This window comes from Triticum aestivum, chromosome 5B, assembly GCF_018294505.1.
Source record: "Triticum aestivum cultivar Chinese Spring chromosome 5B, IWGSC CS RefSeq v2.1, whole genome shotgun sequence".
In the NCBI taxonomy this organism is placed as follows: domain Eukaryota; kingdom Viridiplantae; phylum Streptophyta; class Magnoliopsida; order Poales; family Poaceae; genus Triticum; species Triticum aestivum.
This window is the reverse complement of record NC_057807.1, coordinates 419,874,459-419,946,547: the sequence shown is the minus strand read 5'-3', so window position 1 is coordinate 419,946,547 and position 72,089 is coordinate 419,874,459.

Below are 72,089 nucleotides of genomic sequence, written 5' to 3'. Positions count from 1 at the left end.
AAATTTATGCTGACTATTGCACACCTGATGAAGCAAAATATGGCAAGGAAAACAAAAATCAGCGCAAGGTGCGCATTCAGAAGATTGAACGGAGATGGGCAAGGGAATGGAGGGAATACAGATATGTGACTCCAAAGTACATGAAGAAATTCGCCCTCAATCCTCCGTGCCCAAGAGCTCCATTGGCACCTGGCCAAGTAGCTGATCCCACAAGCATCAAACGTGATGAGGACTTTCCTGAAGAATGGGCTAAGCGCCAAGCCAAATTGGCAAGACAAGCCAAGGAGGCAGTGAAGAAATTCAATGAGGATTCTGCCACTGCTACTGCTACCGAGGCCTCGGTCCAACTGAGGAAATCTATGCCAAAGAAGCCCGCTCGTAAGCCAAGTGCTTCACCATCAGCGCCCTCACGGCCAAGTTCCTCAGCCGCGCCCTCACGGCAAATTCCTCACACTGCTCCTGCTCCACCCAAGTCCTCAGCAGTTCCGACAAAGTCCTCAGCTCCTGTGCATTTGACTACATGTCAAAGGACTGCTGGTTTCTCGATTGCCTCTGGTGTCTCAGCAAGTTCCTCAGCTGCACCAATTTCATCATCTGGCCCGACTCTGCTGAAGACCAAAGCAACAGCTGGACGAGGTCCTCGGCTAAGTCCAAAGAAGAAACAGGTCGCATTCCATGTGCCATCTGATGATGAAGCTTCTGATGATGAACTCGCAGAAATCATCAGAGACAGTCAGGTGAAGGCCGCTAGAGCCAAAGGCACATCTGTGCCACTGCTGTTGGATCCGAGGAAAATCCTTGATTATATTGATCTCTGGCACAAGGACCCAAACACCCCCCTGCCTGATCTTCATCTGACCACTGGTCAAAATCACATGTTGACCCATTTCATCACTGAAGAGAAATGGAAGTTTGAAAAGGCAAGAGAGATCAAGAAAGCTCAATATAGAAAGGAGAAGTTCCTGAAGAAAAACATTGTCAAAATGATACCTGAAGAACTTCTCAAGGTCCAGACTGAAATTCAAGACCTCAGCAAAAACTTCGATGCTTATTATGCTGATTGGCAAGGGGCCAAAGTCAGATTCGTCAACCTGACGAAGAAATTCACAAATGTTGCAGCCTCAACGCAACATGAAATTCCTCAGGCTGAAGCCTCAGCTCAGCCGACTGAAGAACATGCCAGCACCGCTGATGAAGTTCAGGCTGCTGATGAAAATGCTAGTTCCAGGGCTGATGATCCCATTCCAGCTGCTGAGGAAATTGCCAGGGCATCCACTAGTGGTGCGCCTGAAGAAACTGAAGAAGTCAGGGCAACTGCATCAGTTGCGCCTGAAGAAAATCAACCAGATTCCTCATCTCCTCCTGCGCCAACACCAACTCCAATTCTTCCATGTGCATTTGATGTGAAGAAAACCAAGGCTGCAGAGCGAGCTGTAGTGAAGAAAAGGAAGGCATCAGCTGTGTCAAATTCTTCGGCTACGAAGAAAATGAAGCCAATGACCAGCTCACTCGAAAATCCAATTGATGCCGTTCCGATTTCCTCCATGCCATCAAAGGACCTTGTTCCTTTTGGAGAAGACTATGATATCCCCATTGGATCTGATGAAGAACATCATTCTGCTGCTTCGTCAGAGCAGATTGATGAAGAAATTGAAGTGGACGCAATCCCTTCAACGCCAGTCATTTCCTCACCTATGCCTCAGTTCACAGCTGAAGAGGCTGGTGTTGAGGAAATTGAAGATGAAGATGTGGATATTGGGTGCACCACACTTGTGATGAATGATGACTTTTGGGAAAGTCAGCATCCCAATACTCCTCTCTTCACCCCGCTCCAACAGATTCCTCAGTCCCCTGCACCAACAGTTCAAATGGGCTCTGAAGAAACTCATCCCACTCTCTCAGTGCATGAAGAAATCCCAGCCACTAGTGCTGATGAACCTGCTGCTGCTGATCCTCAGACTGCTCCTATTGAGGAACAAGAAATTCCTCAGCCTGAAGAACCTGAGCTTGCGATTCCTGAGGTGGTGATGCAACTCACTGACATCCCTCTGCCAAAGCAAAAGAATCCATTCTCATGCAAACAAAAGTTCAAGGCTGAAGATTTCTTTGCCGAGCATGTATTCTTCACTGATTACAATCCATATGATTCTGCTCGCATAAGGAAGAGGCGTTTCTGGACTGCCAGCCAAGCCAATTTCTATTCCTCAGTACTCTTCAACAAAGACAAAGTCTTCGATCATGCACATATTCCTCATGTGGACATGGAGTCTCTGCCCGGCTTTGAGCCAGTCCTCAGTGTTCTTCATGACGCAGGACTTCTAAATTTCTGCATTGATATCTGTGACTGGAATGAAGAACTCATTCTTCAATTTTATGCAACCCTGCACATCACAGGAAATGCTGAAGACGTGAACACATGGGTATTAGACTGGATGTCTGAAAATACTCACTACAAGGCACCAGCAACTAAATTGCTTCGTGCTCTACCACTCAGTCCTCCAGTTGATGATGCTCGTTGTATCTACAATGAACCAGAACTTTCAAATCACTATATGCAAGTGCTGATGAAGCCTTTGAAGCCAAGGCAGGTCCCAAGAACCAAATTCCTCGTCAAGGAATTATTGTATGTGCCTTGGACTGTCTATCAAATTATGATGAAGACAATGAGTCCTATCAAAGGCCACGACTCAAATGATGAAGAAGTCGTTGGCATCATGAAGAATATGCTTTTCAACATCATTCATGGCGTTCCCATAAACTTCCATGATTTCTTCATGAGGACTCTGGCCAATATTGCTATGTCACCATTCGAGCTGAAGCCCTATGCTCCTTGGATTATGAGATTCATCAGGGCAAGATCTTCACTTAATTACAAAGCTGACATGTAACGCCCCGAGACCGACGCTCCAGAAGACTTCCAGCTACTCCGAGTTTCGTCGTGTGATTTGTTTTATTTGTTGCATTCATCCTTGCATCATGTGCATTGCATCATGTCATCATGACATCATATCATTAATTTTTAAAACCTCAACTAAATAAATTGTATGGATTTTTCGATCCATTTAAATCGAGGGACTCACATGGTGACTTCTCTTTATAACATATCCTCCAATATTAGGGAGCTATATTAAATATTCCACTATTTTGGAATCACCAAAACACACTTACAAAATAATTTCGTTCCTTTTCTGCTTCAAGTTTGGTCTCCAACCTTGCCAATATTTATTTCATCATTTTCCGGAGCTCCACCAAAAATCCGAACATTTTTGGACCTTCCCAAACCTCACTTCCTATTCAAATCATTTGAATTTAAATCAAATGAGTTTGAATTTAATCTTTCAATCATGGCCTTTCTATTTTTCTTGGATCAGACTCATTTTTGCGAGTCAGGGAAAATTATCCCCTTGCGCATTTTCTTTCCCTAACCCTCCTTTTCTTTTCCTCTCTCTTTTTGCTTTTCTGTTAAAGAAAATATAAGAGGGAGAAGAGAGTCCAGCCCAGCCTGGGCCTCCCAGCCTCCCGCGCCGGCCCAAGGCCAAAGCCCAGCCGACCTAACCCTAGCCCGAACCCCCCTGCCCGATCCCCTCAGCCATCGCTCCCTCGTTTCCCTCACAGCGCCGCAACCCCTCCTATCGATCCCATCTCCCTCCTCTGCGCTCGCATCTCTCGCCCTCGATCCCCATCTCCCCCCTCGATCCCCCTCTCTCTCTCGTGCCCGATCCCATCGCCTCTCCACTGCCTGCATCGCCATGGCCGCCGGCCTTCGCCCCTGCCGGCCCCGTCGCCTCTGTGCGCGAGCGCCGAGCGCCCACCTCCTCCCTCGCGCGGCTCCTTCCCTGCCTCCTCCGCAAGCCACTCATCGTCGTCGCCCTCATCTTCCACCATCGTTGCCCCTGCAGCCTCCCCTCCTCCACGTCGTCGCCTCCCCATGGCGCCGCGACCGACCTCCCGCGTCCGCCATCGGCTCCTCTGCTTCGCCCGTCCCTCGCTCCGCTTCCATCGCCGGCGACCACGACCAGCCACCTCCCTCCTTGGAGCTCCCATGGCCGCCACACCCTGTTCCACCTCGCCTCCACCTGGATCCGCTCCACCTCTCCCACGCGTCTCCTCCATCAGCAGCCGGCAACGTCCGAGGGAAGCCGAGCACCTCCATCCTCATGGTGCTGCGACCCCATCTCCTGCGCGAGATCCGCATCGCCGCAATTCTGCTCCATGCGCCCATCTCTGTTGCATCGCCGTGGCCCTGTTCGCGTGAAGCCCCGGCCTCCTGTACCCGTGCTGCACTTTGATGCCCGCTATCATCATGCACCTTCACTTGCTGTTGCTGTTGGCGTCAAGACCATGGGTGCCAAGTTCGTCTTCCGCCATCTCTGGGATTCGCCAAGTACCATGACGCCCCCCCCCCCCCGAAGTGTTCGGGTTCGACAAGTCCGATGTCGTGCTTGTACAACTACGCTGCCAAGTACCTCTACCGGTGACTCGAACAACTACCGCAAACGTGTACAACTACCGTCGCCAAGACCGTCAAGTTCGACTACCACCGACGTGTACAACTTCAGTTGCGAGAACGTCTACTTCTACTACGACACGAGTACAACTACTTCCACTACGAGATGTACCTCTACCGTCGCCGTGAACAACTACTTCCCTCGACGACTCGAACCGCTCCGAAAACGCACGCTTCGAAGGTATAACCCCGAGATGACCGATCGTGACCGAATGCATGTGTTGAATGAGATGCATCGTTTGCTCCGTGATCGAATCGTCCTTGCGATGCCCCTCTTTTGCCATGCCACCGTCCCGTGGGAACCCGGTAGTCGGGATCACCCCACCATCTTGCATGACTCGCTCACTTCCTTTTGCACCGGTATCTCTGTAAGCTACCGGAACTGATATGTTGCCGTGGCATCATTTTCCGTTTCATCGCCGTGGCACCCTTTTTGTTCCGCCATGGTGACCAAATGCTTCATAACATGCTCTTGTCAAGTTTTAATAAAATTGCATAAACTTGTATATGTCATCCGCATCATGATAACAACATTTAAAATGTTTAAACTTGTTGTTGCATTAAATTGCTAAATGCATATGGGGAATTACCAGATTTGTTGTTTTTATATCCGGCCCCATTTAAATTGTTTAGATGGTATAGTTTATATTATGTTTCACCCCTTGCCATGTTTAACCAAACTTAATATTGTTGTGTTCCGTAACGAGAGAGAACTAAATAATTGATGTGGTGTTTTGTCAATATGCAACTCGTTGCATATTGAGCTCCACTTAACTTGTAGTATTGTTTGTTGCACTTTGCCATGCCATGCCTCATTAAACTGGACATGCATTATACTTGTTTGCGCATCATGCCATGTTTATGTGATGTTTGTTTACTATGTTGTTTGTTTCTTTCCGGGTTGCTTCTCTCGTTAGCTTCGGTTTCGTTCCGGAGTTGTGAGGATTCGTTCGTCTACGACCGATTGTCTTCTTCTTGGACTCGTTCTTCTTCCTTGCGGGATCTCAGGCAAGATGATCATACCCTCGAAATCACTACTATCTTTGCTATGCTAGTTTGCTCGCTCTTTTGCTTGCCTATGCTGCGATACCTACCACTTGCTTGTCATGCCTCCCATATTGTTGAACCAAGCCTCTAACCCACCATGTCCTAGCAAACCGTTGATTGGCTATGTTACCGCTTTGCTCAGCCCCTCTTATAGCGTTGTTAGTTGCAGGTGAAGATTGAAGTTTGTTCCTTGTTGGAACATGGAGATGTTGTTCCTTGTTGGAACATGTTTACTTGTTGGGATATCACAATATATCTTACTTAATTAATGCATCTATATACTTGGTAAAGGGTGGAAGGCTCGGCCTTATGCCTGGTGTTATGTTCCCGGATTTTGCGTCCCTTACGCGGTTGGGTTATTATGGGAACCCCTTGACAGTTCGTCTTAAGTAAAGCTCTTCCAGCAATGCCCAACATTGGTTTTACCATTTGCCACCTAGCCTTTTCTTTCCCTTGGGTTCTGCAGACTCAAGGGTCATCATTATTTTACCCCCCCCCCCCGGGCCAGTGCTCCTCTGAGTGTTGGTCCGAACTAGAGCCCTGTGCAGCGCCCCCTCGGGGAAACTCGAGGTTTGGTTTTAGTTGTACGGATTGCTCATCTGAGTGTGCCCTGAGAAAGAGATATGTGCAGCTCCTATCGGGATTTGTCGGCACATTCGGGCGGTGTTGCTGGTTTAGTTTTACCCTGTCGAAATGTTTTGTTGTACCGGGATACCGAGTCTGATCGGAACGTCTTGGGTGGAGGTCTATTCCTTCGTTGACCGTGAGAGCTTGTCATGGGCTAAGTTGGGACACCCCTGCAGGGTATTATCTTTCGAAAGTCGTGCCCGCGGTTATGTGGCAGATGGGAATTTGTTAACGTCCGGTTGTAGAAAACCCGAAGTTGACCTTAATTAAAATACATCAACCGCGTGTGTAACCGTGATGGTCTCTTCTCGGCGGAGTCCGGGAAGTGAACACGGTGTTGGAGTTATGCTTGACATAGGTTGCTATAGGATCACTTCTTGATCATACTTGTATCGACCGTGCTTTGCCCTCTCTTCTCGCTCTCTTTTGCGATTGTAGCCACCATATATGCTAGTCGCTTGCTGCAGCTCCACCTCATTACTCCATCCTTCCTATAAGCTTAAATAGTCTTGATCTCGCGGGTGCGAGATTGCTGAGTCCCCGTGGCTCACAGATACTTCCAAAACCAGTTTGCAGGTGCCTATGTTACCGAGCAGGTGACGCAACCAAGCTCAAGGAGGAGCTCGATGAAGATCTTGTCCTTTGTGTTGTTTCCGTTCTAGTTGATCAGTAGTGGAGCCCAGTTGGGGTCGATCGGGGACCTTTGTCGCATTTGGGGTTCTTCTTTTATTTTGGTTCCGTAGTCGGACCTTGATTGTATCTGGTTGATGTAATGCTCTATTCATGTAATTGTGTGAAGTGGCGATTGTAAGCCAGCTATGTATCTCTTTCCCTTATGTATTACATGGTTTGTGTGAAGATTACCTCACTTGCGACATTGCTTTCAATGCGGTTATGCATCTAAGTCGTGCTTCGACACGTGGGAGATATAGCCGCATCGAGGGCATTACAAGTTGGTATCAGAGCCTTCCCCGACCTTAGGAGCCCCACTGCTTGATCGTTTTTAGCGGCCGAGTTGTGTCTAGAAAAATGTGTTGAGTCATTTAGGAATTATATATCGAAGAGTTAGGAATTCTTTTTACTCCCCAGTCTCTTCATCGCTCTGGTAAGGCATCCTGACGTAGAGTTTTGACTCTTCTCTTCTCAAATTTCACTAAATTTTTTTTAGGATCACGCGGGTATCTTGGAATCGTTCCGATGGTTTTATGATGAGAACATTGTCTTGGTGCCTCCTGTCAGGGGTTTAGTGGAAGTGTCCCGGGGAGTTGAGCTCTGAGGTGTTGTCGTCATAATTTTATCGTTGCAGTTCTGGAATACCTGAGTTTAGTACGCCGACATCGAAAATCTCTTTTATGCAGTTGTTGGTGAGATAACCCCGATAACCCAGTACTGAGGTGAGTACGGGAGTATCGCCATGACTTGTATAATGGATGCTTTTCGAAGGTTGAGGTAGACGATTTCCGAAGGTTTCTTGGTTATGTGTTGAAGGATGGATACAGCTGGATGTAGGATTTGTTAGTTTTGGGTGAGATATTATGCTTCCCCTGTATCCCCAACACCTGATTGCATAACCGGAAAATTTCGGGAGTTTCATAGGTGGGAATTCAAGTAGCTCTTAGGATATCTTTCCGACGGATGTATGATATGAAATTGGGGTTCGACGTCTAGTGGTCCGCCTATTCACGGTCGATTTTACAGTGGTCTCGTTGTGTCTTAAAGAGTCCTTGGCTATGCCGACTCGGGGACGCTTCGTATGTCCTGTGCACTGCCTTGTACATGATGGTGCTGTACGATCGAGCCCGTGTAGGCCCCACCACGAAAACTTCGGACGAAATCTCTATCATATGTTTGTTCTGGCTTATTTTGCAAGCCAATCCTTTGTTTTGTTTTGAGTTGTGGTATTCGAGTTGCTTCGAAGTCAAATGTTGATTCCATACCTTTTCCAAATGGTGTTCTCATATTCCTATGTGAATACTAATCCTTCTTGATCATCGAGTTTGTCATGTCAATCCTTTTCAACCGGCGTGTTTCTCTTCAAGTGGATCCGATCACTTCAACATCAGCAAGACCAATTATCATTTCTTCTCAACGGTGTTTGTTTCATCCGTCTCCAAGTTGCCTTTGTTTTTTCCCGCCCACCCACCCTTTTTCCTCAAGGACTAAGATTTCTTTACCAAGTATCCTTTTATTTTTGTGAAGTTTCTCCATTCTTTTCCGTCAATGTTCTTATCCAGTGATTCTCATGAAGATTCTAATGGAGCTTCAAGTTCGTCATTCCTCGTTCTTTTCTTCTCCGGTGGATTTAATTCAAGATTTGGTATTAAGCATACTCCTTTTCTTTTTTTTCCAATGCTTTTCTTATGCCGGTGCACCTCTTAATCATCCATCTCTCGCTATTAAATTGTTCCGGAGTGCTCAAGATATCTCGAAGATTCGTGTTTCCACTCTGCATTCGTTCAAGCTCTTTCGAGATTGGTATCTCATTCAAGTCATTTAATTCAACCGGTGCAACATCTCTTTTAAATCTTTTCAACGGCGTTCTTTTGAGTGGGCCTAACCCACAGGTCTTTTCCCAGGATCTTACCCGACTCTTCTATTTTCCCAGAGCTATCCTAAATTCTTCTCCAAGTTTGACGTAAGAATGAGTTATCATCAGTCAAATGCTTTTCTCCAAGATCTTTCAAATTCTTTTCATAGTTGGCTCAACCTCTTCGCTTTTGATTCTTCCGGTGTGCCTCAATAATTCTTGGTGGTGTTTCTCGTTGTCATTCTCATCATTTGAAGACCGAAGAAGAGTTTCTCTTTAATCTTGCTCTATTCTCTTCAAGATTCATGGTGCTAGCTTGTTGCCATCCTCTCATAATTGTTTTCGATTGTGAGAATCTTTTTCACCCATCAGGAGATATTCAAGAGTCTTCTCGGTTTGTCATCCGGAGTCCATCAATTCAGGTTTATTCATTCTCAGCCGTCAGTTATCATTCTCCTATCTTGCCGGTGCATCTATCGAATATCCTCTAATCAGTTCTTGATCTCTTTGTTCTCATGTATCTAGTTTGTCTCAAGCACCTTCGTTCATTTGCTAATTCTTACCGGTGATGCACCCCTACTTCGATCATTTTCAATTCTTACGGTGGTTCTTTCAAGATCCTCTTCCTTGTTCATCATATCAATTCATTTGTTGTTCCAATCCTACCGGTGGTTCGTTGAAGACCTTCTCAAGTTGTGATATATCTCTTTTAATCCTTTCTACGAGAATAAGTAGTATGCCAAATCCGTTGATTGTCATCAATTTAATTGGTGAAGGATAAGCATAACATAATTCTTATTCTTGTTCACCCAAGTGATTAATTCTTTATTCCGGAGGCCCTTAAAATTCTCGGTTTCATTTGTTTCATCTTCTCTTTTTCCCGGAGTTCCAAGCTCTAATTATCACGGAGATCCATCTGAATCATTGCAAGGATTCACCTTGTGTTTTCAATTTCTCTTTCTTTTCATTCCTTTTGTTTACCGGAGTTCTTCATGGAGGTTCTACATGATGGTTCATCAAGGATTTAATTCCCTTCTCAAAGTTTTCATCGAGATTCTTTCCTAAGGAGCTCAAGCTTTCTTCATATGGTAATCCGGAGTGCAATTCTTTCTACCATATTTCGGAGGTGGTATTATGTCATTCTTGATAATTTGAGTTCATGTTCCATGATTCACATGTTGTTAAGAATGAGATATTTTAAATCCATCAATCTCTTCTTTGGAGTTATCTTGAGTTATATTTCACCTAAAGCCTTCCCTAAGGATTGTTGCCATTTATGGTGCTTGTAAATGATCCAAGTACTTCATTTATCCTCCCGGTGAAATAAGTTTCTCGTCTCCTCGTTCATATCAATCCAATTCTTCTTCCCGTGAGTGGCAGGTTGTCATCTCATAATTTGAGATGTATTTCATAAGACCATATCAAGATTATTCTTTTCGTTGTTGGTTTTCAACAACTCCATTCTAGCATTTGTTGTATCCGTGTTCTCTCAAGATCTTGTTTCCCTTCGTTCAGGAGTCATTGTGATGTTGCTCTTTTCAACCCATCATCTCGTTTGTCATAGATCATGTTCTTTTCGTGCTTATCCATTTAACCAGAGTGTCGTGTCCTCTGCTCAAGTTCTTTTCATCTTATCTAGTCTTGTATCACTTTTCAACCGGAGTGCTGTTCGAATTTGGTCTTCCTTGATCCCCTTCTTTAACCGGCGTGTTTTCAATATATATCTTCCCTTCAACCTCAAGGTTTTTCGCAAATGTTCTTTGTCCCTATTTGCTAACGGAGTGTTTTCGACTTTGTTCTCCTTCGTTCTATTCTTTTCTCGAATTAGTTCAACCTCGCAAGGTTCTTTGGTTTCACTCGTTTGTCAAAGGAGCAACTTAGTTTTACCTCTCCTCTCTTCTCTTCCGTTGTTTCCCTTCGGTGTCATTCTAGATCTCGGGACGAGATCCTCTTGTAGTGGTGGAGTGTTGTAACGCCCCGAGACCGACGCTCCAGAAGACTTCCAGCTACTCCGAGTTTCGTCGTGTGATTTGTTTTATTTGTTGCATTCAACCTTGCATCATGTGCATTGCATCATGTCATCATGCCATCATATCATTAATTTTTAAAACCTCAACTAAATAAATTGTATGGATTTTTCGATCCATTTAAATCGAGGGACTCACATGGTGACTTCTCTTTATAACATATCCTCCAATATTAGGGAGCTATATTAAATATTCCACTATTTTGGAATCACCAAAACACACTTACAAAATAATTTCGTTCCTTTTCTGCTTCAAGTTTGGTCTCCAACCTTGCCAATATTTATTTCATCATTTTCTGGAGCTCCACCAAAAATCCAAACATTTTTGGACCTTCCCAAACCTCACTTCCTATTCAAATCATTTGAATTTAAATCAAATGAGTTTGAATTTAATCTTTCAATCATGGCCTTTCTATTTTTCTTGGATCAGACTCATTTTTGCGAGTCAGGGAAAATTATCCCCTTGCGCATTTTCTTTCCCTAACCCTCCTTTTCTTTTCCTCTCTCTTTTTGCTTTTCTGTTAAAGAAAATATAAGAGGGAGAAGAGAGTCCAGCCCAGCCTGGGCCTCCCAGCCTCCCACGCCGGCCCAAGGCCAAAGCCCAGCCGACCTAACCCTAGCCCGAACCCCCCTGCCCGATCCCCTCAGCCATTGCTCCCTTGTTTCCCTCACAGCGCCGCAACCCCTCCTATCGATCCCATCTCCCTCCTCTGCGCTCGCATCTCTCGCCCTCGATCCCCATCTCCCCCCTCGATCCCCCTCTCTCTCTCGTGCCCGATCCCATCGCCTCTCCACTGCCTGCATCGCCATGGCCGCCGGCCTTCGCCCCTGCCGGCCCCGTCGCCTCTGTGCGCGAGCGCCGAGCGCCCACCTCCTCCCTCGCGCGGCTCCTTCCCTGCCTCCTCCGCAAGCCACTCATCGTCGTCGCCCTCATCTTCCACCATCGTTGCCCCTGCAGCCTCCCCTCCTCCACGTCGTCGCCTCCCCATGGCGCCGCGACCGACCTCCCGCGTCCGCCATCGGCTCCTCTGCTTCGCCCGTCCCTCGCTCCGCTTCCATCGCCGGCGACCACGACCAGCCACCTCCCTCCTTGGAGCTCCCATGGCCGCCACACCCTGTTCCACCTCGCCTCCACCTGGATCCGCTCCACCTCTCCCACGCGTCTCCTCCATCAGCAGCCGGCAACGTCCGAGGGAAGCCGAGCACCTCCATCCCCTTGGTGCTGCGACCCCATCTCCTGCGCGAGATCCGCATCGCCGCAATTCTGCTCCATGCGCCCATCTCTGTTGCATCGCCGTGGCCCTGTTCGCGTGAAGCCCCGGCCTCCTGTACCCGTGCTGCACTTTGATGCCCGCTATCATCATGCACCTTCACTTGCTGTTGCTGTTGGCGTCAAGACCGTGGGTGCCAAGTTCGTCTTCCGCCATCTCTGGGATTCGCCAAGTACCATGACGCCCCCCCCCGAAGTGTTCGGGTTCGACAAGTCCGATGTCGTGCTTGTACAACTACGCTGCCAAGTACCTCTACCGGTGACTCGAACAACTACCGCAAACGTGTACAACTACCGTCGCCAAGACCGTCAAGTTCGACTACCACCGACGTGTACAACTTCAGTTGCGAGAACGTCTACTTCTACTACGACACGAGTACAACTACTTCCACTACGAGATGTACCTCTACCGTCGCCGTGAACAACTACTTCCCTCGACGACTCGAACCGCTCCGAAAACGCACGCTTCGAAGGTATAACCCCGAGATGACCGATCGTGACCGAATGCATGTGTTGAATGAGATGCATCGTTTGCTCCGTGATCGAATCGTCCTTGCGATGCCCCTCTTTTGCCGTGCCACCGTCCCGTGGGAACCCGGTAGTCGGGATCACCCCACCATCTTGCATGACTCGCTTACTTCCTTTTGCACCGGTATCTCTGTAAGCTACCGGAACTGATATGTTGCCGTGGCATCATTTTCCGTTTCATCGCCGTGGCACCCTTTTTGTTCTGCCATGGTGACCAAATGCTTCATAACATGCTCTTGTCAAGTTTTAATAAAATTGCATAAACTTGTATATGTCATCCGCATCATGATAACAACATTTAAAATGTTTAAACTTGTTGTTGCATTAAATTGCTAAATGCATATGGGGATTTACCAGATTTGTTGTTTTTATATCCGGCCCCATTTAAATTGTTTAGATGGTATAGTTTATATTATGTTTCACCCCTTGCCATGTTTAACCAAACTTAATATTGTTGTGTTCCGTAACGAGAGAGAACTAAATAATTGATGTGGTGTTTTGTCAATATGCAACTCGTTGCATATTGAGCTCCACTTAACTTGTAGTATTGTTTGTTGCACTTTGCCATGCCATGCCTCATTAAACCGGACATGCATTATACTTGTTTGCGCATCATGCCATGTTTATGTGATGTTTGTTTACTATGTTGTTTGTTTCTTTCCGGGTTGCTTCTCTCGTTAGCTTCGGTTTCGTTCCGGAGTTGTGAGGATTCGTTCGTCTACGACCGATTGTCTTCTTCTTGGACTCGTTCTTCTTCCTTGTGGGATCTCAGGCAAGATGATCATACCCTCGAAATCACTACTATCTTTGCTATGCTAGTTTGCTCGCTCTTTTGCTTGCCTATGCTGCGATACCTACCACTTGCTTGTCATGCCTCCCATATTGTTGAACCAAGCCTCTAACCCACCATGTCCTAGCAAACCGTTGATTGGCTATGTTACCGCTTTGCTCAGCCCCTCTTATAGCGTTGTTAGTTGCAGGTGAAGATTGAAGTTTGTTCCTTGTTGGAACATGGAGATGTTGTTCCTTGTTGGAACATGTTTACTTGTTGGGATATCACAATATATCTTACTTAATTAATGCATCTATATACTTGGTAAAGGGTGGAAGGCTCGGCCTTATGCCTGGTGTTTTGTTCCACTCTTGCCGCCCTAGTTTCCGTCATATCGGTGTTATGTTCCCGGATTTTGCGTCCCTTACGCGGTTGGGCTATTATGGGAACCCCTTGACAGTTCGTCTTAAGTAAAGCTCTTCCAGCAATGCCCAACATTGGTTTTACCATTTGCCACCTAGCCTTTTCTTTCCCTTGGGTTCTGCAGACTCAAGGGTCATCATTATTTTACCCCCCCCCCGGGCCAGTGCTCCTCTGAGTGTTGGTCCGAACTAGAGCTCTGTGCAGCGCCCCCTCGGGGAAACTCAAGGTTTGGTTTTAGTTGTACGGATTGCTCATCTGAGTGTGCCCTGAGAAAGAGATATGTGCAGCTCCTATCGGGATTTGTCGGCACATTCGGGCGGTGTTGCTGGTTTAGTTTTACCCTGTCGAAATGTCTTGTTGTACCGGGATACCGAGTCTGATCGGCACGTCTCGGGTGGAGGTCTATTCCTTCGTTGACCGTGAGAGCTTGTCATGGGCTAAGTTGGGACACCCCTGCAGGGTATTATCTTTCGAAAGCCGTGCCCGCGGTTATGTGGCAGATGGGAATTTGTTAACGTCCGGTTGTAGAAAACCCGAAGTTGACCTTAATTAAAATACATCAACCACGTGTGTAACCGTGATGGTCTCTTCTCGGCGGAGTCCGGGAAGTGAACACGGTGTTGGAGTTATGCTTGACGTAGGTTGCTATAGGATCACTTCTTGATCATACTTGTATCGACCGTGCTTTGCCCTCTCTTCTCGCTCTCTTTTGCGATTGTAGCCACCATATATGCTAGTCGCTTGCTGCAGCTCCACCTCATTACTCCATCCTTCCTATAAGCTTAAATAGTCTTGATCTCGCGGGTGCGAGATTGCTGAGTCCCCGTGGCTCACAGATACTTCCAAAACCAGTTTGCAGGTGCCTATGTTACCGAGCAGGTGACGCAACCAAGCTCAAGGAGGAGCTCGATGAAGATCTTGTCCTTTGTGTTGTTTCCGTTCTAGTTGATCAGTAGTGGAGCCCAGTTGGGGTCGATCGGGGACCTTTGTCGCATTTGGGGTTCTTCTTTTATTTTGGTTCCGTAGTCGGACCTTGATTGTATCTGGTTGATGTAATGCTCTATTCATGTAATTGTGTGAAGTGGCGATTGTAAGCCAGCTATGTATCTCTTTCCCTTATGTATTACATGGGTTGTGTGAAGATTACCTCACTTGCGACATTGCTTTCAATGCGGTTATGCCTCTAAGTCGTGCTTCGACACGTGGGAGATATAGCCGCATCGAGGGCGTTACATGACACTCTGAACCATGGTAGCTACTTGCCTCCCATTGAAGTCCTCAAACGGACCGTTTCATCAGCTGATGACAAAGGCAAGGCCGCTGCTGTGATCGATGAAGGCATTCGTCCTTTGGATGGTCAATTTCACAAAGCTGCATCTTACTCTACCAACGACGATTCTGCCACACATGACTCTGCCGCAAATACCTCAGCCAAGCAAAATCCTCAAGCCACAGCACCCAGGGTGATGACTGACCGTGAGTTACTCCTCGGTCTTCATCAGAAGGTTGATCGCAATCATAAATGGGTCAAGCATCAGTTTGGTTCAATTCTTCACAACATGACCTCAACACACAATGCAGTGAAGAAGAACCACTACTACCTCCATGAAACCTTCAACCGCACCTGGGCTGTTCTCTCTCATGTCTACAGCGCTGCTGATCTGAAGACTATGGGTCTCAAGGAAGAATTTGACTGGTCTGCACCTCCACCGAAGAAATTCAAGAAGGTCAAAGTTCCTTCCTTGGTGGTCAGCTCTTATTCTTCATCGCGTGACACTGATGAGTATGAAGATTTGGACGACACTGCGGCAGGCCCTGCTCCAACAAACAACCCCGACAATGCTGGAGCTCCTCCATCGACTTGAAATTCTTCAGGGGCGTTAGTCCTCAGTTTCAATCCTTTTGGTCATTTGATGACAAAGGGGGAGAAATCTGAGTTAGTCTTCAAGCGGGTCTATATTTAAGGGCATTTTTTTGTTAAGTTACAACTCTCGTTCTTCTGAAACTTTTATTTGGATCGAGTTGTAATCTTAAACCCGATGGTGCTCTGATACTTTTGTTGCATTATGCTCTGCATGCTTATTTCCTCGTTAATGACATTGCATGCATGCTGAACCTCATCAGGCACCATATTTCATCATGCATTTCAAGTTCTTCATATTATATATCAAATGCATGTATGAATTACAAGATATAGGGGGAGATCTCCATGATTCAACTCTTCAAATGTGCATTGCCTCAAAAGCAAATTCCTCACTATGCACATCTTCAGGGGGAGTTCTACTATATCTTGTAATCAAATTCCTCAATATCAATGTATACACTTCATATATTTATCCCCGTTGAAAACTTAACCTATGTTGTCATCAATCACCAAAAAGGGGGAGATTGTAAGTGCATCTAGTGCCCCTTAGTGATTTTGGTGTATTGAAGACTTATAGGTTAAGGGACTAATGCGTTTGTGAGTGTACACAGGTCTATAAGTCTATGAGGAGTTTGATATTTACAGAGAAAGTCGACCCCTAAAAATGAAGTTCTTCAACTGAAGACTTTGATATTCTGAAGACTTTCTGAAGACTTTGGAAGTGAAGAAATTGGTGTGACCTTGAAGACTTGGTATTCATTTCTGGAACATGAAGCGTGAAGACTTTTGTTTTCGTAGTTTCATTTTCTCTTTCTTGAGTCATAGGAAACACCGTACTGTTAAAGGGGGTCGAGGAAATACTAAGGAAAAATTTCCATGTGATGCTCAACTCAAAATCCTACACCTACCAATCCCTTCGAGTGAAGCCTTTGGAAATCTCATACAGTTCAGTCACTTTCTTCGGTAACAGAGACGAAGTTCTTCTGGTCACTGATGAATTTGTTCTGACTGAGGAGTTAGGAATTCGCCAGTGCGAATTACCTACACAGTGAGGAACATGATAGCCCTGAGGAATTTAAGAGTCAAATTTCCGACCGTTGCTGTGCTGCGCGCCAGCTGTCCCAAAATATCTTATCCACCTAACGGTCATATCATTGAAGGGCATTTATGTCTTATAATGTCGGGCTGCTCCCTAGGCTATAAATAGCCGCCCCCTACAACCACTAGCTGGTTGGCTGCTTCGAGAGAACTTGACACTTGTCATTTGAGAGCAACCCATCCTCCGAGGACTTTGAGCGAAAATCATCAAGTGAGGAAAATCCCAAACCCAAACACCTGCAAACCCCAAAGTGATTGAGCATCACTGAAGAAATTGATCCTGCGTGGATCCGACGCTTGTTACCTTTGAAGACTGTGCTTCTTCTAGACGGTTAGGCGTCAAGGTCTAGAGCATCCAAGAGGAATTGTGGATCGCCGAGTGACCAAGTCTGTGAAGGTTTGGAAGTCGCCTGAAGACTTACCACGAGTGATTGGACGAGGTCTGCGTGACCTTAGTTCAAGGAGAATACGGTGAGGACTGGGTGTCCTAAGCTGCATGCTCAGCGACTGGGTGTCCGGGACTGCGTGTCCTCGAGTTTAAATACTCAGCCGCTCCAACCAGACGTACAACTAAGACAGCAGTTGAACTGGTCTACCAAATCATTGTCTTCACCAACCTAACTGGTTCTATTTCCTCAACCCTTTCATTTCCTCATTACTGTGTTGAGTGTTTGTTCATATCTGTGTTTGAAGACTTTGACTGAAGACTTTCTCAATTTCCTCAGTTCAATTTCTTCAGTATGTTTGTCTTCATCTTGTGTTATCCTGTGATTACGCTTTTTGTACTCTGTGCTAGTCTTCATTTCATCATGATGACTATGCGTGCACTCTGTTATGCTTACTTCTGAGTACTTATTCCGCTGCTAATAGTTCTTCGCTAAGGAATTTCCTCACCGGCATATTCCTCAGTGAAGAATTCATAAAAATCGCCTATTCACCCCCCCCTCTAGTCGACATAACGCACTTTCAAAAACGGCCCTTCATTAATGCGGAGGAATCCTAGAGATTCCGGTGAGTCTTCGAGTGGTTGAACAATCTCTCGCTTTATCATGATGGTCAGTTTTCGGCATTCTCTACTGAGGCGCTCATCCGGAATAACCAGGGCACAATCGTAGTAGTTCTCCTTTGCCCTGCCTTAGCCGATAATAACGGAACGTAAGGCGGCAAACCCAGGAGCCGGGCAAACCCAAGACATGATTCAGAGCTGATGCATATAAGTCCAAACTCATGACGCCGAACACTCCCGAAGGTGTTCGGACTTTATAACAGAAGATGGGCTCAAGAATGCCCATTCAATATGAACCCGGTGTTTCCAGGTATGTGCGATAATCTGTAGTGGCGAAATGCCTATAACGACAGTATCCTCTATGGGTATAGAACCCATGGGATGGTTTAAACAACAAGAGGCAATAGAAAAGGTTTACACAGGGGCTTAATCTAAAAAGAAACCTATTGAACGGGGCCCTGCTGCACGTCTGCGTCTTTGTCTCTGTTGTGTCGTATCCTAGAAGGGTATCGCACGAACGTTGTCTGTGGAAAAAAGGAAAACTCGTAGGAGAATACAACGTAAGTATGCGATAGATAGTAAAAGTGTAAGATGATGGCCTGCCAGTAAGGTTGAGCCAAGTTTTAGGGCTACCTGAAATATTTATAGCCCCTGGTTTCCTCTATGGGATTACATATACAGTGTCCGGTTGAATTTTATCTGGGCTACCGGACTCGTCTAACCGTGTATGTGGTCTTAATGACCAGTCATGTTTTATGGTATTAGAGGCCGCTTATAGTCCGGCCGCCAGGGCCGTCGCATGCTCCTTTGCACGTGAAGAGCGCTCTATGATTCCGCTAACGGTGATGACGCCACGTGGACCGGGCATCTTGAGTTTAAGGTAGCCATAATGCGGTAATGCATTGGAGCGGGCGAAGGCCGGTCTTCCGAGCAGTGCATGATAGCCGCTTTGGAAGGGTGCAATGATGAAGAGTAGTTCTTCACTTCTGGAGTTGCCTGGGGGGGGCAAATGTTACCCTCAGTACGACGGAGCCCCTGCCATAGGCTTCAATGCATGGTATCACCCCTTCAAAGGTGGTGTGCTTTGGTTAATTCTGGATAGGTTTATCCCCATCCTGCAGATAGTGTCCTCGTATATTAAATTGAGACTACTTCGCCGTCCATGAGGACACGGGTGAGATGGTATTCGTCGATTATTGGGTCAAGCACCAAGGCCTGTGATCCTTCGTGCCAAATACTAGTTCGGTCGTCCATGTGATAAAAAGTGATCGGACGAGACATCCAGTAGTCATATGTGGGTACGATAGGTTCTACGTCGTGCACGTCTTCGAGCGCACGTTCTTGCCTTCTCATGAATGTGTGAGTCGCGTGGATCATGTTTACTATTTTAACCTCTGGCGGGAATTTTTTGTCCCCCAGTGTTCGGCTGGCGAGGTTCATCCTCGTCTTCACTTGGTGTTTCCCTCCCTTTGTGTTCGGCATTTAGTTTGCCGGCCTGCTTCAAGACCCAGCACTCTCTATGGGTGTGGTTCGCAGGTTTTTCCGGGGTGCCATGAATTTGGCATAGTCTGTCCAGGACTCTGTTTAGACCGGACGGTCCCTCTTTACTGCCTTTAAATGGCTTCTTTTGCTGAGAGCCCCTGAATCCGACATTGACCGTTGTGTTATCCTGGCTCCCTTCCTTGCTTTGGCATTTGTGTTTATTACGCCGAGGCTTCCCGTTGCCGTCCCTTATTTCGGACGTGCTAGGGTCGCTGGTGCCTTTATGGGCTAGCCAGCTATCTTCGCTCGTGCAAAAGCAGGTCATAAGGCTTGTTAAGGCTGCCATTGTCCTTGGCTTTTCTTGGCTGAGGTGTTTGGCGAGCCATTCGTCGCGGATGCTGTGTTTGAATGCCGCTAAGGCTTCGGCGCCTGGACAGTCGACAATTTGATTCTTCTTAGTGAGGAATCTGTTCCAAAGCTTGCGGGCGGACTCTCCAGGCTGTTGGATTATGTGACTTAGATCGTCTGCATCCGGAGGCCAGACATAAGTCCCTAGAAAATTGGCCCTGAAAGCGTCTTCTAGTTCCGCCCAACTCCCAATTGAGTTTTCGGGGAGGCTTTTCAACCAGTGTCGAGCTGGTCCCTTCAGCTTGAGTGGAAGGTATTTGATGGCGTGGAGATCACCCCCACGAGCCATGTGAATATGCAGGATAAAATCCTCGATCCAGACCCCTGGGTCTGTCGTTCCGTCATATGCCTCTATGTTCACAGGTTTGAAACCTTGTGGGAATTCATGGTCCAGTACTTCTTCAGTGAAGCACAGGGGGTGCGTAGCCCCTCTGTATCTGGGCGTGCCGTGGCATGTAGTCGGCTGTTGTTGTGTCCGGAGTTTATTCCGAACTGGTATTTGGCTTGTATTAGCGTTTGGGTGACCATAGTCCCTCGCCGGGGTGTGTCCTTTAGATCCGTACATGGACCTGGGTGCACCGGCCTTCTTATCTAGCTTCTCACGTAGATCGTGCGTGGTGTCAGTGGCCGCTCTGCTGTGGTTGTGACGTGGTACGTCTGGTCTCCTGGTTATATCATTCTTTGGTGGAGCGGCCTCATCATCGAATTCTGGCAGTAGCTTGCGCTTTGGATAGCTTTTGGTATGGCGATCATCGCCATATCTTTCTTCAGTGTCTAGTACTTTATTCCATCTGCGACTGAGCTTTTCTTGTGCAGCCTTAAGCCGTTGTTTCTGCTTTTTAGGTTTCTTGTTGTGGCCAAAATCTTTCGGTGGAGGTTATCTCGTTCCACTCGTTCGTCCAGGATGAATGCACCATCGTCCGGACTGTGTTCCTGTTCTGGGGCGGTTTCATGAGCTCGTCCCTCCGGATCATTGTGATCGGATATTTGCTCCGAACTTGGTTTGGCGTGACCTGGCTCGTCCTACTCCATTGCGGGGTCCGTGTGATCATTACTGCCTTCTGGTATGTTAGCCCTTCTTGCGCTCTTATCGCAGTTTTCACTATTGTTGGACTTTGAGCGGCGTCTACGCCGCCGTTTTGGCTTTTGTTTGGGTGTTTTATCGACCGGATTATCGCTGTCGTCCTTCTTGGGTGTATCCACCATGCATATATCGTGTGACAAGGTAGTAATCCCGTGCCCCAGAGATTCTGGAGCTTCTCCTACATCGTCATCCATATCGTCGATGTCTTCGGAGTCAAAGTCAAGAACATCGGTTAAATCATCGATCGTGGCAATCAAGTGGGTGGTGGGTGGGCAGCGAACTCCTTCATCGCCTGCTTCCCACTCAAGCCGGACATAGTTCGGCCCGAAGTCTCCTGACAGAGAGAGAGACTTTAATGAGTTCAGCATATCGCCAAAGGGCAGGTGTTGAAAGATGTCCGGAGCGATAAACTCCATTTTCCGGAGCCCAACCTGGCTTGGCTGGCTCGAGGGTCCGCGGACCGGAACCAGCAACCGGATACGAGTCCGGGGGTCCGAGGTTACGGGTCTCCACAGAGGTGAGACCTGTGTTTGGCTCCAACGCTGATGAGTACGCGGCCTGCAGGGCGGGGTCTAACCCTCCGTCCTTGGGCAACGCAACCTGTTCCGGATTTAAATCCGGGGCTATTGCAGGGATGACGTTCTGAGTATTGTCCAACAGCAGGTGTAGGCCGTGCCCGTCGTGACTGTCTGGCGCTCCCGGCACAGGGCCGAATCCGTCGAAGATCAAGTCTCCGCGAATATCCGTCGTGCAGTTCAAGTTTTCAAACCTAATCTGGTGGCCAGGGGCGTAGCTGTCGATCTGCTCCAGATGGCCAAGCGAATTGGCCCGCAGTGCAAAGTTGCCGAACCCAAAAAACTGTTCGGGGAGAAAAGTCTCATCCTGGACCATGTTGTTGACGATTGAAGACGCCATCAAGCCTTGAAGCGACGGCACAGAGGAACTCTCAATGAAAGCACCAATGTCGGTGTCAAAACCGGCGGATCTCGGGTAGGGGGTCTCGATCTGTGTGTCTTAGGCTGACGGTAACAGGAAGCAAGGGACACAATGTTTACCCAGGTTTGGGCCCTCTCGATGGAGGTAAAACCCTACTTCCTGCTTGATTAATATTAAAGATATGAGTAGTGCAAGAGTAGATCTACCACGAGATCGTAGAGGCTAAACCCTAAGAGCTAGCCTATGATGGTATGATTGTAATTGTGATCGGCCTTCTAAGGACCATCCTCTCCGGTTTATATAGACACCGGAGAGGGCTAGGGTTTACATGGAGTCGGTTACAAGGAAGGAAATATAATATCCGGATCGCCAAGCTTGTCTTCCACGCAAAGGAGAGTCCCATCCGGACACGGGCCGAAGTCATTAGTCTTGTATCTTCACGTTTTGATAGTCCGGATGATGTATATAGTCTGGCTGTCCAGATACCCCCTAATCCAGGACTCCCTCACCATCATGGAAGCATTTAACCAACTGGATGCAATGGAACATGCATAGCAAGGGTACTCGGGACAGACGGCAGTCATGCACCGAAGACCATCACCAACATCAACATGTACTACTAGCAAGCATAAACATATGAAAGGAAATACTAGCAGGTAGAACATGATAACAGAGTACAAGACAACATAGCACAAAAGTGAATATGCAAATCTAAACATCACCGAAACAACGATAACCATCTTTTCGACAAGCAAACATTTAATAAAGATTCAAGTTGAAAACCATGGCTACTGCATGACTATCATGCAAGTGGGTATTGTGGCTTTCCTTGGGTGGAAGAAATCACCGGGAGAAAGTGCAAGAAGCTCGCAGAAAGCATCGCCGGAAATCGTTCTCTCTCGGAGGGGGCTGATTAAGGGCAAGGGCATAATGGTCATTTTCACAATGTCAAAACATGGTGAAAGTGAAACCAACAGAACGGGCTCGACGAAACAAAGAAGTGGGCTTTGGATTCACCTGATTTGGAGTTATGGTTAAAAAGTTGTGAGGTGTTTTCTACCAGGGACCTATCTGTAATAAAATATTTTCAAACAGGGGCCTGGACAGAAAACTAAAAGCGTATTTTGGAAACTACGTTTCCACTTGCCACGTGGGCTGAGGCGTCTGGGACACTGGCGCATGGGGCCCAGGGGCAGGGGGGAGGGGCCAGGCTCGGTCGTCTTCTTCCTCCCGCTCGCCTGTTCTCCCGTGAAACAGAGCAGAGGCAGGGGAGGGAACGACCAAGGGGCCGGCCGGCTCTGGCGATCCGCAGCCCGGATGAGGGCACCGGCAGGACCGTGGGGCCGCACCGCACCCGCTCGAGGAGAGAAGAGGTGCGGGGGAGGCTGGGAACGGCGACGGGAGGCGGAGGCAGGAGGTGACAGAGGTGGCGGGGCGATGGTGGTCCGGCCGGCTCCGGCCACCATTGGCCGAGGTGAGACCACCAGCAGTTGCGCGGCGGCAAGACGCATCCATCCAGAGGCAAAGGGGGCACCGGGGAGGCGTGGAACGGAGGGTATGGGTGGCACCATGGGGAGGCAGAGGCGGTACAGTGGAGGAGGTACCCGGCGAAGCAGAGTGCTCCGGCGAGGGCTGATGGGGTGGGGTGACTCGGAGGAGTGTAGGGGACCTCGTGGACAACTTGGGAGGAGGAGAGGAGGCTCGAGCTCGCCGGAACCAAGGAGGAACCACGGCGGCCGAAGCAAACTCCGGCGAAAAGAGGAGAGGGCTCCGGGGTCGAGAGAGGAGTGGGAGGTGCTTGGGAGCTGCGGGAGAGGTCGGGCACGCCTTATATAGACCCGGGGAAGGCTCTGGATCCTCATATGCAAGCTTGAGCAGTGCACTAATGGTGGACAGAGGCTGGACATGACACAGGCATGACTCTAGCGGGGCATTAAAGGCGAATGACGATGAGGCAGAGGCACAGGGCAACATAGAGGCTCACGGGGAAGCTCATGGACAAGGTTTGAGGTCGAGACGAGGAGGGAGCCGACGAGAATAGGGGCGAGAAGAAGCCAGAGCATGCGATTTGCTTGACATCAGCATGATCACCACCGGCACTGGAACAAATGTCTGGTTTTGGCGTGGACGACCATTTCTAGTGGAATGACCCTAGTGACCTTAGTATAAATGAGGAAACAAATCGTTGCAGGGGCAAAGAAGAGTTTTGCACTTAGCTCCAAAGTAAACCAGTAGCCAAGTGTTTGTGCTGTGCAATGGGGACACCAGCTAGGTAACTCAGTAAATAATTTGTCTGGGAGGTTTAGGGTAAGAAGGACTTTCATCCTGGTAACTTTGAGAAGATTTGGATAAAGATTTAATGTAGTTGCTTAACAACCACATAATCTGGTTAGAAATGAAGATCATTATGATGCTCTCACATAGAGTGTCAACTTGGGCTAAGATTTTGCAAAGCTTGATTATTTGGACATATGATGATGCTGTAAAAAGCTCATGCCAAAATGGCACTTGCTTCACAAACATCATTTCTGTCCAAAAACTTGGAATAATTTTGGTGATCAAATGGCTTATTGAAATGATTCCAAATTGGGTGGAGAGATGTTTTATGGGTAGAAGAATGATATGGTAATTTATCAGGATTTTTGAAGCAATATAAAATACACTTGCTTCACAACCTGAAAATATTGTCACAATTAAAGATTTGCTCCTGTGCTCACATAGATGATTGGATGGGGCTGAAAATGGGTGGATGGGGTTAATATGAGCACATTAAGGAGTGTGCCAAAGTTCAACTCATTTTGATACTCCTAGCTAGTACTTCCTTCACAAAGCCTTCTGTCTGAGAGAAACTTTGAAAATTCCCTGAGGAAGATTGGCTAGGCAAATAAAGTTGAACTTGTGCATGAGGCAATTATTTGGACATATAAGCATGCCCAAAAAGGTTGGGAGCCACTAGGAAAAATATAAATGACACTTCCTTCACAAAGTGCCATTCATGGCAAAATAGAAAAAGGAATATTGGGGAATTATTTTTGAACTAGACAAGGAAATGTTTGGGCATATTTGAGCTATATATGACCCAAAGGAATTATGAGAATTAATTGGGGATTTTTGGATGGACAGAAATATAGGTTGCTTCACAACCTAGAGCAGATAGGGTCATTCCTTTAATAGGAAAAGGAATTTTCCCTAGAGAAGAAATTTAGGGTTTGGTCAAGGAGTGAAGAGACATGATCTTGGCAAGGTTTTGAGAATGATGAGCCATTTGGGAGGGGAAATGAGGATGATTTCCCAGGTGGCAAGGCCACATAACCACTCCAAAAAGAAAAACAGAGCAAAAACCAAATCAATCAAAAGAAAAAGAAAAGGGCCAAAATCTAGGTTGTTACAACTCTTACCCCCTTAAAGAAATCTCGTCCTCGAGATTCGATTGCTCAGGGAACAAGTATGACTTGAGGACACCGTTTCCAACTCGGGTATCCCTTTTTCCTTTATTTATTGTTCCCCCAAGAATTTCAGATGATCAACTTACCTTGCTCTGGGGTGGCTTGCTTCACCTTTCCCCAAATTCTAACGGGATTTTGCTCATATGCCACTTCCTTTTGCTGTTGTGAATTTTCTCATATCTGCGGTGATATCCAATGGATCTGAGTATAAATCTTTCCTTTGGTCATGAAAACCTTTTTACTTCTGTCATGGGGTTGCTTCAAATAAATGCATGTCTTCTGGGTTCCATAATGCTGAGAACTATCATGGCCATCTTCTGACGGGATCTAAATGGTCATAGGTGGCACTGATTTATCTTGATTTATTTCTTTGACTCGAGCATGAGATATGTACCAATGATTTGATTGCCTTCTGTCGTGAGCAATATAATGGTGTATGGACTATGGAGTTATAGGTGTGTCATACCTCAATTATTTACATCTTGAAACTGGCCCGACAGGGGCTGATGAACAATTGCTTTTCCTGACGGACTGACCGTGTACTTGATTTCACCGGTGAGTATACCGGGTCTGAGCTGATTGCTCGGCTTTTGATTTTTCTCATGTGGTCGATATACCCATCTGTGGTAATAGACTGTGGTTTGCTTTAACACTGCTGTTGAGGTCAGACTGCTAAGCTTGCAAAGAACTCTTGGATCTGACAGAACAGACTTGGATATTCCACACTAACCATATCAAATGGGTCAGCGGGATATGAAAATCCTTATTACTTCTTCGAGTCCGGTGTCGGTGGATGAGAAATTCTTTTAGGGGAAAAATAATTTAACACTGGGGCCCAAAAAGAAAGAAGCAAAAGAAAACTCAATTAAACAAAAGCACACAACAACAATCAATTCACACACAAACAATGTCACATATTACTGCTAGTCACACAATATGCATGCCTACTTAAGCACACAAATCTCGCGGGATCTCCGGTTCTACGATCTAGCATGTTGTGATGATGTGCATGAGGACGAATAAATGTGTGGAAAAATTGGTGTAAACAGTGCAACACCAAGTGCTAGCTTAGACAGATAGCAACCTGGACTAGCTCGGAGGCGAGGACACATTCGGTAATCATGTAGTGGGATACGAAGGTCGCAACCACATTATTATCAAGCGGACAGAAAAAGAACCGTACTCGTCCAAGAAATAAGATAGCGGGGAAAAACTGAGGCTGCTGACATTGCCCTTTCTTGATAACTAAGATCATTAAGGGTTGCCAACATGACAAAATAAAAGAATAGTCTGGGATAGAAGCATGTCCATCACCGAAATGATAGGTGGGGCTTAAAGAAAGACATCGGCGCGATACCTGAGCACCATTTTTGCAAACAGTGTCGGGATCACTTGGCATCACTCTGCTGGGATAGAAATGACACCAAACACCAAAAGAAAAAGGAACTACAGAAATGCAATGGTTGAGCTGTAGTGGATCCGAACTGATGCCAGCTACACCCACCAGATAAACCGTTAGTAACAAATAATAATTCTATATGCATGCTATGCAACAAACAAATGCAACAACCAAATGCAATCATCAAGCTACACTCTATACTACCGGTTTCTTCCGCTCGCGCTGACTAGGGCGTCCTACAGCCAGACCTGCTCTGATACCAAGCTTGTGGCACCCCGGCTCAGAGAAACCGGAACGCCCCGTATTCCAGCCTAGAGATCGAGGAGAAGTCTTCTGGAATACGGCACTGCTTAGCATAGAACAAATCAGCTCTTATTACAAAGGATAAATACAACGTTCTGATGTTACAAATGTCCACATCAGCATGGCGACACTATGCATGCGATACTACACTTGCTCTATGCTAGCAGCGGAACAACTCGAAGCAGCGGAAATCTTCTAGCAGCGGAACAACAACGAAGGTGGTGAGCTCCACTTCGCAGGGACTCTGACTGGAACGCTTATCCTAGCTTGCACGAACAGAAACCACGACAAGCAAGCAATCAAATGCGGCATGACCTGCAAACTGGCATGACACGCTATATCAGTACATTTAATGTACTTGCAAGCTCACAATAACTAGAAGCATTCAAGACAGACAATAGCATGGCAATTACAGGTTAAACAGGAATTATCATGAGATCATCAGAATAACATGGCATGACCAACATAAACATGATACAGCTAGAACAATATGAGCATGACATGACGATACTAGCATGCAACATGATGACACTACATGCACCACTTATTCCGCTTGGGTTACCTGGTAACCGTACGTGCATCACTTACCACCCTCGGACATCACACGATCATCTCGGGATCAAATTAAGCTTGGTATAAACAATACCGTAGCGATCATTAAATGACCACAAGGAGCTTGATCTTTACGCACGATTCTCGCACAACATCATGAATATCCAACAACTCGGTATCCTCGTTACCACGGTGATCTTTCCAGCGATCACAACCACGACCAACATTAAACCGTGATCCTTATGGTGACCACAACCACGACCACTATTTGGCCTCAAACTGTGATCCTTATGACGATCACAACCACGACCAACACTTGGTCTCAAACGATGATCTTTCCGGCGATCACAACCAACTTATCTCATCATTGAACTGGGGTTGTTATTAAGCACATTATTCTTATTACTGTTGACTCATAGTGTGACCAACACGAACTGGGCCCTTATCCACGGGCGCGACTATCGATAGATTTAATATACACTCTGCTGAGGTTAGTACACTGTACCCACACTACGAAACCCATGGCCTCGCACTCCCATTCGGGTGGACCAACGATGTTCCGGCAAAACCGTCCTATTGCCATGACACTCTCCCAGCCACTCCGACTCACTCCCCACTGGGCTAAGTCATGGGTGGCCCCATGTCTACCAAAGTTACAACGACCATCGTCGTGACCAAAACATAAACGATCCCACATGGGGACCCGCCGGCTATAACAACTACAGGCACACAAGGTTATGTCTGCTTACCGGGTCAGGGTACCGCACGCCCATAACCTTCCCTCGTTGGAGGCACCGGCGAGAGGCATGCCAATAGTCCCAGTTAGGGTCGTCCCATACCGGCAAGCGTGGTTGCACTGGTCAGCTCGATTCAGCGGCACCATGACTCAGCCAAATGTTGTTCAAGTTCAATTTAATCTGGTTAAACTTGAATGCAAATATGCTGAGCCATGATAAAATAACATGATGCAAATTACAATGCATGAGCATGATATCAACATGATCATGAGGGTATCCCATAACTATCCACCATATCAACAATGAATCATTTCCACTTAGCATGGCATACTGACTAGCATGAACATCACCAGTACATACTTCCCCGAAACATAGCATGACCACTAGCATCAACAATAAATATCATGCAAGAACATATCAACAATGCCATCATGCACGCATTTAACCAACTGGATGCAATGGAACATGCATAGCAACAGTACTCGGGACAGACAGCAGTCATGCACCGAAGACCATCACCAACATCAACATGTACTACTAGCAAGCATAAACATATGAAAGGAACTAGCAGGTAGAACATGATAACAGAGTACAAGACAACATAGCACAAAAGTGAACATGCAAATCTAAACATCACCAGAACAACGATAACCATCTTTTCGACAAGCAAACATTTAATAAGATTCAAGTTGAAAACCATGGCTACTGCATGACTATCGTGCAAGTGGGTATTGTGGCTTGCCTTGGGTGGAAGAAATCACTGGGAGAAAGTGCAAGAAGCTCGCGGAAAGCATCGCCAGAAATCGTTCTCTCTTGGAGGGGGCTGATTAAGGGCAAGGGCATAATGGTCATTTTCACAATGACAAAACATGGTGAAAGTGAAACCAACAGAACAGGCTCGACGAAATGAAGAAGTGGGCTTTGGATTCACCTGATTTGGAGTTATGGTTAAAAAGTTGTGAGGTGTTTTCTGCCAGGGATCTATTTGTAAGAAAAATATTTTCAAACAGGGGCCTGGATAGAAAACTGAAAGCGTATTTTGGAAACTACGTTTCCACTTGCCACGTGGGCTGAGGCGTCTGGGCCACTAGCGCATGGGGCCCAGGGGCAGGGGGGAGGGGTCAGGCTCGGTCGTCTCCTTCCTCCCGCTCGCCTGTTCTCCCGTGAGACAGAGCAGAGGCAGGGGAGGGAAACGGCCAAGGGGCCGGCCGGCTCCTGTGATCCCCGGCCCGGATGAGGGCACTGGCGGGGCCGCGGGGCCGCACCGCACCCGCTCTAGGAGATAAGAGGTGCGAGGGAGGCCGGGAACGGCGATGGGAGGCGACGACAGGGGGTGACAGAGGTGGCGGGGCGGTGGTGGTCCGGCCGGCTCCGGCCACCATTGGCCGAGGCAAGACCACCGGCAGTTGCAGGGTGGAAACACGCATCCATCCAGAGGCAAAGAGGGCACCGGGGATGCATGGAACGGAGGGTATGGGTGGCGCCATGGGGAGGCAGAGGCGGTACAATGGCGGAGGTACCCGGCGAAGCAGAGTGCTCCGGCGAGGGCTGATGGGGTGGGGCAAATCGGGGGAGTGTGGGGGACCTCGTGGACAACTTGGGAGGAGGAGAGGAGGCTCGAGCTCGCCGGAACCAAGGAGGAACCGTGGCGGCCGAAGCAAACTCGGGCGAAAAGAGGAGAGGGCCGAGGGCTCTAGGGTTGGGAGAGGAGTGGGAGGGGCTTGGGAGCTGCGGGAGAGGTGGGGCACGCCTTATATAGACCCAGGGAAGGCTTTGGATCCTCATACGCGAGCTTGAGCAGTGCGCAAATGGTGGACAGAGGCTGGACATGGCACGGGCACGGCTCTAGCAGGGCATTAAATGCGAACGACGACGAGGCAAAGGCATAGGGCGACGCAGAGGCTCACGGGGAAGCTCATGGACAAGGTTTGAGGTCGAGACGAGGAGGGAGCCGACAAGAACAGGGGCGGGAAAAACCAGAGCACGCGATTTGCATGACATCAGCGTGATCACCACCGACACTGGAACAAATGGTTGGTTTTGGCGCGGACGACCATGTCTAGTGGAATGACCCTAGTGACCTTAGTATAAATGAGGAAACAAATCGTTCCAGGGGCAAAGAAGAGTTTTATATTTAGCTCCAAAGTAAACCAGCAGCAAAGTGTTTGTGCTGTGTAGTGGGGACACCAGCTAGGTAACTCAGTAAATAATTTGTCTGGGAGGTTTAGGGTAAGAAGGACTTTCATCCTGGTAACTTTGAGAAGATTTGGATAAAGATTTAATGTAGTTGCTTAACAACCACATAATCTGGTCAGAAATGAAGATCATGATGATGCTCTCACATAGAGTGTCAACTTGGGCTAAGATTGGGCAAAGCTTGATTATTCGGACATATGATGATACTGTAAAAAGCTCATGCCAAATGGACAAGCCAAAATGGCACTTGCTTCACAAACATCATTTCTGTCCAAAAACTTGGAATAATTTTGGTTATCAAATGGATTATTGAAATGATGCCAAATTGGGTGGAGAGATGTTTTATGGGTATAAGAATGATCTGGTAATTTATCAGGATTTTTGAAACAATATAAAATACACTTGCTTCACAACCTGAAAATATTGCCAGAATCAAAGATTTGCTCGTGTGCTCACATAGATCATTGGATGGGGCTGAAAATGGTTGGAGGTGGTTAATATGAGCACATTAAGGAGTGTGCAAAAAGTTCAACTCATTTTGATACTCCTAGCTAGTACTTCCTTCACAAAGCCTTTTGTATGACAGAAACTTTGAAAGTTCCCTGAGGAAGATTGGCTAGGCAAATAAAGTTGAACTTGTGCATGAGGCAATTATTTGGACATATAAGCATGCCAAAAAAGGTTGGGAGGCACTAGGAAAAATATAAATGACACTTCCTTCACAAAGTGCCATTCAGGGCAGAATAGAAAAAGGAATATTGAGGAATTATTTTTGAACTGGCCAAGGACATGTTTGGGCATATTTGAGCTATATATGACCCAAAAGAATTATGAGAATTAATTGGGGATTTTTGGATGGACATAAATATAGGTTGCTTCACAACTTAGAGCAAATAGGGTCATTCCTTTAATAGGAAAAGGAATTTTCCCTAGAGAAGAATTTTAGGGTTTGGTCAAGGAGTGAAGTGACATGATCTTGGCAAGGTTTTGAGAATGATGAGCCACTTGGGAGGGGAAATGAGGATGATTTCCCAGGTGGCAAGGCCACATAACCACTCCAAAAAGAAAAAGAGAGCAAAAACCAAATAAATCAAAAGAAAAAGAAAAGGGCCAAAATCCAGGTTGTAACACGTCATGGTCTGAGCATCCAAGAGGAATTGTGGATCGCCGAGTGACCAAGTCTATGAAGGTTTGGAAGTCACCTATGAAGACTTACCACGAGTGTTGAGCGAGATCTGTGTGAATTTAGCTCAAGGAGAATACTGTGAGGACTATGTGTCCGGGACTGTGTGTCCTCGAGTTTAAATACTCAGCCGCTCCAACCAGACGTACAACTGTCACAGCAGTTGGAACTGGTCTACCAAATCATTATCTTCACCAAGCCAACTGGTTCTATTTCCTCAACCCTCTCATTTCCTCATTCATGTGTTGATGAACCTGATCATTACTGTTTGATGACTTTGACTGAAGACTTTCTCAATTTCCTCAATCCAATTTCTTCAGTCACATTGTCTTCATCTGCTCATCCTGTGTTTACGCTACTTGTGCTCTGTGTTTGTTTTTCATTTCATCATGATGACTATGTTGTTACTCTGTTATGCTTACACTTGAGTACTTATTCTGCTGCTAGTTGTTTGTGACTTAGGAATTTCCTCACGCTGAAATTCCTCAGTGAAAAATTTGTAAAAATCGCCTATTCACCCCCTCTAGTCGACTTAACGCACTTTCATGGGCCAAGCGCCAAAGGAAATTGGCAAAAGTAGAAAAGGATGCATTGAAGAAATTCAATGAAGATTCTGCTACTGCTGCTGCTGAAGCATCTGTTAGTCAGCCTAAAAAGGCTATGAAAAAGAAGTCTGTAGTGAAGCCAACTTCCTCTAAAATGCCCTCACAGCCCAGATCCTCAATGCCCTCATGGCCCAGCTCATCAAAACCCTCAGGGTCTGCTGCTCAAGCAAAGCCCTCAGCTGCACCTTCAAAGCCCTCTGCACTAGTGCATCTTGCCACGTGCCAACGGACACAGGCTTTTCAATTGCTTTAGGAGCTTCAGCAAGTTCCTCAGCACAGCCGCAGCTACTGAAGAAAAAGGTCACTGCTGGATGCGGCACAAGTCCAAGTCCTCATAAGAAGTAGGTCGCCTTTGAAGTTCCGTCATCTGAAGACGAAGCTGATGATGAAGAGCTTGCTCAGATCATTAGAGATAGGCAAAGCCGGGCCGCTAGTGCCAAAGGCAGTGTTGTGCCACTATTGCTGGATCTGAAGAAGATCCTCGAATACATTGATCTATGGCACAAACATCCCAAGACTCCCCTTCCAGATCTGAACCTCATACCAGGCCAAAGTCACGTGTTGATTGCCTTCATAGCTGAAGAAAAAAGGAAGTTTGAAAAGGCTAGATCTGTGAAGAAAGCTCAATACGGAAAGGAGCACTATTTGAAGAAAAATGTGCTGAAGATGACAACTGAACAACTTGTGACTTTACAGTCTGAAATCATGGTGCTCAGTGATGAATTTGATGCCTACTAGGTTGAATGGCTTGGAGCCAAAGTCAGATTCATCAAACTGGCAAAAGGCCTGACGCCAAATGTTGCTGGTGAAGTGCAACAAGACGTTCCTCGGGGTGAAGCATCTGCTCAGCCCACTGAAGAACATGCCAGCACCGCTGATGAAAATCAGGCTGCTGAAGAAATTGAGTGTATCAGGGCTGATGATAACATTCCAGCGCCTGAAGAAACTGCCAGGGCAACCATTTGCGCCTGAAGAACAAGACAGGTCAGCTGAAGCATCTGGCGCTGCGCCTAGAGAATCCGAACATGTCAGGACAACTGCATCAGTTGTGCCTGCAGAAACTGCACCAAATTCCTCTGCTCCTCCTGCACCAACCCCAAGTCCTATCCTTCCTTTTGCATCAGAAGCGAAGAAAACCAAGGCTGCAGAGCGAGCAGCGAAGAAAAGGTAAGCACCTGCTACTTCAGAGTCTTCAGAACCAAAGAAGATGAAGACTTTGACGAGCTCATTTGAAAATCCTATAGATGTTGTTCATGTTTCAAGCATGCCATCAAAGGAGACTGTTTCGGAGGATTATGAAATTCTCAATGACTCTGATGAGGATGATCCTTCTGCTGCTTCGACAGAGCAGTTGGATGAAAAAATTGAAGCTGAACATGCAATTTCAACTCCACTGGTATCATCGCCCATGCCTAAGTTCACAGCTGAAGAGGCAGGCGTTGAGGAAATTGATGAAGATGATGAAGACGTGGATATTGGGTGTGCCACTCCTATCATGAATGATGACTTCTGGGAAAGTCATCACCCCAATTCACCACTATTCACTCCTCTGCAACAAATTCATCAGTCCCCGATTTAGATAGAAGAAATTCATACGGGCTCTGAAGAACATCAAGCTTCACTTCACTCCATCCCAGAAGAAATTCCAGCCACTAGCGCTGATGAAATTGAGAAGAAGACTGCAGAAGAAACTACTACAGAGATTCCTTAGCTTGTTGTTCCAGAGGTTGCGCTTGAAGTGGTTGTGAAGACTTCAACTATAAATCTTCAGCCCAAGCCACAGGATTCTCTCTCCAAGAAACAAAAGTTCAAGGCTGATGACTTATTTGCTGAGCACCGGTTCTTCTCTGACTTCAATCCGTATGACGCTCCTCGTCTTCGCTGCAAGCGCTTCTGGAGTGCCTCACAGATGAACTTCTATTCCTCACTGCTATTTGACAAGGAGAAAGTGTTTGACCATGAGCATCTTCCTCATGTGGACATGGAGTCTCTTCCATGCTTTACTCCAGTCCTTAGTGTTCTTCATGATGCAGGGCTGCTCAACTTTTGCGTCGATATCTACGACTGGAATGAAGAGCTAATTCTTCAGTTCTACGCCACTCTACATCTGACAGGCAATGTTGACGATGTTAATTCATGGGCCTGGGACTGGATGACTGACAATACGCATCACAAAGCTCCGGCCTCTAAATTACTTCATGCCGTCCCAGTCAGTCCACCCCCTGAAGGAGCCCTGAAGCTTTATGAAGAACCTGAACTCTCAAACCATCTGATGCAAGTGCTAATGAAGCCTTTGAAGGCTGGCCAAGCGCCAAGGACAAATTTCTTCGTCAAGGAATTGCTTTATGTGCCAAGGACGGTCTATCGCATCTTGGCCAAAACCCTCAGTCCAATCAAGGGCCACAACTCTGAAGAAGAAGAAGAGGTTGTTGGCATCATGAAGAATCAGTATCATGCATGGTATTCCAATCAACTATCATGATTTCTTCATCAGGACTTTCGCCAATGCTACTTTATCGCCATTTGAACTGAAGCCTTAGACTCCCTAGATCATGAAATTCATCAGATCAAGGATTTTTATTCACTACAGGGCTTATTTTCAAAATCATCTCAACTATTTGCCCCCAATCGAAGTCCTCAAAAGGACTATTTCCTCAGTTGATGAGAAGGGCAAGGCTGCAGTTAGTGATGAAGGCACTCGTCCATTGGACGGACAATTTCGAAAGGCAGCATCCTACTCCACTAATGATGACTCTGCCACACATGATACTCCTGACAATGCTTCAAAGAAAAATCCTCAGGCAACAGCTCCGCGTGTGATGACTGATCGTGAGCTGCTTCTAAGTCTTCATCAGAAGGTTGACAGAAATCACAAGTGGGTCAAGCGTCAGTTTGGTGCTATTCTTCACAACATGGCAGACACTCAAAATAGTGTCAAGAAGAATCACTATTATCTGCATCAAGTCTTCGACCGCATCTGGGCTATTCTTTCACATGTCTACACCGATGATGAACTCAAGAAGATGGACTTCCAACAGGACTTTGACTGGTCTCAGCCACCTTCGAAGAAATTCTAGAAGGTCAAAATTCCTTCGCTGGTCGTCAGCTCATATTCTTCATCGCGCGAGACAGATGAAGCTGAAGATTTGGACGACACTGCGACAGGCCCTACTATAATGGATGACCCCAACAACACTGGCGCTCCTCCATCGACATCATGAAGAAATTCTTCAAGGGCGTTTGTCCTCACTTTTTGTCCCTTTTGGTCATTTGATGACAAAGGGGGAGAAACTCGAGTTAGTCTTCAAGTGGGTCTATATATGGGCGTTTTTTGCTAAGTTACAACTCTCGTTCTTCTAAAGTATTTGTTGGATCGAGTTATAAACTTAAGTCCGATGGTGACCTGATACTTTTGCTTTGTTTTTCTGCATGCTATTTCCTCATATATGTTAATGCACGCATGCTGAATCACATCAGTCACCATATTTCATCATGCATTTCAAATTCTTCTTTCTATATGTCAAATGCGTGTATGAATTACAAGATATAGGGGGAGATCTCCATGATACTACTCTTCAATGTGCATTGCTCTTTGAAACAAAATTCCTCACATATGCACATCTTCAGGGGGGGTCCTTCTATATCTTGCAATCAAATTCCTCAATATTGAGGACTTTCAATTGATATGTTTATCCCCGTTGAAAACTTAACCTATTTGTCATCAATCACCAAAAAGGGGGATATTGTAAGTGCATCTAGTGACCCTTAGTGATTTTGGTGTATTGAAGACTTATAGGTTAAGGGACTAATATGTTTGTGAGTGTACACAGGCTCTATAAGTCGATGAGGAGTTTGATATTTTCGATGAAAGTCGACCCCTAAAAATGTATGTCTTCAGCTGAAGACTTTGGTTCTCTTGAAGATTTTGAAAGTGAAGAAATTGGTGTGACCTTAAAGACTTGGATATTCATGCGAGGATTATGAAGCGTGAAGACTTTTGTTTTCATAGTTTCATTTTCTCTTTCTTGAGTCATAGGAAACACCGTACTATTAAAGGGGGTCGAGGTAATACTAAGGAAACTGATTTCCAAGTGATGCTCATCTCAAAATCCTAACCTACCCAATCCTTTCGAGAATCCATTGGAAATCTCATTTCAGCTCGGTCAATTTCTTCAGTGACAGAGACGAAGTTCTTCTGGTCGCTAAGGAATTTGTTCTGACTGAGGAGTTAGGAATTTGCCAATGCGGATTGCCTACACAATGAGGAACATGATAGCCCTGAGGAATTTGAACCTGAAATATCCGACCGTTGCTGTGCTACACGCCAGCTGTCCCAAATATCTATCCACCTAACGGTCATATCATTGAAGGGCATTTATGTCTTATCATGTCAGGTTGCTCCCTAGGCTATAAATAGCCCCCCCCCTACAACCATTAGTTGGTTGGCTGCTCCGAGAGAAACTGACACTTGTCATTGAGAGCATCCCATCCTCCGAGGACTTTGAGCAAAAATCATCAAGTGAGGAAAACCCAAACACCTACAAACCCAAAGTTATTGAGCATCATTGAAGAGATTGTTCATGTGTGGAACTGATGGTTGTTACCTTTGAGGACTGTGTATCCTCCAGACGGTTAGGCGTCATGGTCTGAGCATCCAAGAGGAATTGTGGATCACCGAGTGACCAAGTCTGTGAAGTTTGGAAATCACCTGTGAAGACTTACCACGAGTGTTGAGCGAGGTCTGTGTCACTTTAGCTCAAGGAGAATATGGTGAGGACTGTGTGTCCTCGAGTTTAAATACTCAACCGCTCCAACCAGATGTACAACTGTCACAACAGTTGGAACTGGTCTACCAAATCATTGTCTTCACCAAGCCAAGTGGTTCTATTTCCTCAACCCTTTCATTTCCTCATTCATGTGTTGATGAACCTGATCATTACTGTTTGAAGACTTTGACTGAAGAATTTCTCTATTTCCTCAATCCAATTTCTTCAGTCATATTGTCTTCAGCCTGTTTATCCTGTTTTCACGCTATCTATACTTTGTGCTTGTTTTCATTTCATCATGATGACTATGTTGTTGCTCTGTTATGCTTATACCTGAGTACTTATTCCACTGCTAGTGTGTCGTTGCTTAGGAATTTCTTCACCTAGAAATTCCTCAGTGATGAATTTGTAAAAATCGCCTATTCACCCCCCCCCCCTCTAGTCGATATAATGCACTTTCACCCCTCATTATTATCGGCCTCCTCCTTATTTTACTCGGAGGGCTCAACTTGCAAATTCCTCGGAGGCGATGGATCTGCATTTTCAACTTCAAATTCCTCATCAAATTCATCAACTGGTGCTTGCTACTCAGGCGAAGCATTTCCTTCATCTGTCTTTTCCAGGATAATATCAACCACATCAGGTTGTACTTGAGCTACTGGAGTGGGAATGATAACCTCCACATGTTCAGCTTGCTGCATTGGTTCATCCTCGTGAGATGGAGATGGTGGAACCTGCTGCAAGGGAGTAATTGCATCAAGTGGAGCATCAGCAGCAATAGTCTGAAGGCGACGATCTGCGTTTCCTTTCGGGTTGCTGGCTCTGGCTCTGTCCTTCTGAAGTTTTTCTTCCTTAATTCTTCTTTGAGCAAGATCTGCCTTGCGGTCAATCTCCTCGTTTCTTTTGTCACACAGCTGAGACAATTCCATGTGCAGTCGTGAATGCCAATCAATTTTATCATTGCGCATGAGACTGAGAGCCTTGGTGAGTTCAACAATCTCTTTGTTCAGATTCTTTCTTTCGGCTTTAGTGTTGGCTTCTCTCCTCATTTTCTCCAAGACTTGCTTGTCCTTTACAGCCTGATTTAGCTTTTTGGAGATTTTCCTCTATTCAATGAATTGCTTTGTTACCATCTTGGCAACATCATGAGGCAAACCCAGACTGTTGATATCATCAGATTTCGCATCATATGCAGCACTGTCAATCACATTGACCAAGAACTTGAAATCATACTTTTGTTCCTTTGTGGAAGCAAGAACATTTGGTATGACCTTCTTAGCAGTCGCATCAGCAATTTCTTCAGATTGCAGCTTTGTCTTCCCTGCGGGTTTATACAATGATCTTGGTGACTTCCTTGGAGAGGGCAAAACTTTCACTGGTGAGGGGCTCAAAGACGGCTTGTTGAGAATGGCACGTTGATCATACATAGGAATGTCATCAGCATCATTTTCGTTGGATGACTCATCAGACGAGTCAGAAACAACCTTCTTGGATTTCCTGACGGTGGTTTTCTTTTCGGGAGCACGAGGGGAAACAGATTTCCCGGCCTTGCTTTCCTTTTGGGCAGAGGCATGATCCTTCTTCTTCTGGACATCTTGCTGAGTCAGCGTGATGTTTTGAGCTTCAACTTTGTTTTTCTTCGCTTCCCTAGCTTCACGCTTGGCTTTGGCCTTCGCCCTTTTAGCCACTTCCTCTGGAAAATTAGGGATAGTTTCGAGGGAGTCAGGATGAGCATTTTGATGCTGAGGTGGTCTGACCTTTTTATCATCTGGGCCAAAGCAGTTTTCAGCAATGCAATCATTCCAAGGTGGAGTGAAGGCAAACAAGATCTGATACTTCTTCCGAACATTTTCATAATTCCAAATAGTGAGGGACTAAAGTGTTTGCTAGTACACAAAGATATTATAAGTCCCTGGAGTTAAGAGGAGTTTGGTGAAAATTCTGAAGATAATCATCTGCGGTGCAGCGAAGATTATCATGGAATATTATGTGTGACAAAGATGACCCCCCAAAAATTGCCGAAGTGAAGCAATTGCTTCGGTACATGGTCCAAAGAAATTGACTGCAGCCAAGAAGAATGAAGACGGAGAAAAGATGAAGTATTTTCTTTCGTAGTTCATTTTCTCCTTCTTGAGCCATAGGACCACCGTGCTATGAAAAGGGGTATAGTGTTTGAAACTTATGTTTCTCTGATGCTAAACCAAAACCTATGAAAGATGATAGAAATCTCTTTGTGTTCCTAGACAATACTCGCCAGCAAGAGACATAGTTCTTCTTCGCTGCAAGAGATTTGATTCGGACCAAGGAGTCAACTTCTTGTTCCTCAAGTAAAGTTGTCAGGTACGTTTGAAATTCGTTTATTGGCAACATGTCTGTTGGGCGTTGGCTAGTGTCCAAAATGGTATGGAAGACCACGACTATAAATAGCCACCACTCTCCAATGTGAATCGTTGGCTGATCCATACAATTTTTTCGAGAAGTTTGTGTGAGAAACCCCTCTCTCGAAATATTTGAATTTAAAATTCATCAAGAGAAAAAATCCAGAGCCGAAAAATTAGAGAGTGTTTTAGCATCACATGAATCTAAGTTTAATACATTCCGCCAATTACTCTTGAGAGTTGCCAACTATCTAGACGGTTAGGTGTCAAGTTCTTTGGTGCACAAAGACAAAGTCTGTGAAGGTTGTGGAGATCACCTCAAGCATCTACCCCAAGTGATCGACACTAGTTGACGTACTAGTTATCAAGGAGAATAGGACCAAGAGAGTTTATCTTCTGTATTCAATCACAAGTCCCTCCAACCAGATTTAGCTCTTTTGCAAAAGAATGAACTAGTCGAACAAATACCCTGTCCCCATCGAGCAGCACTAGTCATCTCTGTATCCCTATTTATCTTCAATTGTTTGTCGTGGGTTATGTTTTGACCATGTGATTGATCTTCGATACATGTCTCTGATTTCCTTTCGGTAGTTTTCCTTCATAGACTTGTTTCTATTCTGCTATTCTACTGTCATGCTCTGAGGTATTTGAAGTTTCTTGAAAGAAATTTTAAATCCATTCGTCCCCCTCTGGTAGACATACTTCGTTCTTTTTTTAGGGGAACATACTTCGTTTCTACAATCATGTATGGCGAACTGGACAAAAAAAATGTTTTTTTTAGAACCACTGGACATTAATAGCTGGTATCGTCTCGCAGTAGGCGATCGGGTCGACCCAGTATAGCGAAGTGGTTCTAGGAAGCTTCTTTAACCGGCTCGGACCAGTTTTAGAAGCAGGGTGCATTATTTTATTTTTCTCATTTTTCCGGGCTACTTGACTGGTTTTCTTCAACACATGACAAAAAAAAAATCATACACACTACACGTTTTCCGTACACACATTGAACATTTTCAAATACATGATGTACATTTTCTTAAACACATGTTTTGAACATTTTCTAATACACCCGAAACATGTTACATATACACGTTGATCCTTTTTTAGTGGAAGACATATTTCTCAAAATTACGTGAACATTTTCTTAAATTTGTGTAATGTTTTCGTAAATGCGATGAAAATGATTTAGAAATGCGTGATATTTAAAAAATATGTCAGGTACTTTTTTTTGTATGGCACAAAACATTTCGTAAGATTTTTTTCAAAAGTTCTACGAATATTTTTGCGACAATGCATGAGCAATCATTAAATTTCATACTTTTTGAATGGTACAAACATTCCTATAAATTATGCTAACAATATTTACATTGTAAAAATATTTTTCTAAAAATTCTTGAAGATTTTTAATGCTATCAATATTTTTTAAAAAGTGGTGAGAACATTTTTTACACTGTATGAACATTTTTCAAATGTGCGGTGGATACTTTCAAAAAATTAATTAAAAATTGATGGAATGTGTATATTTAGAACATTGAAAATATATATAAAGGTAAAAAAAATATAAATGAAACTTACAAATAAACGGAAAGTAACGAACTTAATATACTGGGTGGCCACTATAAGCGCGATGCCAGGGCTGCTATATCTTTCCAGTTCCGGGACAAAGTCCGTCTCAATCCCGGGCCAACCCAGCAAGTAGTTTAAGTGTGCTTTGTAGCATTAGTTCTAATTTTGTAATTCTCAAAAGAAAACAAAAACCGTTCTTCTTTTGCATGCTGGTTTTTCTTTGGTTAAGTGTGATTTCTATAGGTTTTCTTTCTTATGTTCATTTTATTTTTTAGCTTTCTTTTCCTATTTGGCTTTTTATTTTTATATCTTTTCCTTCCATTTTTCGCTTTTCCTTCTCTGCAGTCTTTATCGATTTTTTATCCTTTTTTCCTGTGTTCCATTATGAGTTCTATTTTCAATTTTTTGAAATACATGTCTACTTTTTTAATAGAAGTAATAGATTTTTTCTGTACACATGAAACAAATTCTTATACACGTTACACATTTTTTATATACTGGTTAATCTTGTTTTGAATGGCACAAAATATTTTAATTTCAAATAACGCTAACATTGTTTTACATTGCACAATTATTTTGGTTTTTTCTGTTTTTTAACACGTGTACACTAGTTTCAACAAATGTCTATAGTTTTTATATAAATTTGGATACTTTTGTATACAGTTGAACATTTTTTAAATACATGTCAAGCAATTATTTTCAAGTTCTTGATTTAAACTATTTTTGAATATGTATTAACATTTTTCAAATGCGTTTTTATTATTCTCTAGAATCTTAAAAAAACATTTTATGAAACTGCAGACACATTTTTTAATCATTTTTCTCTATATCTAATGCACATCGACTTTTTCAATACACAACATAATTTTTTCCGTATACATGTGTAAAAAAAAATACATGTCGAACCTATCTAAATACGTGATGAACTTTCTTTTAAATACATATTCAAATATTCGGTCAACTATGTGCACCAATTGTTTTTCTATGATACGAATTTCTCAAAGTGTGTGTACTTTTTAGAGTGTGCAAATGTTAATTGTGTTTTCAAACACATTATTGAAAGGCTGTAATTGTTTCTAGAAAAATGACAAACAATTTCTGAATGATATGAAACTTCATTTTTGTAAGTAAAGTGAACATTTATTACACTGTATAAACTTTTTTTAATAATATTACGAACATCTTTTTAGATACCTGAACATTTCTTTCAATTGTACAAAATATATTTTCCACTTAAGAAAAGTTTTTGATAAATAGTGTAAATATTCTTTTGTAAAATATCAAAAACATTTTTGGAATGACTTGCATTTTTTAAAATAGCATCGATATTTTGTAATGGTTTTACATTTTTCTAAAATATGTGAAAAAATTAGTTTACACTACATGATTATTTTAAAATGTGCATTGAGTGCATCTAAAAATTAACGTTATTTTGAAATTTCTATTTGTGTTTTGTAAAGAAAAGGGGAAAACAAATAAGGAAGGATACAGAGAAGAAAAAATAATTGAAGAAACAAAACAAGTGAAAGAAATAGTGCCCAAACTAGAGAGTAGGGAATTGCAAAAAATATTAATAAATTTTAAAATTGTTCGCTTATTCCTGGAAATATTCGCATATTTCAAAAAAAATCACAAAATTGATATTTTTGTGATTTTGGAAAATTGTGCACGATTTAAAATAATAATCATGAATTTCTTACAAATAACCACTGATTTCGAAAAACGGGATGAATTCCTTGAAATAAAAAACAAAAGAGGGGTGAGGGAATCAAAAGAACGAATGGAAAAATCTAGAGATAAGCTGGAATGAGTAAGCCCTTAGAGAGGACGGACGAGACTTGCCTGCTCCCTTCCCATGCTCCCATCCGTGCTTCCGCGTATGTGGCTTGATTTGATTGGAAGAAAATAAGACCCGGCCCCACTCCCTGAAAATCAAGGGGAGGAGATGATTAGATTAGAAAAGAAAAAGGGAAAAGGACAGCCGTAGGATGAAGTGGGAGCATGGATGGGAGCATGGAAAGGGAGCAGGCAAGCCGGATTCAGAGAGGACGGGGCGGTCAGGCATATTTTAGGGAGTTATCCAGCCACGTATGCGCGGAATAGGACCCGCGCCCGAAAGGACAGAACAATTATAAGGGTGTGCTCCTATCTGACGCTTTTTGCGTCAAAGAGTTAATATTTCGCACTAGGGGCGTCTCGCCTGGGCCGGCCCATTTGGTGTTCGCGAGCTGAAAAAAATGCGAAAAACAGAGAGATGCTCGAGACCTACTGTTCAGTACCCTCGCGGCTAGCCATCGCACCACAGAAGTTTCGTTGGAAATATTAAGCAGCATACCCTATAAGAACATACTCCAAGACAGATCTAATCTTTTTCTAAAGTTCGAACGCAGTTTGTTTTTTCTTTTCGGGAAAAACGCAATTCGTTTTCACAACCTGTATCTTTTTTTGAATGCGGACAATTCCAGAATTGTGAATAATTATTTTAAAATCTTTAGCATATTTTGACCTGTGAACAATTTTTTGAGAAACAACAAAGTTTTTTTTGTAATGTTAAACAAATTTTGAAAACAAGAACATTTCATAAAATTTTGAATGAAAATAGTAAATGTGAACATCTTTTGGAACTTGGAACAAAATTTGAAGAAAGCAAACAAACTTTTGGATCTATGAATAATTTTTGAGAAAGGGAACCTTACTTGTAACTCTGAGAAAAATTTGGCAATGCGAACATTATTTGGAATTGTGAACATTTTTTGAAAATGCGAACAAGATTTGAAACTCGATTTTTTTTTGAAATAATAGAAACAAGATTTCACATGTGAAATGCTTTTTGAAAATTTGAAATTTTTTTGAAAATGCGAACAAGTTTTGAGACTTGAACATTTTTTATTTAATAGAAACAAGATTTCAAATGCGAACAAAATTTTGAAAACCGGAACATTTTTTGAATTAATAGAAACAAGATTTCAAATGTGAAAGAAAATTTGAAAACCTGATTTTTTTTTAAATGCGAACAAGTTTTGAAACTTGAACATTTTTTGAATTAATAGAAACGAGATTTGGAAATGTGATATTTTTTTTTTGAAAATCCAAGCATTTTTAATAATGCGAATAATTTTGAAACTCGAACATTTTTTGAATTAATAGAAACAAGTTTTCAAAATGTGAACAAAAATTTGAAAATCTGACCATTTTTTGAATTGTTTATCATTTATTTAGAGAACATGATCAAAATAAATTTCCGAAGATTGTTTGAAATTTTGAGCTAAATTTGAAATTTCAAACAAATTATGAAATTCTGAATTTATTTAAAATAGGAAACTGAAAAAGAACCAAAAAGAACAGAAAAAGAAAAAAAGACACACAAAAATGAAAAGAAAAAAAGAAAAAAAAAGAAAAAGGAAATAGATGACCCGTTTTAGGAACGTTCTAGAAGATTACCAAAATCGGAAAAGACCACTGGAACCTTCTAGAAGCGTCCCGAAACCGGCAACGAGGAACGAATGAACGGGCCGGCCCATCTCAATGCTCGATCGCGACCTCCCTGTGCGAAATGTCGACAACGTGACGCAAAACGCGTCATATAGGGTTTTCCCAATTATAACTCACTTTTTTGAGGGGAAATCAAGTTTTTATTCGCCAAAAACCACAGTTCATGGGATACATCTCTGGTCATGGGGTTGGCCCAACCAAATGTGCCGACCAGGACCTAACGAGAAAGCAAACTTGGCTAATTTATGTGCATCTACATTGACTGCACGATCTTCGAAAGAAAATTTACAGTTCATGCTACTAGCTATGCTATGAATCTCCATGACGATGGCGCCATTTGCTCCTCTGTTGCTGTTGTTGATACTCCCAACAGCGCCTTTCGAGTCAGAAGCCACCACCATGTCAAGTGCATTGAGATCTTGCGCCAGGGCGAGAGCCTCCCTGCATGCTATAGTTTCAAGAATCTCAGGGTCGTCTACTCCTTGAATCACAAGAGCTGAGCTACCCAGGAAGTTTCCATTAGCATCTCGGCACACAGCAGCCGAAGCACCCCCCAACCCCTTATGACATGCGGCATCAACGTGAATTTTTACATGCCCTGGAGGAGGCGCTTTTGGACGTGCAGAGTTCCTATTTGCTGCAAGTGTATGTAACTCATTCTGGGGCGATGCAGGCTCGGCTATCATCTTCAGCTACTGCAGGTACCTGTTGATGAAGCCGTTTATAGTTTGGGGGCTCTGGAATAAACCCTCATGAATGGCTTTCCTCCTCGCTGCCCAGATAGCCCATAAGGTGACTGAGAGCTTCAGAAACAGATCATGCGATAACACTCTCATGAGAGTGAAAAGCCACTGTTTAGCTTTCGGTTCAGCAATGGTTGCTAAATGTTGCGCCAGATCCTCATCTACAAGGGCCCAGGTACACCTTGACATGGTGCATTCTAGCAATGAATGTCTCCATGAGTCTGGGGCGCCGCAGATCCCACACGCACTCGAAGTCGCCATGTGTCTGTGTACTCTTATATCATTTGTCGGGATGGAATGCTTAGATAATCTCCAAAGGAACATTCGGACCTTCCCTGGTACTTATGTTTTCCACAGCCTTTTCCACTCACCTTCTTCTGCATCAGAACTGGAGGGACCGTGCCTGTTTTCAAGCCACGCCTCTCTCCTCTGTCGCGTACAAACGAGCATACGGTAGGCAGATTTGACTGAGAAAACTCCATTCTTTTCCTGACTCCAGCTCCAAAAATCTTCCACATTCATCGTACACAACGGGATACCCAGTATGACACTTGCGTCCATATGCAGAAAAGTTGTCTGAACTTTTTGCCTGTCCCATGAGGCTGAACTAGCATCGATTAACTCAGAAACGTGCGTCGGAGGGTTGGTAGTCACGCTGCCATATGGCCTCATCATCTCGTTTCGGGGTAGCCAATTATAACTCACTTATCCGAGTGTATCTTCGATCACGCCTGAAGCATATTCGCAGCGGTACTAGACTGTCCGGCCCACCAGTGTAGCTCGTTTTTCCAATGGTTATACTCTTCGTTTTTCAATGGTATTTTCCTGATTTTCATTTTTTTTATTTTTTTATTTTCTAGTCTGTTTTTTTCTCTTTTCCTAAGTTTTTATTTTTTTTCCTTTTTGTTTTTCTTTCCTTTTCTTCTGTCCATTTTCTTCTTTTCTTTCTTGGTTTTATTCGTTTTATTTCTATTTTGCATATTTATTTTGTTTTTTATTTATTTTTATTTTTCTCATTTCTTTTTCTCTTCTTCGATTGTCCTTTGTTTTCTTTGCTTCTTTCTCGATATTTGCTTTAATCAACACATATACATTTTTCCTATATATCAGGAACATTTTTTTATGTCTACATTTCTTTCATATGGAGTATTCATTTTTTAAAATATATGTGTTTGATGAATATTTTTGTCATACACATTGTAGAGTTTTCATAAGAACAAGAACATTTTTTATACTTGTAGACAATTTTTAAAATACATGATCAACATGTAAGAAAAATTATGTTTGATGAATACTTTTTTCCTACATACCAGGAACATTTTTAACACATGTTTAACATTTTTGAAGTATATGATTAACATTTTAAAAAATTTATTTTCGATGTTCCAATTTTTTGTACATGTTCTACATTGGATATAAAATTAAGAACATTTTTAGAGAATAGAGTTTTGGCTCATGGGCGCGCACGCTCCCACATGAATAGTAAACAAAAGAAATATAGTAAATGTTTCCAAAAATTCTGAAAAAAATAGATGTTCGTGTTAGTGTCGCAAGCATCCTTAAAACATTTCATGTGAAATAGAGGAGCAGTGTTTCGCCGGTGAAAAAAAAACAAATTTAGGGTGACATTTTGGGGTAACATTTGGTGTTTATTTTATTCTTTTTGCACAGACCAAAATATTTAATCTTTTTGCCTACAAATTTGTATGTAGCATTTTAATGTGACAAAGAACACATAGAATTTTTGTTGGATTTTTTTGATATTTCAAAAAATATATTCGAGGGCAGGAACGCGCGCTCCGGAGAGCATCAATAGATTTCCGCACTTTTTTATACATACTCCACATTATATATTCTTTGTATATATCGGAAACATTTTAAATACACCTTTACAATTTTTGAAATGTACAACTAGCATTTTAATTAACTTCGAGGTGCTTTCTACTTCCTATGAGTCTTTACAACAGTTTTGCACCTTTTCACACAAAAAACTCCCATGCACCCTGCAAAAAATTGATTTTATTTCAGAAATAATATTAAATTGTTAAATAGATACAAAGAAATAACTATACATATGTGCATGCATGTTTGGAGAACATCCTTTTTATTTTTCCTTTCACACGAAAAGTTTTGCTAGGCATGTATGTGCGTACCCAGCATACGTTGCTAGGTACATACGTACCTGTCTGTGCACCTAGTTTTACTTTAACCTTTACTTGCAAAAAAGGACTTATGCTTAACTTAATACTTCCTTCATCGTAAAATAAGTGTCTTAACTTTACTTAACTTAGTACAAAGTTGCATTAAGCCTAGCACAAGGTGTTAGCCTGGTGCCGCATAACTGTGTTACCTCCGAACGGCACGCTCAACTTCTTCGAGTGGTGGTCGACCGCTTCATCTGGTGTGCCCCATGCCTTCGCAAAGGGCTATGCACCTTGATCATTCTCACTACTTGGGCAATTTGGAAGCACCGGAATGCCGCACCCTTCGACGATGCTATCCCTTCTCACACCAAGTTTATTGACGACATCAAGCAGGATGCTTTGCTATGGGCTAGAGCTGGCGCGAAGGGCTTGATAGAACACTTCCTGTAGCCTGAACCTTAACTTGTAAAGGCTGAGCAACCTCTCCTGCTCAACTTAGCGCCTTGGAGGTCGCCGTTCGTTTGTATGGCACCGAAGGACACTACCCATGTGCTTTCTCACCCTAACCTATCAATGGGATCATACGCAGCCTATGCGTATTCGAAAGAAACTAGCATCATTGGGACTAGGCTATGTAATGTACGACGTAGTAAGGCGAGCGCTTCATCCAGCACCAATAAACCCATATATAAGCGTGACCTGACAAAAGACGTGCCCTTGCCAGTGGACTTGCTTAGTGGGCCGGCCAAATACATGGTATGTTGGCGAGGCGGGCTACTAGGTTGTCCATCTTTGTTTGTTTGTTTCTTTGGTTTTTCTTTTCTTTTTCGTTTTTCTTTTTCTTTTCTTCAAATTTTTGTTTATTTCTTGGCTGTCAACGGGTTTGTTTTGTTTTACTTTGTTTTATTTTATCGTTTTTCAATGTTTTCATTCTTTTTACACTTAGTTCTTCGGTTTCCTTTTCTTTTTTCATTGGTTTCCTTTGTTTCTTTTCAGTTTTCATTAGTTTTTTTGTTTTTCTTTGTTTCTTTTAGTTTTCATTCTTTATTTTTAGTATACATCAAGATTATTTTTGAAATACATAAAAAAATCAAAATATAATTTTACCATCATTTTAATACATGGTTAATATTTTTCTCTATGCACATTTTTAACATCTTTCAATGTTTGACAAACATTTTTCAGATACAAGATTAACATTTTTTTTACTATGTGATCAACATTTTTTGTATACACATTTTACCATTTTCAAATTCTTGATTAAGGTTTTTAAAATATAAGATTAACATGTTTTTATTAGATGGTCATCATTTTTTCTATACATACTTTGAAAAATTTGACTATGTTGATTAACATTTTTTAATAGATGGTCAACATTTTTTTATATACATTTAACATTTTTCATATGCTTGACTAATATTTGGAAATACTTTTTTAACTTTTTTTGTTGCTGGATTAACATTTTTTAAATACATGATCAATTTTTTGCATACGTATTGAATATTTTGTATACATGAGAAACATTTTCTCTATACACATTTAACATTTTTTAAATGCTTGATTGACATTTTTTACAAACATTATTACGTAAAGTGTTTCTGTAATATACTCCTCTGTTCCAAAATAGATGACTCAACTTTGTACTAACTTTATACTAAAATTAGTACAAAATTGAGTCATCTATTTTGAAATGGAGGGAGTACTTATTTAGCATATCGGAAAGTATAAGTAAAAGTAAAATAAATAAATATAAAAAAACAAAAAACAAAAATTTAAAGAGAAAATAACAAAAATGAATTTATGGCCTTCCATGCGCTTGGCACGGCCCATCTAGCGCCTCCCTTCAGGCGAGGGTTTCCTCTATCTTGCGTGAAGCGAGACATAGAGGCGCCATTGAATATATACACGTTGCTCGCCCTCCATGCAGTGGCGGAGCCAGAACTTTTGTGGAGCCTGGGAAAGTTGAGGCCAAATGTATAATCTATAAATCAAAATCCGGGTATTCGAATACACAACATAAAATATATCCCCGATACTTGGATACATATTGGATACACGATACGGGATACCGCCGATACGTCAATTTTCTACAAACTAGGATACGTTTATATATATGTTAATTATTAAAAAATGTGAAAAAAATAAGGAGCTTCCATGTCAAAGCGTGCCTCAAAAGGATTACTCCATTTTTTGCATTTGGTCCACTTCTATCAGTTGGCAGTGGGATTTCCCTAGGTTTGCTTCCTCGAATCAATGCACCGGCCCTCTCTTGCTCACTTTTCAACTAATAAGAACATTGATAGTTACCTTTTGACATGAACTCACTCAATACTAGGAATCTTCAAAAGGTGCGCGTTTGCTCTTGAGGGGATTTCATATTGAACAAGGGGTTTCACGTATCAAAATGTACCACAGTAGTATAAAAAAAATTAAATCAAAAAATTGAGGGATACGTACGGGATATGTATCGGGGTAGTACCCGGCTGGATTTGCGCGCTTTTGAAGTATCTGTGCAACGTAGGCATCAACTACATGTATCGTATTATCAAATATTCAACTATACAATTTTTCATCAATTACTTGCATCAATTTTGCGTACTACCGAAGTACTTGCATCAATTTTTTATGGTACAGAACTACTTGCATCAATTCTGCATTGTACAGAACTACTCAATTACTTGCGTCAACTACAACTACAAGTTCATACAATTTTTCTCTAATCATGAATTCATGATCACCCCAAGAAATTTCCCCCAAATTAAAACCCTAACCCTTAACCCCGACATTGAACTCTCATAGCATACGCCGTATATGCATAACTAGTGGGGTGTGCATATGTACCTCGTTCCATCCTCGCATCAACTGATCAACCCCTAATTGGATACTTCCCTAGCCCCGATCAATTATTCAGAGTTTCAGACTTTAGAGATGAGGAATCCCTAGCCCTAATTTCGACAGAGATTTCTCAGTTCTTACCCAAGGTAGCCGAAGCCGAAAGAGAGGAAGTTGGGGCTGATTGACTACCGGTCCAGTAGATTGCCTGGGAGCCTCACGTCCGCTCCCCGCCGGCCGTGTGTCTAGCCGTCTAGGGCTCATCCTGGAGGCCAACCGTCGCCGCCAGCCCCTTTCTGTCGTCCAGTCCAGTCCCTGCGCTCGTGAAACGAAGCGACAGGAGGGAGTTGGAGCGATCAATTTTTTTTTTCTTTGTTTCGGCCTGGCGGCCTGGGTTGCAGACTGCGTAGTTGGGCTGTGAGCCACTGAGAAACGAAGGCCCAACATTTTTTGCCCGGGGTAAAGAGCGACTTAGCGATCAGGTTACCCTTTATTTAGTCTATCAATCGCTGCTGTTAGGACCCAGCGAGCCCGGGCAAGTGTCCAGGCTCGCCGGGCGGTGGCTCCGCCACTGCCTCTATGTGCTGACTATGATTCCGGACTATGAGCCCAGCCGCAAAGAACAACTATCTCTCTTTATTTCGTGGACAGAATCAGTGTTTGTACATGACAACACCCGGAGATTGCAAAGTCCAGCAATCGTACGTAGTATTACATTCTAGGTGAGTATTCATGTCCTTTAGGCCCCAATTATCTTTGGAGACCGGAAAGAATCATACTGATAGTTGGGGACTAAAGGACATGGAGACAAATGCTTGCTGGTTGGGGACTAAAGGACATGAATACTCACCTAGAATGTAATACTACGCACGGTTGCTGGACTCCGGCAAGACAACTTTGCATCCGGCCATGGAGAGAAATGCTTGCTGGTTGAAGCATCAAACAACAATTTCTAATTTATCACTGCTTCAGCCACACGCACGGCTCCTTCTATTGTGCTTTGGATCCCTGGCGAAGACAAAAGCCCGCGGCTTTCCCGTCCCGTTACAAGAAGCCTCGCAGCACACCATGTACGCACGGGGAAAGGAAAGCGCTGGACGGACGGGCCTCACGTGTAAGCAGCACCGGGGCATGATGTCAGGGCTGATGAGCCTCCCCTACCCCTGCCCCAGAGAGAGATCACGTCGCTTTTTATAGGCATTTTTTATAGGCATTTTAATATTTTCAAATGGTTGATTAATATTTTTAAATACAAGATTAACATGTTTTGAATACATGGTCATCATTTTTTCTATACGTATTTAAGTTTTTTCAGATGCGTTGATTACATTTTTTTTCAAATGTAAGATTAACATTTTCTAAATACATGGTCAAATTGTTTTCTATACACATATAACACTTCTAAAATGCTTGATTAGTATTCTTAAAATATTTTTAACTATTTTTTGGATGCTTGATTTACATTTTTTAAATACATGATCAATTTTTTCCATAGGCACTGGGTATTTGTTATACATGAGAAACATTTTCTCTATACACATTTAACATTTTTTGGATGCTTTATTGAATTTTTTTTCAAATTTTATTACGTAAAGTGTTTTTATAATATACTCCCTCCATCCGAAAATACTTGTCATTAAAATGAATAAAAAGAAATATATGTAGAACTAAAGTACATCTAGATACATCCCCTTTTATCCATTTTGATGACAAGTATTTCCGGATAGAGGGAGTACTTATTTTGAATATTTGAAAGTACAAATAAAAGAAAAGAAATAAAGCAAACAACAAAAACAAAAAACATGAAGAAAAAACCCAAAAAAAAGAGGTTGTGGCCTCCGTGGGCTTGGGACGGCCCATCTAGCGCCTCCCTTCAGGTGAGGCTTTCCTCTCTCTTGCGTGAAGCGAGAAATAGAAGCGCCCTTGAATATATAGATGTTGCCCGCCCTCTAGGTGCGGACTATGATTCCCGTCTATGAACCCAGCCGCAAAGAACAGCTATTTATCTTTCTTTGTAGAGAGAATCAGTGTGTGTCATGGGCGGATCTAGAGGGTGGACAGGGTGGGCCACGGCCCACCCTGGGATTTCGGACCAGCCCATATACTACAGGAGGTAAAACCGTGAATAAAATAAAAGCCCAACACTGTCTTTTAACTAGGAAATTCAACACCTCACTGTGTGTGTGCTGATGTTCCGACCAGAAAGACACTCTACTCGTCCGCTGATTCCTCCTGACTTTGCTTACCAAAGTGCCAACTACCTACAGCTTTTGCTACCCTCTCGCGGACTCTGAAGCCCAATTACAACCGCTGATTTTTCAAAATCTCTTTGTCACGTTGATGCCCTATTACCACTGCTATTTGAATGCAGTTTTCTTTCATTGTCAGCACAAGAATATTTCTACAATGAAAGGATAACAGTGCCATGCCTTCTTAGGAAAAAAAAAGTTCTTGTTACATAATACTATCAGATATTACATCAGACAATTTTTGTTGGTCTTTATTTTAAACACCCAAGTTTGGATCGTGGATCCTCACTGCCGTGTAAAATTAGTGGCCAAGTTTTTTATGGTGGACCACCCTGCTTCAAAATCCTAGATCCGCCACCGGTGTGTGTACATGACAACACCCAGACGAACTCTTGCAACTATAGTACTCCCTACAAAGTTTTACTAAAGCATTAATTTGGATCGGAGGGAGTATTATGTTCTGGGTGATTATTCATGTACTTTAGTCTCTACTTATCTTTGGAGACGGGAAGAATAAGTCCACAATAAGAATCATACATCAGAAAGAAAAAAATATCTTCGCAGCCGGGCATGCAGAAATGCTCGCCTCAATGCTTGTTGAAGCATAAATCTGAAACAAAAATGCTTCTTGAAGCATCACAGATCAATTTACAACTGCTTCAGCCACACGGCTCCTTCTCTTGTTCTTGGATCCCCGGCCGAGACAAAAGCCCAAGGCTTTCCCGTCCCGTTACGAGAAGCCTCGCACGCAGCACAGCAGCACAGCACGTACGCACGGGGAAAGGAAAGCGCTGGACGGACGGTCCTCACGTGTAAGCAGCAGCGGAGCATGATGGCAGGGGTGATGAGCCTCCCCTGCCCCTGCCCCAGAGAGAGATCTCGTCGCTTTGCCAATCCTCCCCTCGCATGTACTGGCAGGCTTTACGGGTGGACCGGCCAAAAGAGAGACCTTCTTTTGATGGAGCAGAATGAAAAGAAGAGAGGCGAAACAAAAGGAGAGGCCGAGCGCGACGGGCCGGGCAGAAAGAAGCATACTGCAAAGCGCATCGCTGCGTGCCTGCCGTGCTTGCCTGCAATTCTTCAGCAGTGCTGGTACAAGCATGCATGCATGCATGGACCGGACCGGAGGAGGTGGTGAGTGGCATGTGATGGGAAGCAGCCTTTTCCGTCCGTCCATGGCCGAGGACGACGACGACGACGTCCCTCCCTGCGCCGGAGACGACGGCCCGTTCAACGAAACAGATAACGGGTTCAAAGTTGCGCTCCACCGTCTTCTTCTTCGTCCGTCCGTCCGTCTCTGTCTGGCTCGGTTTCTTTCTTTTTCTCGCTGACTCTGGTCATGCCACACCGGCCACTTTTGCCAAGAGCCAGAGGCAGGGGCAGGAGAATCGCGCAGGAGGAGCATGCATGATCTTATCTGCAGACTGCAGCTACAGACTACTCGTACAAGAGAGGGGCTTGGAGGAGCAACGGAGGAGGGGGCAAAGGAGCTCATGAACTGCCACTCATTTGTACTGATCGATCAGCTGCCACTCATTTGTAGGATGAGATTGATCAGTGGCCACTCGAGTTGAGTTACAAGTGGTATTAATCCTATTGACAAGCACACTTGTGAGCTGTGACCTCAAAAAATCGTGTACAGGGAGTCAGCCAACACGAATGCAGTTTCGCCTATCTTTCAGAACAGAAGAGCTGCGCTTTCTTTCTTTCTTTCTTTCAGAGTCTAGGTCTCGGCTACGGCTTCTAGGATCCCTGATTCGGTGCTCTTCCGAGTAGACAGAGAATCTTTGGACTAGTGCCGGGACAATTTTATTCTGACGGAATAGGTATTCCTGTCGAGTGTCTTCTTCCTCATTGGCCGTGGATGCAATGCAACAAAACACTAGATGGATCGGATTTGGCAACAGCTAAGAGCAGCACCGTTATTTTAGCACAAGCCGGTAGCTCTCGACCATTTTTACTCGGAAGTATCAAGCCGTATGAACGAGGGGCAGAATATAAAACCGTTAATACCACTGAAAAAAGTTAAAGGCTGGCTAACAAAGGTTAAAAAAGTGAGGAAGTTTCTGTTTACTCGGGCGTAGTATGAAGGCGTGAGATCTGAAACATCTCTCTGCCCATGCGTTTACCTCTCCGCTTTTGCGGAGACCAAAGCAAAGCAAAGAGAGAGGCCAGGCACATGGTGAGAAAGGCGTTGCTTTTCTCCGACGTAGGAGCAAGTCAATTCCCCTATCATTTCCCCCCATTTGTTTCTCAGGCAAAAAGCGCCCAGGGGCTGCGGGGGAGGGACAGATTAGAAGAAAGACCTCGTAGCTCCTCGTCCTTTTTTCATGTGTAGGGCAGCGCTTTATCGCATGCTGACTTCTACTAATTGAGAGGGAGGGGAAAGCAAAGCCTTATCCAGGGCCTTTCCCTGCTTGTGCATTCCAGGGCATAAAACATGTATGTCCTCGAGATCCGCGCTAAGCACGGGCAGCTTTCCCTCCGGCAAGGTTAATGGGGGTAGCCAGTTTTGGCTGAGAGTTCTAATTATTTACTCACTACACTGGCCAGTGAGTGAGTGAGTGACCACTTGCATCGCCACGCCGCAGGGAATCTTGTGTCAGGCGTGTCTGCGTGTGTGTGTGTGAGCGTGAGCCTGGAGCTGTGGAAGGCTTAGGACTGTTCTCCCTAGTGATTGGCCCCTGCCAGATTGCTTGATGACTCTGAGATGAGTGATTCAGAGCCGGTTGCCAAGGTAGATTTGTTCCCCTGTAGAGCAGTTGCGCCTCATTACTTCCACTCATTCATTGTGAGTGACTGAGTGAGTGAACATATGTCCTCTGATGGTCGTTCTGAGCCAGGCGGCCCGGGCCAGTGATTAAGTAACTCGGTAAATATGGGTCCTCGCTATCTATCTTTATCTGCATTTCAGAGCTGTGGCTAGTACGTGAGTAGTACAGTGGTACTTCTGCTGGATTCAGAGGGAACTTAACTTGCATCAAATCATTAGAAAAGATAGGCAGAGGTCCACAAGCACTAGCCTACGGATGGAAGTTTGAATTGGGTCGAGAGACACCAAGACTGACGAACATTGCTTGTACCATATATTTGACTGTACAAGATGCAGGAGGTGTGGACTCCCTTCATTTACCATTGCGTTTGCCGGACATATCACTTTTCAGGGTTTGATTTGAACAAATTTGAATGTCCCATATATGGAAGAAGAGTGTTGTGTTAGCTAGGAAGCAGCTGTTCTAATCCCGAGCTCATGTGAGCTGGGGGTGAACAGTAAAAAATGGAAAACAAATTCAAAAAACTCTAAAAAAAATTGTGTGAAACATTGACAAAATGTTTGTTAGCTTGCAAAATTTCATCACCGGACGACATTCATGGAAATCTTGGCAAAAAAAAAAGCAATGCTCCAAAATGTTATTTTCAAATCCATTTTGGAGCATTGATTTTTTTTGCCACATTTTACGTGAATGTCATTTCACGATGAAATTTTGCAAGCTCTGAAAACATTTGTCAATGTTTCACAAAAAAAAAATCAGAATTTTTGGCACAAAAATTTGTGACTTTACTGTTCATCCGAGCTTACATGAGCTTGAGCTTACATTCAACTGTATACCATCGTTTCAGAGTATCAACTCACTGGAAGACGGAAGAGCGTGTGCAATTTTTCTGAAAAGGAGGTTGAAACCTCTTGCCCCTGCATCAATGGATGCATACAATCATCTTTATTAAATTATTCAACAAAGGTCTGACAAGAACAAACATCAAACAGCCTGAAGCCCCCACTCACACCTACAAACTCGATAATGGTGCCATCACTCTCCACCATCTAGAACCGAGATCACCGGTGATCCGTCCGCATTGACGTACAAAGAGCATACACACGATGCAGCAAATCTAGGGCGTACACCACATGCACACACTTCAGAAGCCGCCAGCACCATCGAACCATTGAGCCATCCTTGGAAAAGAGATCCGCATCATCCTTGCCATGCCGACCAGCCGTCGACGCCGCCACGGTGCCAAACAACACCTCCACCCTGCGCTCGTCCATCCAGACGCATCCATCGCCGAGACCAGTTGCACCATGTCACCATGACATGTCGTCTTTGATGCAGTAGATGCCACGCCGCTCCACCTGCCAACCTCCACACAATCGCCACCGCCCACAACAACCCTCTCCCAAAAACCCAAGCCTCCTACGACGACGCATCCATGAAGGGAACGACACGCATGGCGTCGCCACCGTCCAATCCAAGGTGGATTTAGGACTTCCGTTCGGGAGGGGGGTCAGGGGTGGATAGGAGAGGCCTCAGCTTCGCCTCCAAGGAGGACGACGACGCCGAAAGATGCCGCCACTGCCTGAACGAACCAGATAACCAAAGTTTCCTCTGGTCTCAATCCGACATCATCAACCTCCGTCTGCTCCGGATCCAGAAAAATTGGAGCCTACAGAGAAAAGAGTGTCATGGGGCTCAACCCTCCAGATCTGGCAATGAGGGAGGTCGTGCTGCTCCACGGTCACCTCGTTGGCACCTCACCACCAGCTTGGCCAAAAACGCTGGCCATCTGCCTGAACGCCTAAGGAGCCAAGGGACCGCCTCTTGAGGACAAGTGGCTGCCACCAGCCCGTGTCGCCCGACGAGCCAGACTGGCCTTAGGAGACGTCGTCAGTTGGGCACTGCCCCGCAAGCCACCGTCTGCACCCGGCCGAACACACCTCCAAAGGTTCGCATGTAGCCATCTGTGCATTCTCTCGAGCCACTACCATCGTCGGAGTTCTAGCCGAAGCCACCGCGTCGCCCTAGACAATGCCGTGCCTCCATATGCAGTAGTAGCCCCGCGCCAACAACTCCACGAGGAAGGGAGAAAGTGGCTCCACGAGGAAGGGAGAAAGTGGCCCCGCCTTGTTGCAGATCACTATACCATGTGCATCTTACTTGTTCTTGAAGACCCATTTGGTTCCAGTGACACCATGATTCTCCTTTGGTATTTCCACCAATTACCACATGTTGTTGCCCTCCAAGTTGTTGAGTTCTTCATGCATGGCTTCTAGCCAATCCGGGTCCTCGAGCGCCTCATAGACCTTTTGGGGCTCAACACAAGAAACAAACGTGTGATGCTCACAAAAGTTTGTTAATTGCCTACGAGTAGTTGCCCCTTTTCTCAAGCTTCGAAGGACATTCTCCATGATGTGTTCTTGATTCTTGAGCTTGGAAGCAATCTTGGTGGCACGACGCTATAATAGCTCTTCATGAGATGTTTGAGAGGTTCCACCTTGATCAACTTGAGTGTCATCTTGAGCTTGCTCCTCAACTTGAGCTTGCTCGAGATCATGATCTTGATCTCGGGCATCACTAGGTGCATCACCATCATCATGATGTTGATCTTGCCCTTGATCTTGATCACTTGATTGAGGGCCCTCACTTTGTTCTTCGGAAGCATGTGGGTCTAGTGTTGGTGATGGTTCCACTTGCATAGAACATTTTCCTTCTCCTTCCACCACAAGGGGTTTGTCAATGGGTAGGATTTGTCCCACACCCATTCTTCCTATAGCTAGAGGAGAAATTTCATCATCTACATCACAAAGACCACTTTCATCCATTTGGGAGACACTATTCTTATCAAACTCCACGTTACCTATCTCCTTAATGAGTCTATTGAAACTGTTGAGAACACGATGAGCATGAGAGTTTCTAGCATGACCAACAAATACGCCCTCTTGATCTCTAGTTTGGAGTTACATAAACGAGCACCTTTGTTGAGAATGAAACACTTACAACCGAACACCTTAAAGTACTTGAGGTTTGGGCTCGTTGCTGGTAAGAATCTCATATGGAGTCTTATTCAAGCCTTTGTGGAGGTAGAGCTGATTGGATGCATGACATGCGGTGTTGATGGCTTCGGACCAAAAGTTGTAAGAAGATTTGAATTCCACCATCATGGTCCTTCCGCATCCATCAACGTCTGGTTATTTTTCTCCACTACACCATTTGTTGATGCGTATATTGTGCGGAATATTGATGCTTGATCCCCTCACTAAGAAACTTGTCCATGGTGTAGTTCTTGAAGTCAGTGCTGTTGTCACTTCTAATGATCAAAATCTATGCATAGTGTTGACGTTGAGCTTCATTTGCAAAGTTGATCACGGTTTGTTGGGGCTCGCTCGTATTCTTGAAGTATACCCATGTGTATCTTGAATAATTATCAACAATAACTAAGCATTACTTTCCTGCCCCAAGACTATCAAATGATGGAGGACCAAAGAGATCCATGTGAATGAGCTCCAAGGGCCTCTTCGAGAAGATCATAGTAGTGGGCCAGTGAGCCGTCTCATGTAGCTTTCCTACGATACAAGCATTGCAAGCATGATCTTTGGCAAAACTAACATTTTTTAGTCCTCGGACGTGGCCCCCATTAAGGAGACTTTGCAAATATCTCATATTGACGTGGGTTGAACGACGATGACAAAGCCACCCCGCATTAACTTTAGCCATTAGGCAAGTCACGATTTTAGTCGGTTTCTCCAAAAAATTGACCACATATAAACAGTTCTCGACATGCCCAACAAAGGCTACTTTAAGAATCTTGATCCACAAAAGGGCCATGGTATCAATATCAGAGAAAGTAGCAAAGCGCATAAGTGCAAGTTGACGAACGGAAAGTAAATTGTATGCAAGGGTCTAAACAAGCATGACTTTCTCAATGGACCGGTCTGGTGAGATAACCACCTTACCAAGAAACAATACCTTTGACATTGAAGCATCACCAAATCAGACATGGGTGGGCATAGATGAACTTGCTTGAATATCCACCAACAAGTCCTTGCTTCCGCTCATGTGATTTGTCACTCCACTATCAAGCAACCATGATCCTTCACCAGAAGCAAACTCCTACATAATATTAATGATTGGTTTTAGTTGCCCATTCTTGAATGTGTCATTTGATGTTAGTAACAAGGGTCTTAGGAACCCAAATAGGCCATTCAATGTACTCATAAGGAGAACCAACAAATTTGGCATAAACATGCTGATTGCTTGTATCTGCGTTGGTATTTCCCCGAAGAGGAGAGGATGATGCAGCACAGCAAACCTAAGTATTTCCCTCAGTTATGAAATCAAGGTTATCAATCCAGTAGGAGAACCAAGCAACACTATGTAATAGCACCTGCACACAAATAACAAATACTTGCAACCCAACGCGTAACAGGGGTTGTCAATACCTCGTCGGTATTGAGAAAGATTAAATTGTATGAGATTGATAAATAGATCTAACTAACACAAAAAATAAAATAAAGAAAGAAAAAGTGCAGCAAGGCATTTTTGGTTTTAATGTGATAGGAAATAGGCCCGGGGCCGTAGTTTTCACTGGACGCTTCTCTCGAGAAAATAGCATACAGTGGGTAAACAAACTGCTATTGGGCAATTGATAGAAGGACAAATAATCATGACGATATCCAAGGCAATGATCATGTATATAGGCATCATGTCCAAGATTAGTAGACCAACTCCTGTCTGCATCTACTTCTATTACTCCACACATCGACCGCTATCCAGCATGCATCTAGTGTATTAAGTTTATGGGAAAATGGAGTAATGCAATAAAAACACTGACATTATGTAGACAAGATTTATTCATGTAGGAATTGACCCCACATTTTTATCCTTAATAGTAACGATACATGCGTGTCATGTCTCTTTCTTTTGCTAAGATTGAGCACTAAAGATCGAACCCATCACAAAGCACCTCTTCCCATGGCAAGAAAAATCAATCTAGTTGGCCAAACCAAAGCAAAATTTTGCCGAAGAAATACGAGGCCATAACAATCATGCATAAAAGAGTTCAACAAAGACTCAAATAATATTCATGGATAGAACTGATCATAAACCCACAATTCATCGGATCCTAACAAGCACACCGCAAAAAAGGAGTTACATCAAATAGATCTCCAAGAACATCAAGGAGAACATTGTATTGAAGATCAAAAAGAGAGAAGAAGTCATCTAGCCACTATCTACGGACCCGTAGGTCTGTGGTAAACTACTCACGCATCGTTGGAGGGGCAACAAGGATGATGAAGAACCCCTCTGTGATTGTTGCCCCCTCCAGCAGAGTGCCTAAAAAGGCCTCTAGATTGGATCTTGTGGTTCTGGAACTTGCAGCGGCTGGAATTGTGTTTCTTCGACTCCCCTAGGGTTTTTCGTATTTTAGAGTATTTATAGGGGTGGAGGCCGGTGGAGATGCTTCCTATGAGCTCCACTACCCACCAGGGCACGCCCTGGTGCCTAGTGGTCCCCATGGCCCTCCTCCTGTGTGCTCCTTTGGCTCCCTGGGTGTCTTCTGTGTAGAAAAAAATATCCAAAAAGTTTTGTTGCATTTGGACTTCGTTTGGTATTGATATTTTGCAAAGTAAGAAACAAACAGAGAATAACAACTCGCACTAGGCACTATGTCAATAGGTTAGTCCCAAAAAATGATATAAAGTTACTAGTAAATGAATATAAAACATCCAAGATTGATAATATAACAACATGGAACAATCAAAAATTATAGATACGATGGAGACATATCACATGCCCATCACTAGCATGGCATAAAACATAAGAAGGTTTAAAATCATCAGCTTTGTTGGGAGGAGTGGTTTTGCCCCTTTTGGCATCAGCACCCACCACGTTGTTCTTCTTATCCTTCAAAGCACTCTCTCCCTCCTTGACAAATACCTCTTTGAGAGGTAGAGTTTGTTGGTCTTGCTTTACTTCTTTGCTTTGTTTTTCTTTGACTTAGGGGCAAATCTAAGTCCCTCCTTTGCCACAACTTCCTTTTGATTGCTCAAAATTTCATCGAGGTTCTTCTCACCTTATATGCATGTGACAAGGCCTTTCTCAAGTAGCTATTTCAACTTGACATTCTCCTCCACAAGATGAGCATGCTCACAACAAGGGTTACTTGCAGGAGCATTATTACTTAAAACAAAAGGAGGACAAGTGGCAATTTACTTAGCTAGCTTCACTTAGAGTTGATCATGAGACTCCTTGAGTGTAGCATGAGAACCCTTCAAGGCTTTGTGGGTCTTGTAAAGCAACTCAAACTCCTCTTTGAGTCTAGCATGGCCAACCCCAAGTTTAACATTCTCAGATTTAAGCACTCTAGCAAGACTTGAGCACAATCATGGTCTTTCTTTAATTTAGCAAGGTCAACATTTTTGACTCCTCAAGGGCCAAGCGAAGACCTTGCATTTCCTCAAGAGAAAGATAAAGATATGCGATCTCATCGGCATAATCACAACTATGCCCTTCCATCCTAGTGTTGGTCTCTTCGTGAGACTCAATGATATTGTTGGCCTCACTTAGTTGTTCCAAGAGAGCAACAAAATGCTCTCTGGTACCACATTTGATTCCCATCCACCTTTACCTCCTCACGTTCATCCAAACAATCCATTAAAGAGGGATTAGTGGAAATGCTAGTTTTGATATTGGAGGTCACCTTATTGGTGGCCTTGGCCATGAGGCACTTGGGGTGGTGATGAGGTTCTCATTGGGGGAGTCAAAGAGGGACACCTTGGGTGATGAAGAGGTGGCAATGGCGACGAAGGCCATTGCAATCCCTTCACCACTAGCATCATCATTGGAGTTGTACTCCTTGAAGCACCAACCCATTGTGAGGCACGTTCTTTGTGAAGTTGTTGTTCTTGCTTGGGAAGGTCTTGGACTTGTCCATCCGGATAAGCTTGCCTCCATTGTCTTCCCTCTTCTCATAGGGGCAATTCATGACGAAGTGACTCACATTCCCACAATTTTAGGAAGTACTCACACGTTGACTCTTACTCTTGGAGGCACTTGAGTTGTTCTTGGAGTAGTTGGGCTTGGAGTTCCTCTTGTTGCCCCAAAATTGCCTTTATGCAATAGCCATGTGCTCGTGGTAAGCATAGTTGGTGTCTTCGAGACAACACTCTTCTTCTTTCCTTCTTCCTTTTTAGGAATCACATTGTCCTTCAAAGCGAGGTAGGGATTCTTTGATCATTAAACATGCGGAAGAGCATTGTCGGTAGTCTTGTTCAAGATGTTCATAGAACTGAACTCATCCAACGCATCACTAGAGGACAAGGGGTGGAAATCCGGTCTTTGACAGATCACGGAGGACATGCTCTTGTTGAATGGCATGATGGACTTGAGGAACCTATGCTTGATCCAATTGCCACCCGCGTTGTTGCTCCCATAGTATCGGAGTGAGACCGCGAGAGTAGTCAATCTCAGGTAAAACTCACGAGGATCTTCATCTTCATTCTTCACAAACTCATCGGCCTCATCAAGTATGGCCTCAATGTTGGAGTGTTGAATGCTCGAGCTTCCTTTGTACAAGGAGTTGATGTGATCCCATGCATCTTTAGCAAGAGTGAATGTGCGCAAGTGGGGAAGCTCTTCGGGAGCCATTGCGGCTTGAAGAATGAGCAAGGCGGATGCATTCAGTTGATTGTCCACTTCTTTTCTTTGGTAAAAGTTGTTTGGATAATGCGGGTAGAAGCCTTGCTCAATAACCATCCAAAGTTGTGTTTGAGCTGTGATTCAAATGAGACTTGATACAAAAACCTCAATTAGGAAAATTATTCAAATCAAGCTTGGGAGGATGCCCATGAGAGGTAATATGAGGTCAAGGGACTGGTCCATCATAAACCGGGGGAGGGGTAACCACGGCATGGGCGCCCGACCCATTCTTTCCTTGAGAAGTAGTAGGTTTTAAGCTATTAGTTATATCCTTGCTGGAGTCCCCATCTGTTTCTGAAAGTGCTAGTAATCGACTAGAGGGGGGCGGTGAATAGGCGATTTTTATGTAAGTCTTCAAAACATGAGGTCTATGAAGACAAACTGGTAATATTAGCCTATATGATATGCAGCGGAAGGTAAACTACACAAGACAAGCCATAGTCAAGTAAGCTATGTAGTGAGAGTATGAAGACTAATGGCAGCTACGTAGAATGGATCAGAATGGAAGGCAAAATGAAGGCAAACAGGTAATAGTCTTCACACAGTGAAGTCAAACAGATCAGGTAAGCAAGCAATGACTTCACGAAGACAAATTGAAATGTAAAGGAGGTAGGGGATAGAACCAGTAGCTTGGTGAAGACAAGGATTTGGTAGACCAGATCCAGTAGCTGTGACAACTGTACCTCTGGTTAGGGAGGCTGAGATTGAACTCAAAAGACTGTGTCTTCACCTTATTCCCCTTGAGCTAAGGACACCCAGTCCTCGCCCAATCACTCTGGTAAGTCTTCAAGGTAGGCTTCCAAACCTTCACAGACTACGTTCACTGGCGATCCACAATGACTCCTGGATCCTCATAATGTGACGCCTAACCGGTTGGAGGATGCACAGTGCTCAAGTGTAACAAGTCTTCAGGTCACGCAGACAAAAAGACTTCAGTGATGCCTAACACTCTTTGGCTCTGGGCATTTTGGGCTTTGTCCTCACAGGGATCTCTCTCTCAAAGGCTTCGGAGCTGGGTTGCTCTCAAATGATAAGAGCCATGCACTAACTCTGAGCAGTCACCAATTTATGGTTTAGGGAGTGGGCTATTTATAGCCGGGAGGCAACCCGACATGATATGCCTGACCCTGGGTCACTAAAGAACCGACACGTGTCCAATGGTCGGATTTCAAACACACGCGGCAGCTTGGCTTGGGCTACAAGCAACGCTGACTCATCCAACTCTGGATAAGATTTGCTCTCATTGTCTTCGCTCGAAGACATAGGATTTTGGTTGAGCATCACTTCAGTCATCTGACTTTTTTCACTTGGACCCCACTTAACAGTACGGTGGTTCCTATGACTCAATAAAGAAGAAAGGGAAACTACGAAAGAAACTATGTCTTCGCACTCCACAGTCTTCAAGTGAATGTCTTCACAAGTCATTATCTTCAAGGTGAATGTCTTCATGAACCACCATTGTGTTCAATGTCTTCATACATTTTTAGGGGTCATCTCTGGTAGGTAAACTGAATTAATGAGGGACTACTACCTGTGTTATCCTGCAATTCTCACAAACACACTAGTCCCTCAACCATGTTTGTCGTTAATACTCGAAAACCAACTAGGGGTGGAACTACATGCACTTACAATCTCCCCCTTTTTGGTGATTGATGAGAAACTGGTTGAAGTTTTCAACGGGGATAAAAGTATGTGAAAGTTTAAGTACATAGGCATTGTCTTCATAGGTTGAAAGAGGCTCACCCTAAAGATGTGCATATAAGTAGTTTGCCTTTGAATGCAAATGCACATGGCAGGTTTTGCTTTGTGCAGATCTTCTTCAACCATGAAGACAATTCATCATGCATATATGAAAGCAATGAAGATAATGACATGCATAATGAGAAATGGGCGTCTACACAATGACTTCATGCAGGATTTATCATGGCATCATAAGGTAGCAGGAAAAGTGGCAGACGACCATCAAGTTTAAGTGTTACAACTAAAAAGCCAACAGTTTCAAGAACAAGAGTTGTAATAACTTAGCAAAAATAAGCACCCGACTCATATGAACCTGCTCTATCAACTCATATGCTTCTCCCCCTTTTGTCAGTAAGGACCAAAAAGGTTTGAAGACATAGAGTATCTATTCGTTCACAGTAGGAGAAGATATTGGGGCAACAGGGTCGACGTTGGAGTTGGGTGGTGCAGAGGGGCTTGGTGCAGAACCGTGATGTAGTAAAGCCATCACTGGTGAAGTGGCGTCATCCTCTTCATCTATGACACGAGCAATCACAATAGGCGCTGAAGAGGAATACTCAGAATCTTCAAGTGAGGGAGTTGGATGCTAGCTTGCAGATTGTGGAGGCCTGGAGTCAAGCTTGAAACGTTTAGTGAAGCCATCTGCTTGAATGTCTTATTCAGAAGAGAGCATTGTAAGGCTCTACCAGGACAGCCAACAGGCTTCATGTGCAACAAATGAATTCTAGGTTGCAAGATTGTGAATGCGATTGATATCAATGAGCAGACTCTGCATCTAGTGCTTTAGCCAGTCATGATGCCTATCTTGCTTTTGGTGAAGGGATATAAGAAGCTCTCTGTCATTCAGGACACAAGGACACTTCTGGGGCCTTTTTGCAATCGTGCTGGCTATTGCATCAGTCTTAGCATGATACAACAGATGAAATTGACCTGCAAGGGGACCATCAAGTGCAGGCGGATTTGGCACATGAACACCTTTGATGGGTTGAGAAAAGCTTTGGAAGGCGACATTGTATTCACGGAGTGGCTTCTTGGCTGGATCAGCGTATATGGCTTCATGAGACATGTCCACTTCAGGCAACAAGACAACATGGTTGCGCACTGAAGCTTGATAGCTGTTGGAGGATTGAATCTTAATGAGCCGCATTACCCATGGAGCATAAAACTTGAGGCCGAATAGATCGATGCCTGAAGCAGCCAACTGTCTGATGAAGAAATCCGGATTGTTGAATTTGATGCCGTTGAGGATGTAGAAGACTAATGTCTTCACGGTGCCTTCAAGTTTGGCATCAGCAGAATGTCTCTTGATAGGCCACAAAGTATGCCTTAGAATGTGATAAATGGTGCCGGGCAGGTACTCGAGGTCCTTGACATAGAACTCCTTGGGATATTCAGCATCAATGGGCAATGGCTTCATCATACTGAGAATTTGACTCATATTGGGCTCAGGCTTGTGAAATATGCACTGCAGTTCCTATTCATAATGCTGACAACCTGGCTCATACAAATCGCCAGGAGTGGGCAGGGACATTAGCTCGATGATATCCTGAGGTTTGGCTTCATGATGGACATCACCTGTCATCCATTCAAGGATCCATGTCTTTGGATCCCTGTTGTAGCCACTTATGTGGAGAGTGGCATAGAACTGCAGTAGAAGCTCTTCATTCCAATGCTCCTTGTCAGTGATAAATAGGAGCAGCCCAACTTCACAGAAGCAGTCTAGGGCTTCTTCAAGGCATGGAAGCCCAGTAAAGACGTCAAAGTCAAGACGTTTGTGAGGAAACATCCTGTCTTGATTGTAAAGAATGCAAGAATAATAGCTCCTTTGCTGGTGACTCCAGAACCTGTCAAATGATATCTTGAGCTTCCTGAAGGGGTTCTTGGCTGAGTCGAAGAAATTGTTGTGCTATCTGAAGCTAAGCACACTGAAGGAGCCTTGAGTAGTGACCGCACTTGGAAGCCTTGGCAGCCCGGGCTTTGACTTCTGTGTTTGAGTCCTTTGCTCCACATGATAGTCATATTAAGGACCAGGAGCAGTGGGTGGTGTCAAGATAGGCCATCGAACAGTGACAAGCTCACCGTGATTGTACGCATGTTCCATGATGGGAGGCACAGGGGGAGGAACTGCCACATTCGCGGTGAATGGTTGTGCATTGTCTTTTGTGGCAGCAATGACTTCAGGCTGCACATTATCTTCAGCCATGATGATGTCATTGGCTTTAGTGGTGGTGGTGGCAGCTACATTTGCGTCAACATCAGTGGCTTCATGGACTGGAGGGTCTGGCACAATCACTTCTTCTTGAACGATGGGATCATTGGTAGGGGTAATAACATCACAATCTTCTTGTTTCTCTTCATCGGTTGATGCGGCTGGAATATCTTCAGCCACTTTTGCTTCAGATTCTTGAGCAGACACAGAAGGGATGGCTTCAGGGAACACTTGACATGCTACTGAGCTTGTGTTTTGCACATCCTCTTTAGGAATGCTGGACATGGAGACATGGGGCCTATTGCCTCTGCGAAGCCTTCGGAAAGATGGTGACGCCTGTGGTGAAGGAGTGGTCTTCTCCATGTCATAGGGTGTTTCTTGCGAGGTCTCAAGCACCTGAGTGGTGACATGAGTGGGTGAAATGCGAGGAATAACTTCATGCAATGGGGAGTTGGGGTGGTGCACTTCCAAGTAGACATCTTGTGTGATTGGCGTCGTGGGACCGCCAATGCTGATCAGTTCACTACTTGAAGGAGTAGGCAATGATACCAGGTTGGGCTGTCTGAGGTAGGACTTCATCATCTTCAACATTGTCATCATGACCAATGTCTTCAGCTGCGGTGGAGTTAGCAGCTAGAATATCTTCAGACTGATAGGCCTCTATGGAAGAAGGCCCATGCACAACAAGATGACGCTCGCATTTGGTGTAAGCTGGCAGTGCGACAGAGATAGGATCAACAATCAATGGTTCTTGAGGAGCAGCATGTTCCTTGCGTGAAGACTTGGAAGACTTTGTCTTCAGATTCTTCTTGGAGGGAGAAGCATCAGAGGTATCATGGTGCTTCCTCTTGTTGGCTTCAGCCTCAGCCTACTTAGTCTTCTTTTGCTCAGAGGCTATTGAAGGCACCTTTGGCTTCGAGCCAGTCATGCTGGCAGGGAAGATAATGCTCGGTCTTGCCTGTCGTTAGGCTTTAGGTCCAGCTTTAGCTGGCTGCTTCTTCTTCTTGGCAGCTAGCTTGGGGTCAATGTCTGGATGCCCAGGAGCCTTTCTCTTCACAACCTCATTGTGATCCTGTTTGGCATAATACTTCAGCCACTCACGAGAGCCTTTGGCTTCATAATGTTTCTTCTGGAACTGAGCCTTGAGGTCAATCATAATTTGCATGAAGTTTTGGACCTTAGTTACACCGAGCTTGGCCATATGCTTCTTGAACAGGGCCTTCTCATGGTCTATCTTGTTCTTCAGCTCAACAATCTTTTGAGCGATAGCAAGCTCCTTAACTAGTTATGTGGCAAGCTATTGTAGAAAGTGAGGACCAAATCAACATTGCGAAGATAAACTATAAAGTCAAACAAATGTTGAGGACAAACCAAGGATGAATATAATCTGATCATGACACCAAATGAAAATCTTCAAGAAAGTGTGGTGGTGGAGTTACCCACCATATAGGAAATATTAGACCCAGACATGGCGCACAATTATCGTGGCGCTCTGAAGTCAAATTCCACAATAATGTATTCACACTCAGAAGGTAAGTTTTCACGAATTGAAGATATACGTTACTTTGTGTTGCACATCTAAGTCATCAACATGCACAAGCGTTAGGATGTGTGTCCATTCACATGACATTCAAGGATTCTAAGATATTTAGCTCACACCGCAGCTTGCAAAACCTTTTCTCATCGAAGGGCTTTGTGAAGTTATCTGCCAATTGCTCTTCTGTGTTGAAGTGAATGATATCAATGTCTTCCTTCATGACATGATCTCTGAGAAAGTGATGACGGATATGAATGTGCTTTGTCTTCGAGTGCTGAACTGGATTGTCAGCAATCTTGATAGCGCTCTCATTGTCGAAGTAGAGTGGCACATGCTTCATGTTGATGCCATAATCCTTGAGAGTTTGCTTCATCCAGAGAAACTGAGCGCAGCAAGATCCAGTGGCAATTTATTCAGATTCAGCAGTGGAGAGTGATACCCAGTTCTGCTTCTTTGAAGACCAACAGACAAGAGATCGTCCAAGAAAGTGACATATGCCTGATGTGGACTTGCGATCAACCTTGTCAACAGCATAATCAGCATCTGAGATCCAACTAGATTAAATGCTGAGCCCTTTGGATACCATAATCCTAGCATTCGGGTGTGAGCCAAATATCAAAGAATTCGCTTCACTGCGAGGTGATGCGATTCCTTTGGTGCCGCTTGGAATCGGGCACACATGCAAACGCTAAGCATTATATCTGGCTTAGATGCACATAAGTACAATAAAGAACCAATCATGAAGCGGTATACCTTTTGATCGAACTCTTTACCATTGTCGTTGGGGCCTAATTGGCCTTTGGTTGGCATTGGCGTCGTGTACCCTTTGCAGTCTTGTATTCCAAACTTCTTCATGCAGTCTTTGAGGTATTTTTCTTGTGATATGAAGATGTCATTCCTCTGTTGACGGATTTGAAGACCAAGAAAGAATTTCAGCTCTCCCATCATGGACATCTGATATTTCTCTTGCATCATACGCCCAAACTCATCATTGTATCTCTTATCAGTGCAGCCGAAGATAATGTCATCCACATAGATTTGGCATACAAGCAATTCACCATCATATGTCTTTGTGAAGAGAGTAGGATCTAGAGAACCAGGTTTGAATCCTTTGCTCTTCAGGAAGTCTTTGAGTGTGTCATACCAAGCGCGAGGTGCTTGTTTGAGGTCATACAGTGCCTCGTTGAGCTTGTATAACATATCAAGATGCTTTGGATCTTCAAAACCAGGTGGTTGAGCAACATACACTTCTTCGATTTTGTCATTGAGGAAGGAACTCTTCACATCCATTTGGTACAAAAGGATGTTGTTGTGGTTAGCATAGGCTAGTAGTATACGAATGGCTTCAAGCCTAGCCATAGGAGCAATGGTTTCATTAAAGTCAATTCCTTCCACTTGTGTCTAACCTTAGGCAACGAGACGGGCTTTGTTTCTGAGAACTTGACCATGCTCATCTTGCTTCTTGTGATAGATCCATTTGGTGCCAATAATATTGTGCTTGCGAGGATCAGGGCATTTAACTAGCTCCCAAACATTATTTAGCTCAAACAGTTGAAGCTCTTCTAGCATAGCTTGAACCCATTCAGGTTCCATGAAGGCTTCATCAACTTTCTTGGGTTCAGATATAGAAACAAATGCAAAGTGTCCGCAGAAGTTTGCTAGTTGTGTGGCTCTTGAATGAGTAAGAGGACCAGTCACATTGATACTATCAATGATCTTCTCAATTTGGACTTCATTTGCAACCCGAGGATGAACTGGACGAGGATTTTGCTCTTGCTGATTGTTGTCTTCATCTTCACCATTGGCTTCAAGCTGAGCATTGTCTTCATGTTGATTAGTTGCAGAAATGATGATTTCCTCTTCAGCCTGTTCCTCGGTGGGTATGATTTCTCCAATACTTGATACGTATCCAACGTATCTATAATTTTTGATTGTTTCGTTCTATTATATTATCCATCTTAGATGTTTTATATGCATTTATATGCTATTTTATATGATTTTTGGGACTAACCTATTAACCTAGAGCCAGTGTCAGTTTCTGTTTTTTCCTTGTTTTTGAGTTTTACAGAAAATGAATATCAAACGGGGTCCAAACGAGCTGAAAATTCCCGATGATTTTTTATGGACCAGAAGAAGCCCCTGAAGCAAGAGAGTTTGACCAGAAGAGTCCCGAGTCATCCACGAGGGTGGAGGGCGTGCCCTACCCCCTGGGCGCGCCCCCTACCTCGTGGCTGACTCGGAGACCCCCCCTGACATGAAACCGACGCCAAAAATTCCTATAAATACAGAAACCCCCGAAAAGAAACCTAGATCGGGAGTTCCGCCGCTGCAAGCCTCTGTAGCCAGCAAAAACTAATCAGGTCCCTATTCCAGCACCCTACCGGAGGGGGGATCCATCCCTAATGGCCATCTTCATCATCCCGGTGCTCTCCATGATGAGGAGGGAGTAGCTCACCCTCGGGGTTGAGGGTATGTACTAGTACCTATGTGTTTGATCTCTCTCTCTCTCTCTCATGTTCTTGATTTGGCACAATCTTGATGTGTAGAAACCACGATCCCAATGGACCGAAGTCTCTGTGTTTCAGTGTCATCCCTAGATCGGTAATGCTGACACACACAGTACTTGAGGAATTATAACAAAGGTCAGACACACACTTATTACATCGAGTCCTCATAAAGAGTATGATTATATTACACAAAAATATCATGGTTGAAGACCATCTAAGCTAAATAACTGCGGAAGCTTCGAAGGTAAATGAGTCCATCAACTCCAACAACACAGCTGAGTGCAAGACAATGACCTATCGCACCTTATTCGTCGTGTGAGTAGTCTGCAAGATGAGACGTTGCAGCCGTGTAGGTCAGCACATTGAATATGCTGGCAGAGTTACACTGTAAAGCAATGAAATGCAAGAACTATATCTACATGCAATATTTGGCTGGTGGAGGCTCTAAGTTTATGGTTTTGCATAAAGCTAGTTCCTCCCTACAACAAAGGAATAAATTTATTTAACTACTCCCAAGTTGTTCCAATATCTTAGAAGGTTCCCCCAACTCAAATCCCAATTAAACAAATATCATCATTCAACCCAATTCAATTAATTAAAGAGTGGTGAGATCAACAATAATATCCAATTCCAGATACTCAAAACGTCCATAACCGGGGACACGACTAACCATGATTAGTTTAATACACTCTGCAGAGGTTGCACACTTTTCCCCATAAGACTCGACCGCATCCATGATCGGAAGATCGAGACATAGTCTTTTTGAAACATTAATTCTCTACTCCGGGCAGCCTGGTACACCTACTTTCCCTCTACATCTACTAGTCCACCTTTTCGAGAGCATATACAACTTACTCAACTATGCCAGAGCCCATAATGGCTTGTGGCTGCAAACGGAAGTTTCTAGTCATGAAATATCATATGATCCCTTTGAGCTTGGGTGGCAAACTGAGGAAAAATCACACGGATACCCCAGCATTTTCCCTTAATGAACAACACTTGGTTCCCCAGGTGCCCCAACCAATCCACCCAGATGTGTATTAAAGTTGCCACCTTAATGTTATCCAAAATTAACAACTCTCATAACTTCCATGTGAATCACGATCCAATCCCCGTCTACGAGCATGGATAAGCAATAATATAGCATAACGTATATTCCCGGGGTGATCAAAAGGTATTAGGTTCCTACCTCATAATACTACAACCAAACCACATGTTCCCAATCCTACTCATGCAAACATTTGAGGAGCAATACTAATGCATAGTAAACACTAGCTATAGAAGATTATGATCAAAGTGTAACTTGCCTTGCTGACAATCTACAAACACTAGAGATTCATAGTAACAAGCTTTGGACTCCGGGTAATCTAGCATAGACAAATAGTAGCATGCATAAGCAATCACTCAAACGAAACAACGAGAAAACAA